The sequence below is a fragment of the Loxodonta africana genome, chromosome X (genome assembly GCF_030014295.1).
Source record: "Loxodonta africana isolate mLoxAfr1 chromosome X, mLoxAfr1.hap2, whole genome shotgun sequence".
Taxonomy (NCBI): domain Eukaryota; kingdom Metazoa; phylum Chordata; class Mammalia; order Proboscidea; family Elephantidae; genus Loxodonta; species Loxodonta africana.
The window spans coordinates 32551983-32623408 of NC_087369.1; the positions used below are offsets into that span (position 1 = coordinate 32551983).

Consider the following 71426-nt stretch of genomic DNA (forward strand, 5'->3'; position numbering starts at 1 on the left):
CAGTCTTCATCTTGAACCTGACCAGTCCTGATATCTATGCCCTGCTGAATTCAAGGCTGGTCCTCTCATATCAAGGTCTTCACTGACCTGGGACCTCTGATTTGGACGTCAGGATGAGTCATATCCAGCCAGGACTGTCTAAGATCTCTCAGGGCCAACTGCAACGCCAGGACAATAGAGGACATCACTCTTCTTGAGAGGCCGCCCATCATCTTCATTCAGGGTCATCACGTAGATATCTCTCAGAGGCTGAGTGTCCTTCCTTTACCGATTTAGAGGGTGTCCTTAGGCCAATGTCTAAGGTCCCTGAAAAGCCAGAAGAATAAGTAAGGGCATTACTGGGGGCTCTCTAAGTCTCACAGCAAGCCCTGCAATTCTTCGTGTAATCCCTAAATTCTGGTGTGTTTTTCCTCTCTGTTTTCATTCACTGGGATCCTCTTCTTGGCTCCTCTTTGATTAAAGGCTTCCTGAGAAATGCCACATCCTTGAAAACTCGAGCAAATTTGCTATTGGAAATCTTGCAGAGATTGGTTCCCTGCACAGTAGTGAAGAGTGGCATAAATGGAGAACCTGCTGCCAAAGACAAGAAGCCCAACACGGGTAGTGGGCTGTCAGAAAACCAAGCTGATCTCATCCTTCTCTCCTTCAGCCACACCCAGAGGCTCATGTAACGTTGGTTCTGATACATCTACTTTCTACAGGCAGGGGTTCTCCAGGATGATTTTATGAGCTCCAATCTTTTCAGGTTATCTGTCTTGTATATGTCAGTGATTGTATTGTCACTGAATATTATCTTTTCCTTTTCCTTATTCATACGTCTCACTTATTTTAGTATTCACATAGCTCTGGCTATACAGTCCAACTCAATGCTCTGGGCTCAGCATTATTCATTTTCTTACCTGAGAAACATTTTGTAGTGGAGAGAAGAACAGTGAATTAAGAGACACACGGTAAGCCTCTGGCTGGGAGGAGTGGTGGAACAGTGTGGGCTCCAGATGGATTCAAACCACGGGTCTGATGTAGCTTGCTCATGTACTAGACTTGCAAACTCAAACACATTACCAAACACTCTGAGCTCCAGGTTCTTCTTCTGGGAAGGGTGGTTGATAAGCCCTGTCTTCTAGGGAGGGTGCATTGTGTGCAAGGCATGAGAGAAGCACCTGGCAAAGTGACTGCACATATTGGGTCATTAAAGGATAGCACTGATTACTAGGATTACTTTGACACCACAAAATACCACCCACCCACCTGAGAATTTTTTGTTTTCTCCAGGGTTTGTATGAATACACAGTGCTCTAGGACAAAGAAAACCAAATGAGAAGAAATACTACTTAGAAGGAAGAACTAAGTAATATTTTTCAATAACTTCTTGCCGTCAAGTCAATTCCAACCAAATGCAACCTCATGTACAACTGCCCTATAGGGTTTCCTTGGCTATCAATTTTAAGGAAACAGATTGCCAGGTCTTTCTTCTGCAGTGCCACTGGGTGGGTTTGCACTGCTAACATTTGTGTTACTAGTCAAGGTCAAAGCATTTTATCACTCATTAAGGAGTGTCATAGTTATCCAGTGCTGTTATAACAGATATACCACAAGGGGAAGCTTTAACAAATAGAATTTTCTCATAGCTTTTTTTTTTTTAAGGAGCCTAGAAATCTGAATTCAGGTGTTGGCTCTAGGGGAAAGCTTTAGCTCTTTGTTTGCTATGGGGGAAGGTCCTTGTCCTTCTTCAACTTCTGTTTCTTGTTTCCTTGGAGGTCTCCTGTGGCATGGCGACTATCATTCTCCACTTGTGATTACTTGCTTGCTCGGTCACCTCCTTTATATTTCAAAAGTGATTGGACTTAAGACACCCCCCAGAAAAAAAAAAACACTTCTGTCCAGAAGATTCTGACTCACAGGGATGCAACAGGACAGAGTAGAAATGCCCCATAGGGTTTCCAAGATTGTAAATCTTTACAGAAGCTGACTGCCATATCTTTCTCCCCTGGAGAAGGTGTGGGGTTGACTCAAGACGCTCATACAATCCCTGTCTTTAACATAACAACATGTATTCCCAAATGGCGTTATAACCATGGTTATTGGGTCTTTATTTACAGCACCTCTTTCTGGGTGACATGGCGGGTAAACTCAATCCATATCAGGGGGTATATTTTGAATGCGCATGTGGGTAGACTGTCCCAGTTTAATGCAACACAAAGCTCCTAGAAGTGCTGTCAAAGACCAACAATTTCCCCTCCCAACTGCCCTTGTATCTATGTCACCCTAGGTTTCATTACCACAGCCAAAAGTCCAGTCTTCACTTGGTGTTTGCCAAATGACACTCAAGACAAACTCATTCTACTGCCCTTTCAATGGCATGGCTTCTGGCTCCCCCAACCAAAGGCAAAAAGCTACTAACACTGGCTTCCTTACACGGAGTATCTCCCTATTTCTCAGAAACCCTGGAAATAAAGTGCATAACACACTCAGTCAGCAGTCATGTTCAAGAGCACTGGGACAAGAACAGCAGACACCTTCTAGTCCTTCCCAGGGGGGATTTCTCTCTGGTTTCCCCCCAATCCCAGAGGCAGTGTGAAGAGCTGGTTTCCATTCCAGGCACAGTGCTTCCACACTGAGACATATGATGGGAGTATCTGACCCTGCGCACCCCTCCCACAGCCTCATATGGACTCACCCCCACCCCCAACCCCACCCCTACCTGCTCTTCTCACCCCCTGCCCTTCCCTGCCCTATGTTTCCTAACTTAAAATTCCCCCAGCCCAGACTGAGAGATCAGAGTTTCCCAACGCCCCAAATTGCCCTTCCTTGGGGTATTTACGCTAGAGGGAACCCTGAAGTGCTCACTCCTTTTGTATCAGTCCTGAGGTCTTGGAGAGTATCTCAACCTCATTTCATACCTGCTGTTAGACTCTAAAATCTAAACACATGCTGCCACACCTTTGCTTAAAGGGCCCCATTACTAGCATGAAGCCTTCCAAAGGGCAGACGCTCAATTACTGTTTGGGGAAAATAAGAGGCAGGGAACAAGAGGTCAAATCATCACAATTTATTTTCTCCCACATCCTTAAATAAGCTAAACAAATCCAAGCACGTGAATGTTCTACTTTTACCAAATGGAATAAGGGAAACCAAGAATTGACCAACTTTTATGGTCTTCTGCCTCTACCTTGTGATCCCAACTAACTCTTGTGGATATCTTTAGTATTTCCAAGAACATCCCTATTCCGATACCATGTTAACTAGTTCTGGATTCATAAGAAAAGATTCAAAGATTTTCAATTTGTTTTACCCAACACAAAACTCTTCCTCCTAAATCTGAAAGACAACTATAAATGCATGAGATGAATTTAGATTCTGAATCTTAATAAATCTGCAATTAAAAGGAACATTTGAAAAATACAAAAAAACAAGCTAAATCTATAAGTCACTCAACTATAACAGGAATACAAGAAGACATACATGTGCCCCCTCCAGCCCCATGTTGCCTGCACTATTTAGAAGGTTAACAGCCATTTGCAACCAAAAAGTGAAAAATCTGCATCAGACTTCACTAAGGATGGGAGGACCAGCTGCACTCTCCCTGTCACTAGACCCGGCCCTGGCCTCAGGACAAGCCCCAGCCCATTCTCCTCCTGTGGCTGTCTCTTCCTCATCTCCCCAAGCTTCTTTATACAGAGCTTGGAAGGCACCGGAGTTGGTATCCTGGACCTTGTCCGAAAACTCCAGGACTTTTGTCTTGCTGGCTTCAGCTTGGGCTCTGGGACCCCACAGGAATTCGTAGCATGGAGGATCACTGTTGGGCACCTGCCTGTACTCCAGGTACTTTGCCTGCACCAAATCTTTGGTAAGGAGCTTCCGGGGCTCCCCAAAGATGAAGTGCGTCTTCCCATCGTACATCCCAAACACATTCAGGAATTCCCACATCTCCTCCTCAGTGGCCCGGTTGCCATTCATGGAGATCATGGCCAGGAGAGGCATCAGGAGCCCAGTCTTGGGAAACCCCCTGCCACCACTCAGATTCTCTTCCTCGGTGATCTCCAACTTGCTGACAAGGGTATAGGATTGACCTTTGGAATCCACTTCCTTCACGTCAAGGCCAAAGACCAGCTCTATGTACTCAGAGGCTCTCCTCAGGATCTCAGGGAAGTGCTCCTTGTACCTTTTGTTGATGATCTTCATCATTTTTCCCTTGGTAATGCGCTCTTGCATCTCATACTTGGACAGCAGAAACTGCGACAACATGATCACCCTCCTGGTTAGAGGGTCTCTACGTGACCTCTCATTGGGGGCTCGGGCAGAAGAGGGACCTCCCTCATCTTGGCCCTCGGCCCCTCTAGGAGCTCTTCTGCCCGAAGTACCTGCAGCAGCAGTGGTGGTGGATGGGCCTCTCTGAGACCCCTGGGGAGTGCGAACAGCAGGGAAGCTCTGGGGAGGCCCCCCAAAAGAAGGAGAGGAAGAGGACGGGGACCTCTCCTCCTCTGCTGCAGTGGCCTGAGCACTGTTGACACTGTGGGTGTCTCCAAAAGCCTGGCGACGTTTCTCACGGGAACGGAGCTTACTCTTATGACCTCGAGGCATGATGACTGCTCAAGGATAGCAGGCAGGAGAGTGGAAGGAGGGCAGGTGATGCAGTCCCACAGGAAGATGGAGGCTGAAAGGATGTGTGCCCTGTAGCAGAGAGATGCCTCCTTAGCTTTCACAACGGATGCCTCTGCAGGATCCTTGAGCACACTGCTGTAGAACCTGACAAAGCTCCAGTTGTCCCGGTCAGGACCCTGTAAAGAAAATTAGAAGAAGGATTAGGTTTTAGATTGCCAGCCCTGCTTGGGGCTTATTGGAGTGACAGCAGGGGCTGGCTCTAGCAACTCTTTGTGCTGGGATATTAGGGATTCTTCTAATGTCACTCATACAGCCATCATATCATCTGCCGGCAAGGCCAGGGCACCTCGCCTCTACTACTCTGACCCTGAAACCTCAAATCCCTCTGGGACCCACAAGCAGAAACTGAAGGAGCAGGTCAGCCACCACTCCTGGCAGGGTGTCTCAATGACGACAGCACATCGGGGCCTGTTCTGTCTGGGGTTCCCTGGAGATCTCAGTTCTCCACCAGGGTCTTCACCATGGCTGCCCCCTTTTACCAGGTCCCTCACCTCCCCGACATGCCCTGGGAGTTAGTGACTACAACTCACTAAATAACCATACCCAGGTTCTCCAGGTCCAAAGGCAGTGTTGGGGCTCAATGTTTCCCCCTTTCTTCTGGGAGGAGTCACCTCATCAGAACTCAGTATCCTCACCTTGACTCCCATTAGACACCATGTCTCTTGCCTCTGCAGAATACCCTGTTGGTACCCATTACTGTCAAGTCGATTCCAACTCATAGCAACCCTATAGGACACAGTAGAACTGCCCCATGGAGTTTCCAAGAAGCGCCTGGTGGATTTGAACTGCCCACCTCTGGGTTAGCAGCCATAGTACTTAACCATTACACCACCAGGATTTCCTCTCCTGAATAAGCCTCTCCGTTACTCCAAGGACTTCATGTCCCTGAGACCATCTGTCCGTAGGAACAAACCAGGGGCACCTCAGCCTGATACCTCTGCCCGTGGCTGCCCTGGGCCAACAGCAGCGGGAGGCTTTTCTGCCTCCTCCTCTCTTTTTGGGGGAAGGGAGAAGACGGGTTAATTTCCTATTGCCTTCTAAAGGATTTTTACCTTGACTCCCACCAGTTTCTGGGATCCCTCCATCTCCTGAATTGGGGCTTAAACAAAGGCGCTCATCTCCCTGAGATACTCGAGGCAGAAGTCTAGAGTCCCTGGAACTTTCCAGATTTGGCCTGGGCTTCCAGGACTAATGGCATTAGCAGAGCCCACTGCAATCCTCCCCAAAAGGTTGAGTGTTCCCAGTACCTCAGTCATGTCTTCCCTTCACTCTGTACTATTCCCGGGACCCCACCCTCTGCTGTCATGAGGCCACATCCCTGAAAGATCACACCCTTCTGAGACTCAGAGTTGAAAATCTGAGTGAGCCACATCCTTTGCAGGCTGTTTTGGGAATCCTAGGGCTGGCCAGGGCAGCGGGGGTCACTTGATCCCAGAGTTCTCAATTGGTGATTCCGTCATTATTTATTTATTTATTTTCATTCCTCACTCAGGCTTCTGAACGTTTTCCGGGTAGGGCTCCTCCCTCTACTAACTTAAATCGGTCCGAAAGCAGGGCTAGGATTGATGGCTCAGACTAAGGCCCTCACCTCCCTAGAAGGAAGTCAGGGTGCTACACATCCTGGCTACCCCTGCCCGGGGGCTCCCAGGGCTGACAGCAAGCTTGGGCTGTGGGCGGCCCCTTTTTTAAGGAAAAGCCTCCTCATTAGCACTAAGGGTCCTCGCCTGGCCTGCAGTTAGGGTCTAGGTCTCCTCCCTCTTCGGAACGCGGGTGCCTTCTTGGACCGAGGCCCGCCCATCCGGAGACTTTACAGGCCGAAGTCAGCCTGGTGGCCTTGGGGCTGGCGGTAGGGGCGGGACTTGGTGGGACCTCTTCTGTTCTGGGTTAGGTGTCCCCTTAGTCCACATTCACGATCCTCACCTGGACTCCTGACCGGTCCCGAGACTCCACCCTTCTCCGATGATGAAAGCCTCAACCCGGTCAGACCAGACGCCTCGCCTTCCCGGCGCTTCCTGGATGGAAGTCGGCGCATGCCCGCCCGTCACTTCCGGCCAAGGCTATGGGGGGCCGCCGAGGACCAAGGTCGTGAGGGGGTACTCCGAGGGCCGACAGCAGGGGGCGGCCCTTTTAGGACCCCGCTTTTCTGGGGTTAATTGGTCACCACAGTCTACATTCAGGGTCCTCACCTTGACTCCTGATCAGCTCTGAGACTCCACTCTCCTCTGCTGAGGAGAGCTCACAGACCCCCAAACCAGAAGCTGCACCTTCACAGCACTTCCTAGATGGAAGCCAGGACATGTCACATCCCTACAAGGCTGTACCCAGGGCCTCCAAGGATCAAGACCCTCTTACTGGGGCAGGGGGGCCTCCGAGGGCCGACAGCAAGGGCAGGATCCTTGGGACTCCAGTGTTCTGGAGTGAGTGCTCCCTTAGGGCTCATGCAGGGTCCTCACCTTGATACCTATCAGAGCCTGGGAGTCCTGCTTATGAAGACCTGACTCACGGGCTCAGAACAAGATTCTCACCACACCCAGAACCTAGAGGGACAGGTCAGGGTGTGCCCCACTATAGACTTGCCTGGGGCTTCACAGGATTGAAGGCTGCTCCTGGCAGATCCTTTTTAGGCAATAGGTCGCCCCATAAACACTCAGGGTCCACACCTAATTCCAGTTAGGGACAAGACTCTTCCCTTTGTAGAACTGGGGCCGCCCCTTTAGACTGGCCCCTCCCTCCCTGAGACCACTCAGGAAGAAACGATGGGCACCTCTGGCAGAGAGCTCTCCCAGAGGCTTCCCAGGACTAAGAACAGAGGCAATGCTCTCTTCTGCTCCTTCTGTTGATGGGGTTCCCACTCATAACACTCAGGGTCCTCACCTTGCCTCCTTTGAGGGCCTGAGTCCCCTCCTCTATGGACCTGGGGTATGCCCACAACACTTGATACCCTCCAGGCAGAATTGAGGGGACTCCTCATCCTGACAACTCTGCCCTGTGCCTCCCAAGGCCAACAGAGGGGGCGTTTTGTGTGGCCTCCTCTATCTGGAGTGCGTGGTTCTCTATTTCCTCATTCACAGTCTTCATCTTGAAAATAACCAGTCCTGGAAATCCACTCCCTGCTGAATCCAAGTCTGGTCCCCTCAGTTCAAGGTGTTCACTAACTTGGGAACCCTGATTTGGAAGTCAGGATAAGTCATATCCAGCCAGGACTGTTTGAAATCCGTCCAGGGCAATTGCAAGGCCAGGACACTTAGGGACCGAACACTTCTCAAGGGGACAGCCCTTCATCTTAATTCAGGGTCATCTCTTAGGTATCTATCAGAGGCTGAGTGTCCTGGCTTTAATGGCTTGGAGAGTGTCCTTAGGCCAAAGTCTCAGGTCCCTGAGAAACCTGAAGAATAAGTGAGGGCACGTCCTGGGGCTCTATAGGTCTGAGACCAAGCCCTGCAGTTCTTTGTGTGATCCCTAAATTCTGGTGTGTTTTTCTTCTCTGTTTTCATTCACTGGGGTTCTCTTCTTGCCTCCTCTTTGATTAAACCTTCCTGAGAAATGCCACATCCTTGCAAACTTGAGCAATTTTGCTATTGCAAATCTTGCAGAGATTGGGTCCTTGTCCCAGAGTGAGAAGTGGCATGAGGTGGGGAAGCTGCAGACAAAGATAGGAAGCCCAACACAGGTGGTGGGCTGTCAGAAAAACAGGCTGATCTAATCCTTCTCTCCTTCAGCCACACCTGGAGGTGCATGTAACCTTGGTTCTAATAGATCTACTTTCTATAGGCAGGGGCTCTCCGGGATGATTTTATGAGCCCCAGGTCTTTTCAGGCTACTGGCCTTGCATTTGTCAATGACTATATTGTTTTGTTTTGTTTTTTTTTATATTGTTACTGAATATTTTCTTTTCCGTATTCATATCTCTCACTTATTTTAGTATTCACATAGCTCTGGCTATACAGTCCCAACCCAATGCTCTGGGCACAGCGTTATTCATTTTCTTACCTAAGAAACATTTTGTAGTGGAGAGAAGAACAGTGAATTAAGAGACACAGGGTAAGACTTTGGCTGGGAGGAGTGGAACAAGCTAGGTTCCAGATGGATTCAGACCAGGGGTCTAATCTAGGTTGGTCATGTACTAGACTTGCAAACAAATAACCAAACTCTCTGAGCTTCAAGTTCCTCTGTGAAGTGGGATTGATAAGCCCTGTCTTCTAGGGCAGGTGCATTGTGTGCAAGGCATGAGAAGCACCTGGCAACGTGACTGCGCACAGCGGTTCCTTAAAGAATGGCACTTGTTACTACGATTATTTTCACACTACAGAATACCACCCGCCTCTTGAGGATTTTTGGTTTTGTTTAGTCCACGATGTGTCAGAATATGCAGCACTCTAGGACAAAGAAAACAAAATCAGAAAAAATGCTGATTAGAAAAAAAAATGAATACTTTACATTAACTCCTTGCCATCGAATCAATTCCAGCTAAATGCAACACCGGGTGGAACTGCCCTATAGGGCTTCCTTGGCTATAAACTTTAAAGAAACAGATTGCCAGGTCTTTCTTCTGTGGTACCACTGGATGAGTTTGCACTACCAACATATATGTTAGTAGTCAAGGTCAAGGCATTTTATCGCTCATTAGAGAGTCTCATACTTATCTAGTGCTGTCATAACAGAAATACCACAAGTGGATGGCTTTCACAAATAGAGATTTGTTTTCTCACAGTTTTGGAGTCTAGAAATCTGAATTCAGGTGCGGGCTCTAGTGGAAAGCTTTAACTCTGCCGTGCAGGAAGGTCCTTGTCTTTCTTAAGCTTCTGTTTCCTTGTTCCTTGGAGATCCCATGTGGCCTGGCAACTATCATTCCCCACTTCTGATTACTTGCTTGTTGAATCACCTCCTTTGTATCTCAAAAGAGATTGGATTTAAGACGCCCCTAGGGGGGGAATAAAAGAAAAAAACTGCTGTCCAGAAGATTCTGACTCACAGGGATGCAACTGGACAGAGTAGAACTGCCCCATAGCATTTCCAAGGCTGTAAATCTTTACAGAAGCTGACAGCCACATCTTTCTCCCTTGGAGTTGCTGGTGGGTTGACTCAAGACACACCTTACAATCCAGTCTCTTTGACATAACAACACATATTCCCCAATGGCATTATAACCATAGGTATAGGGTTAGAATTTACAACACCTGTTTTTTGGGGGCAGGGTTTGTAAATTCAATCCATATTAGGGAGTATATTCTTTAATGTGGGTGTGGGTAGACTGTCCCAGTTTAATGTAACACTTAGCTCCTAGAAGTGCTGTCAAGGACCAACAATTTCTCCTCCCAGTGGCCCTTCCATGTATGTCACCCCAATTTTCATTCACATCCCCATGGCCAAAAGCCTAGTCTTCACATGGGAGTTTGCCAAATGACACTCAAGACAACCTCACTCTACCATCCTTTCAATGGCATGGCCTCTGGCTCCCCCAGCTCATCACAAAAGGCTACTCTCAGTGGCTTCCTGACACCAAGGGAGGAGTGCCCTATTTCTCAGGAACTCCATGGACATGCTGTACATAACACACCTAGTCAGTATGTGTGTTCAAGTGCACTGGGACAAGAGCACAGGACACCTACCAGTCCTGCCCCAAGTGGGGATTTCTCTCTACTTTAGCCCCAATCCCAGAGTCACTGTGAAGAGCTGGTTTCCATTCCAGGCTCAGCCTTTCCAGGCTCAGACACATCATGGGAGTGTCTTACCCTGCTCACCCCGTCCACAGGCTTATCTGGACTCCCCCCAACCTCACCCTACCTGTTCTTCTCACCCCCTACCCTTTCCTACCCTATGCTTCCTAACTTAAAATTCCCCCCACACCCACTGAGAGATCAAAGTTTCCCAAGGCCCCAAACTGCCTTCCCTCAGGGCATTTACACTGGAAGGAACCCTGAAGTGCCCACTTCTTTTCTACTAGTCCTGAGGTCTTGGAGAGTATCTCAACCTCCTTATATCATAGCCGCTGTGAGACTCTAAAATCTATACACAGGGCTTCGACACCTTTGTCTAAAGGGCTGCAGTACTAGCATGAAGCCTTCCAAAGGGCAGACGCTCAATTACTGTCGGGGGAAAATAAGAGCCAGGGAACAAGAGGTCAAATCATCAGGATTTATTTTCTACAACAGCCTTGAATAAGCTAAACAAATCCAGGCACATGTATGTTTTACTTTTATCAAATGGAATAAAGGAAACCAAGAACTGACCAACATTTATGTTTATCCACCTCTACCTTGTGATCCCAACTAACTCTTGTGGATGTCTTTAATATTTCAATGAACATCCCTATTCCGATACCACGTTAACTAGTTATGGAGTCATAAGAAATGATTCAAGGATTTTCAATTTGTTTTAAATGATACAAAACTCTTACTCCTAAATCAAGCAATAAAACAGCAATGAATGCATAAGGGTAAATTTAGATCCTGAATCTCAATAAACCTTCAATTAAAAGGAACAACATTTGAAAAATACAAAAAACGAGGGAACTCTACAAGTTACTCAAGTATAACAGGAATATAAGAAGACATACATGTGCTCCCTCCAGCTCCATGTTGCCTCCACTACTTAGAAGGTTAACAGCCATTTGCAACAATAAAGTGAAGAATCTGCATCAGACTTCACTAGGGATGGGACAACCTGCTGAACTCGCCCTAACACTAGCCCTGGCCCTGGCATTAGGACCAGCCCTGGCCCATTTTTTGCCTGTGGCTTTCTCTTCCTCATCTCCCCAAGTTTCCTCATACAGGGCTTAGAAGGCACTGGAACACGTATCCTTGCCCTTAGCCAAAAACTCCAGGACTATTGTCTTGCTGGCTTCTGCTTGGGCTCTTGGGCCCCAAAGGAATTCATACCCTGCAGGATCAATTTTGGGCACCTGCCGGTACTCCAGGTACTTTTCCTGCACCAAACCTTTGGTGAGGAGCTTCCTGGGCTCCCCATAGATGAAGTGCTCCTTCCCATCTTAGATCTCCAGCATATTCAGGATTTCCCACATCTCCTCCTCGGTGGCCCGGTTGCCATTCATGTAGATCACACCCAGGAGAGGCATCAGGAGGCCATTCTTAGGAACGCTCCTTTCCCATTAGCTCTTGTACAAGAAGCACCTGCAGCAGCATCGTTGGTGGATGGGGCTCTCTGAGGCCCCTGGGGAATGTGAGCAGCAGGGGAGCTCTGGGGAGACCCCCAGATGAGGAAAGGAAGAGGACGGGGAGCCTTCCTCCTCAGCTGCAGTGGCCTGAGCACTCTTGACACCGTGCACATCAACTTGGACCTGGCAACATTTGTCAGGGGCGCGGAGCTTGCTCTTCTGACCGCGTGGCCTGATGACTCTGATCAAGGACAGCAGGCAGGAGTGTGGAAGGAGGGCAGGTGATGTGCGCCCACTGTAGGAGGGAGGCTGAGGAGGTGTGCACCCCTTCAGCAGAAAGATGCCTCCCCGGCTTTAACGACCGCCTCCAGTTTTTCCTGGAGGGCACTGCTCTAGGAACCCACAAGGCTCCTGATCTCCTGGTCAGCCTGTCCCGAAACCTTGTGGGGGAAGTTGGGGTGAGGCTTAAGCTGCAGCCTGGGAGTCCTGCCTGGGGCTTGCTCTGGTGACAGCAAGGGCTGGCAGTGGGCTCCTCTGTACTGGGGTCAATGGGTCCTCTCAGTCCACTTTCATGGACATATCAACAGTTGGCAGGGCTTGGGCCCCTTCCCTTTGTTACTCTGAACTTGACACACCAGAGCCCCCTTGGACATTCTAGAAGGAAGGGAAGGGGCAGCCGAGCCACCATCCCTGGCAGAGTGTAGACCCCCAGTCCTGACAGTGCAGTGTGGCCCTTTCTATCCTGGGATCCTTGGAGAGCTCAGTCCCCATTTCAGGGTCCCCACTTGGCTCCATGTAGGGGCTGGGACTTCTTCCTTCTGCAGACCAGTGGCTGCAACTACAGACCAAGAATCTCCTCTGATAGCACCGTTTGGGCCTACAAGGGCTGAAAACAGGGCAGGGCTAGACTCTGCCTTGTTCCCTCCATTTAAAGGTGGATGGATCCCGCAGTTCCCACTCAGTGTCCTCACTCTGACACCAGGCAGGGCCTGGGGCCCTTTTCTCTCTAACTCTGAGTCCTATCTCCTCATAGTAAGGCGTGCATATCCCTGACACCCATTAGGGGTAGTGATGATCTTTCTATCTGGCCACACCTTCCCATGGTCTCCCAAAGTTATTCAGTGGTAGCAGGTTCAGGCTCTATGATGGGTGGTCCCCACTTGGGGTCCTCACTTCAGGTCCTATATCTGACTCCTGGGAGGCCTTAGATTCCTTCCTCTGCCGAACTGGAACCACTCTCTTCAGGTCCAGACCCTCACTTCTGTGTTACCACTGAGAAGGAACCATGGGCCATGGCTGCCTGAGGCTTCCCAGGGCTGACAACAGGGTGGAATTCTGTGGGACTCCGCTGATATGCTGTGGATGGTCCCAATACCCATCAGGGTCCTCTCCTTGACTCCTGACATATCCTGGAAATCCCCTGTCTTCTGACCTGAACCTGCCAGCATCTGACAGAGGTCTTCACGTTCATAAGGCCTCTGAAGTAGAGGTTAGGTTGAACCTAATCTAGCCATGGCTGTTTGGGGCCTCTGAGGGCTGGCAGCAAGGGCAGGATCTTATGGGCCTCACTGCGTAGGTGCTTCCATCATTCCTCATTTACTCTCCTCACTTTCCGTTAGAGGCTGGGACTGCTCACACTTGTAACCTGAGGTCATCCTCTTTAGGCCAAGACTCACAAGTCCCTGAGGACTCTGAAGAATAAGTGAGGGGCTGCTCAGCCTGATAGCCCTGTCTGGCAGGTTGGGTACCCAGTCCTCACTTATGGCTGTCATCTTGACTCCTGTTTTTAGATTAACATCTTCCTGGGAAATGCCACATCCCTGCAAACTCTTGAGCAGTTTCCCTACTGTACACCTTGCAGTGAATGGGCCCCTGTCCCAGAGCAATGTGAGATGCGGACACTGCAGCACAAGACAAGGGGCCCAGGACAGGTGGTGGGCTGCCAGAGAAAACACAAGCTGATCTAGTCCATGACTTCATCAGCCAGACCGGGCATCTGTTTTGACTTCTGTCCCAAAAGGTTTACTTTCTAAAGGAAAGGGGCTGTCCAAAACGACATTGCATATGTAGGTGATCATAACGTCCCCATATATTATCTTTTCTTTAGTCATTTTGTTTTTTTATGCTTATTACTGTGGCTCTGTATTCCAACCCAGTACACTGGGCACACAATTTCTCTCTTTCTGCCTTGAGATACATTTTGGAGTAGTGAGCTGTGAAGTGATTTAAGAGACACAGGCTGGAGTCGTGGAACACTCTGGGCTGCAGAGGGACTCCGACCACGGGTCTAGTGCAGCCCTGTCACTGACCAGCATGTGAAAATGAGAAAAGAACAAGTTCTCCATCGACAACTAAGTCTGAGAAGCCGTAGCCTATAAAACCATCGGGATGGGAGTAATGCATGGAAAGCACCTGGTACGGGGCCTGGCGTGTTTTGGGTCTTTAAAGAATGGCAGTTATTGGACTCTGGCAGACATGGCTGTGGCAGCATGCTTGTCTGTTTTCCACCTTAGTCTGTGATTTCTTTGGACTCGGACAGACATGGCTGTGGCAGCATGCTTCTTTGTTTTCCCTCTTTTATCTATTCTGAAACTTCCTTGGACTAGGACAGACATGGCTGTGGCAGCATGCTTATCCGTTTTGCCATTCTTCCTTACTCTGTAATATTTCCTTGGATTTGGGCTGACATTAGCTCTGGCAGCATGCTTGTCCACTTCTCTACTTTTGTCTTTCTGAATATATGATAAATAAAACTATCTCTTTGCTTTACTAAAAAAAAAGAATGGCAGTTATTACTACGATTATTTGGACCCCAGATGATACCACCCACCTCTCTAGGATTTTTTTCTTATTTAAATCCAGGATGTGTCAGTGAATATGCAGTGCCCTAGAAAAAAACAAAAACCAAATCAGCCAAAATGCTGCTTAGGAAGGAAAACTAGGTAATATTGCTCATTAGGGAATATGTTATTTAATGTGGGTGTGGGGCAGACTTCACCAGCTGGATGGAACACAAAGCTCCTAGAATTATTGTCAAGGACAACCATTCACTCTCCCAGCTGCCCTTCCAAGTCCCCTGTTTTCACTGATATCACCACCACCAAAAATCTAGTTTTCACTTAAAAAAAACCACCCAGTGCCGTGGAGTTTGCCAAAGACACTCAGGATAACCTCATTCAAATGTCTGTTGAATGGAGTGGGCTCTGGCTCCACCAGCCTAAGACAAAGTGCCAGAACAGTGGCTTCTTGACATCTCACCTCAAGGGTGTATCACCCTACTTCTTAAAACCTTCCTAGAAATAATGTGCGTAACACACCCAGTCAGTGTACGTGTTGAAGTGCACCAGGACAAGAGCACAGGACACCTTTCGGTCCTGCCCCTGGTGGGGAATTCTCTCTGGTTTACCCACAATCTCAGGGTATCTGTGAAGAGCTGGTTTCCATTCCAGGCTCAGTCTTTCAGTGTTGAGACATATCATGGGTTTTTGTCTGGCCCTGTGCACCCCTACGGAAAGCCTCATTTAATCCACCCCTCATCCCCTCACCTCCCCCCCGGCCACTGCATGAAATCTAACTTAACATGACCTCCACTGAGAGATCAAAGTGTCCCAAACTGCCCTGCCTCAGGGCATTTACATTAGATGGCTCTCATCCCATACCGCTCCCCCTTCTCACTCTTTTCACTTGTCTTTTAGGTCTTAGAGTGTACATCACCATCTTAATTACATGATGGCTGTTTCTAGACCCTAAACTTCTTTGCCAACCACTAGGTCTTCTTTTTTTTTTTTTTTCTTAACCATTCCCAGTGTTAGCACAGCGTCTTCCAAAGAGCAGGTGCTCAATTAATCTTGCAGGCATATGTGAACAAGTGAATAAACTAACAAACCAACAGAAAAACCCATTCCTATCGAGTTGATTCCGACTCATAGTAACCCTATAGGACAGAGCAGAACTGCCCCATAGGGTTTCCAAGGAGTGGCTGGTGGATTCGAACTGCCAGTCTATTGTTAGCAGCTGATCCGTTAACCACTGCACCACCAGGGCTCCTGATTTGTTAATTTAATCTCTACTACATTATTAAATAAGCTAAGCAAATATAGTTACGCATCTTTCTATTTTATTTAATAGGAAACTAAAAGAAATTAAAAAACCAAACCAAATCCATTGCTTTTGAGTTGATTCCTACTCATAGGAATCTTACAGGACCTTGTAGAGATTAACCAAAAAAACTAAACTCATTGCCTTCAACTTAAAAGCTAAATATTGAATATCTTACTGTTTTCTCTATTTCTTGTATTTTTTTTTTACTGCTGTGTTCTTTACATTTGTAAGAAACGCCTGTTCCAATGTCATGTTAACTTACCTCAGATCACTAAAATGGACAGTTCCCCCTTGTTTTTTTTTTTTTCAAAAAATAGCAAAGCTCTTTATCTTAAACTTGAGAAACGTCGATAAATGTGTTATCCATGTCATTAATGAACTTAGATTATAATGCTAAAAACAGCCTTCACTTGAAAGGGTTAACATTTGAAAAAAAAAAAGAAAGAACATACCATTAAATCCCTAAGTGACCTACACAGAGCAGAAACAGAAAGGTATGAGACACTGTGTTCCCTCCTGTCCGACCCAGCCCTCCACTACATGGAACAATGACTGCCCTCGTCAACCACAAAGTGAAGAATCTGCCTCACGCTTCACTGGGCCTGGGAGGAGCTGCTGGACCTGGCACGGGAACACGCACTGCACTGGCCATAGCAGTAGGATCAGCCCGGTCTGGAACTGTGGCTCTGGCTCTCTCTTCCTCATCTCTCAAGGCCTCTTCATACAAGGATGGGAGAGCACTTGGCACAGTATCATTGATCTTGGCCAAAAACTCCAGGGTTTTTCATCTTGCTGGTTTCAGCATGGGCTCTGGGACCCCAGAGAAATTCATAGCTTGGAGGATCGCTGTTGGGCACCTGGTGGTACTCCAGGTACTTTAGCTTCACAAAATCTTGGGTGATGAGTTTCCTAGGCTCCCCAAACGTGAAGTGCCTCTTCCCTGCAAAAATTCTTATCTTATTCTGGAATTCCCAGATCTTCTCCTCACTGGCGCAGTTGCCCTTCATGAAGATCACGCCCAGGAGAATCATCAGGAGACCAGTTTTTGGCAACCCCCTGCCACGATTCTGCCTCCCATTGTTAGGGAGGTCCATTTTGCTGACAAGGGTGTAGGATGGCTTGATGGAGTCGATTTCCTTTAAGTCAATGCCAAAGACCACCTCCAAGCTGAAAGAAGCTCTCCTGAGGATCTCAAGGAAGCGGCTCTTGTGCTTTTTGTTGACAATCTTCATCATGTTTTCCTTCATGACGGGCTTTTTCGTTTTATACGTTTCCAACAGGAACTGCACCAGTGTACCTACCTTCTTGGTTAGAGGGTCTCTGTGGGACTGCTTAGTGGATGGTTGGTCCTCGGAGGAACTTTTCTTGTCTTTGTTCTTGATACCTGCATGAGATCTTGTGCGTGAAGCCCCTGGAGTAGTGGGGGTGAATAGGTGTCTCTGAGGCCCCTGCAGAGTGCTACATGACTTAGCACCAGGCTTTCTCTGGGTAGTACACCCAAAAGGAGGAGTGGAAGAGGAGGGGAACTCTTCTTTTGCTGTTCCCATGGCCTGAGCACCCCTGAGAACCTTGGTCTCACCTTGTTTCTGTTGGCGTTTCTCACGTACGCAGAGATTACTCCTCTGACTGCGAGGCATGACTGGTCAGGGACACAGGCAGGAGGAGTGTGAGCAGGACAACAGGTGACGTATGCCTCCTGGAAGAAGGAGGAGAGACAGTGTTAGCACCATAAGTAGGGAGATATTACTTAAGATTTAAGAAGACAACCGCTGCAGGTTTACTTGAAGGCACTAATCTAGAAACTTATAGGGCTCCTGTAGCCTGGTCAGTGGGTCCCCTGAGAGCCCTGTGGAAGTAATTAGTGTATGCCTGAGGCTGCATCCTGCCAGCCTTGCCTGGGGCTTACTGGAGCTGAGAGCAGGAATTGGCAGGTCTAGGCTCTGTGAGACCTCCTCTGTTCTGAGGTAGATGGCACACTCAGTTCCCATTCAAGACCATTGTGTCAACTGTTGGCATGGCCTTCACCTTTGCCCCCCTCCCTCAGTGACGCTCTAAATTTGAAACATTGAACCAATGTCCCCATCTCCCTGGGACCACTAAGAGAAATGAAGTAGCACCCTGTCAGGGGGCACTGAGTGCTGATTGCTCAGTTGGGCCCTTCCTTTCTTGGGTTCCTTGGAGACCTCAATAGTCATTCAGAGTCCTTACCTTGGCTCTAAGTAGGGCCTGAGAGCCCTAACTTTGTCTATAGTTAAGGCCTGGGACACCTGCCTCTGCTGATCTGAGGCTCCTCCCCTCATCTCAAGGCTCTCACCAACCTGACAGCAGCAAAAAGAAAGGAAGGTTCGCACACACCTGCAAAGACTGTAAGCAGGAACTGTCTGCCGCTTCCACTTTTCTGTGGTGAGTGATACCATCAGTCCTCATACAGGGTCCTCCCTGTAACTCCTGTTAGGTCTCCTCCCTCTGCAGAATTGGGGCTGCTCCATTAGACAAAGGTCCATACCTCCTTAGCCCTCTCTAGGAGGACATGAGAGGGTACCTCAGGCTGACGCTTATTCTAGAGTTTCCCACAGCTGAGAGAAGAGTGCATACTCAGTTATGGGGTGCCTGGTTCCCTCAGACCTCATACTGGATTTTTACACTGACTCCTGTCAAGGACTAGATGAACTCCCGTAGCAGAATCAGGCAGCCCCCATTAGACTAAGGTCCTCATACCTCTGAGATCTTTCAAGTAGAAGTCTGGCTGAAACTGCATGGAGCCTCCCAGGGCCAACATTAGGGGCGGGACTTTGTGGTGCTCCTTGTTTGCATCTCATTTGTCCTCACAGTCTTCACCTTGACTCTTGCTAAGCCCAAGACTCCTCCCTCTGAGACCTAGAACCCACTTCCCAGGACCTGACCCTCAAATCCCTGAGACTTTCCAGGCAGAAGTTAGCCAGCTAGCTCTGGCGGCGTCTCCCAGGACCAACAGCAGAAGCGGGACCTTGAGGGAGGGGGTGGGGCGGACGCTTTGTTCTGGGGTGGGTGATCATCTCAGTCCCTACTCAGAGTCCTTCCTCACCTTGACTCCTGACCGATCCTGGACGTACTCTCTCTGGGGTCAGAAGCCTAGCCCCTTAGAGAAAGGAACTAACCTTCCTGGACTTCTGGTGCAGAAGGCAGGCTGTCAAAATATATCAGATATGGCCAAGGCTGTTGGGGGCCCTCCAAGGGCCAAGGCTATTGTGGGGGGCCTTCGACTGTGGACAGCAAAGGTGGGGCTCTCTCGGACTGCACCGTTGTGGAGTGGATGGTCCCTTAGTGCTTACTCAGGGTCCTCATCTTGATACCTATCAGAGCCTGGGATTCTTGCCTATAAACCTGAGTCACAGGCTGAGAAAAAGACACTCACCTTGAGGAGACCCTAAAGGGGGAGCTCAGGGTGTGCCTCACGCTACCCCTGCCTGGGGTCTCAGAGGAGTGCTGGCTGGGTCGGCGCTCTGGGCAGATCTTCCTTTGGGGGTAGGTTGCCCCAATAGGACTGAGCTCCCACATTTTATTCCAGTCAGGGACTGGACTCCTCCCTCTGCAGAAATGGGGCCACCCCCTTTGGACCAAGGCCGTCCCTCCCTGACACCCTTAGTGCCGAAATGAGGGGGCACTTCAGGCTGAAAACTGCCTGGTGCCTCCACGTCATCAAAAGAGGGGCTGAGTTATATGAGGTCCTTTTCTACTTACTCTTGGTGATCCCTTCCTTACATTCAGGGTCCTCACCTTGACTCCTGTTAGTGTTTTTCTTGCTCTTCTGCCTCTGCGGATCAGGGGCCTGTCTCCCCTACATCAAGGTTCTCTCTTCTGTCTCTCCAGGTGGAAAGGAGGGGGCTCCTTAACCTGATAATTCTGTCATTTTCTCTTAGGGCTGAAGGCGTACAGGTGGGGTGGGGCTTTGTGGGGCCTCCTCTGTTCTGCGGTGGGGCTTCCCTCATTCATTATTCAGGGTCCTCACCTTGACACTTGACTGGTCATGGGACTCCATGCTCTATTGACTTGAGGCTGCTCCCCTCAGATGAAGGTCCCCACTGACTTGGGGCCCCTGAGCTACATCCAGACAGGACTGTTCTGGAGCTGCAAGGACTGATAGCCAGGGTGGAACTCTATGGGACCCCACTCTTCTGGCTGGGTCCTTCCATCATCCTCAGTCAGGACTATCACCTTGATGTCTATCAGAGGCTGAGACTCCTGCATCTACTGACTTGAGGTGCCCTTCTTAGGCCAAGGCTTACTAGTCCCTGAGAACTCTGAAGGATAAGTGAGGGGATGCTCAGCCTGACAGCCCTGCCTGGGGCTTTCTAGGTCAGAGAGTATGTCAGGGATTGAATTATGTCCCCGCCAAATTGTGTGTAGCAATGTGGCTGGGCCACGATTCCCAGTATTGTGTGGTTGTCGTCCATTTTGTGATTGTAATTTCCTGTTAAGGAGGATTTGGGTGGGATTGCAACACCCTTACCCAGGTCACAGCCCTGATCCAATGTAGAGGGAGTTTCCCTGGGGAGTGGCCTGCACCACCTTTTACCTCTCAAGAGATAAAAAGGAATGGGAAGGAAACAGAGAAGGTAGATCTCCTAGCACCAAGAAAGCAGTGCTGGGAGCAGAGTGTGTTCTTTGGACCTGGGGTCCCTGCACAGAGAAGCTCCTAGTCCAGGTGAAGGTTGATGAGAAGGCTGACAGAGAAGGAAAGCCTTCCCCTGGAGCTGACACCCTGAATTTGGACTTTTAGCCTACTTTGCTGTGAAGAAATAAATTTCTCTTTGTTGAAGCCATCCACTTGTGGTATTTCTGTTACAGCAACACTAGATGACTAAGTTAGAGCAGGCACCAGTCAGTCTCTGGGTGACTCCTAAACTCTAGTGTGTTGGTTTCCCCAGTCTGCCTACATGGGGGTCTCTATTTTGTCTCCTGAATATTTGATTAAAAAGTTGAGCAGTTTTTAATCAAAGAATGGGTGCCTGTCCCAGGAATGAGGAAGCTGCAGCACAAGGCAGGAGGCCCAGGACAGGTGGTCTATGCTGCCAGAGAAAAAAAATCTCAGCTAGCCCTTCTTTTCATCGGCCACACGTAGAGTGTCATGTGATTTGTGTTCTAATAGATATATTTTCTCCAGGCAGGGGCTCCCCAGGATGGTTTTGTGAGCCCCTCATCTTCTCAGGTCATCTGGCATTGCATGTACAGATGTCGCCAGATATTCTCTTTCTTTTCCTTATTACTGTTGTTCTGTTAGGTGCTGTCCAGTCGGTTTCTACTCACAGTGACCCCTGTGACAGAGCAGAACTGCCCCACGGGCTGTAATCTGTATGAGGGCAGATCACCAGGTCCTTGTCCTGTGGAGCCGCTGGATGGGTTTGAACTGCCAGCCTTTTGGTTAGCGGCTGAGTGCTTAACCATTGCTCCACCAGGGCGTTCTCCTTACTCTGGCTGTATAGTCCAACCCAATGCCTTGGGCACAAAGTTATTTGTTTTTCTTGCCTAAGATACATTTTGGAGCAGTGAGAAGAAAAGTGAATTTAGAGACACCAAGTCAGTCCTTGTCTTGGAGGAGCGGAACAGTGTGGGCTCCAGGCAAATTCCATCCAGGGGTCTAGTCCAGCCTGGTCGTGTACTAGAGGTGTGGACTCGCCCACATCACCAAACTCTCAGAGCTCCAGGTTCCTCGTCTGTGAAGTGGGTTTGATAAGCCCTGTCTCCTAGGGCCGGTGCATTCTGTGAAATGCATGTGAAGCACCTGGCAAAGTCCCTGGCAAATATTGGGTCTTTAAATAATTCCAGCTATTAGTTTGATTATTTTGAGACCACACAGTACCACCCTCCTCTCTGAGAATGTTTTGTTTTCTCCAGGAAATGTTGGAGCATATGCAGTGCTCTTGGACAAAAAAAAAAAAGAAAATGGAAATCAGACAAAATAATTGTTTAGAAAGAAAAACTAAATTATATTTTACATTAAGTCCTTGCCGTTGAGTTGATTTTGGCTCAGTGCAACTCCATGTGTTAGAGAGTAGAACTGCACCCGTGGGGTCTTCTTGGTGGGAATCTTTACAGAAACATTGCCTGGCCTTTCTTCTGAGGTGCCGCTGGGTGGGTTCTCACTTCCAACCTTCAGGTTAGTAATCAAGGACAAACCTTTTTGTCACCCATTAGGTAGTGTCTAACTTATCTAGTGCTGCTCTAAGAGAAATGGCACTAGTGGGTGGCTTTAACACACAAATTAATTTTCTCACAACTGAGGCTAGAAGTCCGATTCGAGGGCACCTGCTCTAGGGGAAGGGTTGTTCTCTCTGTTGGCTCTGGGGGAAGGTTCTTGTCTTTGTTCAGCTTCTGTTTCTTGGTTCCTTGGAGATCTCAGGTGGCGTGGTACCAATCTTCCCGTATCTGTGCTTACTTGTTTTACTGCTTCCTCAATCTGCTCTTTTACAGCTCCACAGAGATTGACTTAATAAAACGCCGCCAAAAAAATGAATAAATAAAAGCCCTGCAAAAACACTAAACCCACTGCCATTCATTTCATTCCCACCCTGTAGGAAGAAGCAGAAATGCCCCATAGGATTTCCAAGGCTATAATCTCTATGGAGGAAGAGGGCCACACCTCTTTGCAGTGGAGCCACTGGTGGGTTCTCTTAAAACATGCCCTACAGGAATACTGTGCCTTTAACACAACAAAGAAAACCAATTCCCAAATAGGGTTATAACCACATGAATAGGGTTAGGAATTACAACTATTTGGGGAGGGGGGAATTCAGTCCATATTAGGCAGTAGGATATTTAATGTGCGTGTGGAGCAGGCTGCCTCAGTTTAATGCAACACAAAACTCCTAGAATTATTGTTAAGGAACAAGAACTCACCCTTTCAGCTGCATTTCCAGCTAAGTCACCCCAATTTGTATTCACATCACCACGGCCAAGAGTCTAGTCTTCACCTGGGGTTTGCCAAATGACACTCAAGGTAACCTAATTCTAAAGTCCTTTCAATGGCATGGGCTCTGGCTCCCCCAGCTCAGCACGAGAGGCTTCTAATAGTGGCTTCCTGACACGAAGGAGTAGCTCCCTATTTGTCAGGAACTCCGTGGACACACTGTGCATATCACACCCAGTCTCTGCATGTGTTCAAGTGCACTGGGACAAGAACACAGGGCATCTTCCAGCCCTGACCCAGGAGGGAATTCCTCTCTGGTTTGTCCACAAACCCAGAGTAACTGGGAAGAGCTGGTTTCCATTCCAGGCTCAGCCTCTTCATGCTGGGGCATCATGGGAGTGTCTGGCCCTGCTCACCCCCCGCCACAGCCTCATCTGGACTCCCCCTGCCACACCCAATCCACTTTACCCACCCCCTACCCTTGTCCACCCCATGCAGCCTAATGTGAAAATCCACTCCCCAACACTATCCCCCCACCCCCACCATGAGAGATCAAAGTGTCCCAAAGCCCCAAACTAACCTCCCTCAGGGCATTTATACCAGAAGGATCCCTGAATTGCACACTCCTTTTGTGCTAGTCCTTAGGTCTTGGAGAGTGTCTCTACCTCCTCATTTCATAGCTGCTCTTAGACTTTAAAATCTATGCACAGGGGCTGTGATGTCTTTGCCTAAATGTCCCTAGTACTAGCGTGAAGCCTTCCAAAGAGCAGATGCTCAATTACTCTTTGTGGAAAATAAGAAGCAGTGAACAAGTGGTTGAAATCATCATGATTTATTTTCTTGATATGTTGTTGAATTCTATTGGCTAGAATTTTGTTGAGGAATTTTGCAGTTACATTCATGAGGGATATAGGTCTGTAATTTTCTTTTTTTTTGTGGTGTCTTTACCTGGTTTTGGTATCAGGGAGATGGTGGCTTCATAGAATGAGTTGGGTAGTATTCCATCATTTTCTATGCTTTGAAATACCTTTAGTAGTAGTGGTGTTAGCTCTTCTCTGAAAGTTTGGTTGAAGTTTGCAGTAAAGCCGTCCGGGCCACGGCTTTTTTTTTTTGTTGGGAGTATTTTGATTACCTTTTCAATCTCGTTTTTTGTTATGGGTCTATTTAGTTGTTCTGCTTCTGAATGTGTTAGTTTAGGTAGGTAGTGTTTTTCCAGGAATTCATCCATTTCTTCTAGGTTTGCAAATTTGTTAGAGTACAATTTTTCGTAATAATCTGATATGATTCTCTTAATTTCAGTTGGGTCTGTTGTGATGTGGTCCTTCTCTTTTCTTATTCAGGTTATTTGTTTCCTTTCCTGTATTTCTTTAGTCAGTCTAGCCAATGGTTTATCAATTTTGTTAATTTTTTCAAAGAACCAGCTACTGCCTTTGTTAATTCTTTCAATTGTTTTCCTGTTCTCTAATTCATATAGTTCAGCTCTAATTTTTATTATTTGTTTTCTTCTGGTGCCTGATGGATTCTTTTGTTGCTCACTTTCTATTTGTTCAAGTTGTAGGGACAGTTCTCTGATTTTTGGATCTTTCTTCTTTATGTATGTGTGCATTTATCGATATAAATTGGCCTCTGAGCACTGCTTTTGCTGTGTCCCAGAGGTTTTGATAGGAAGTGTTTTCATTCTCGTTGCATTCTATGAATTTCTTTATTCCCTCCTTAATGTCTTCTATAACCCAGTCTTTTTTCAGCAGGGTATTGTTCAGTTTCCAAGTATTTGATTTCTTTTCCATAATTTTTCTGTTATTGATTTCCACTTTTATGGCCTTGTGGTCTGAGAAGATGCTTTGTGATATTTTGATGTTTTGGATTCTGCAAAGGTTTGTTTTATGACCTAATATGTGGTCTATTCTAGAGAATGTTCCATGTAAAAAAAACATGGAACATGTGCACTAGAAAAAAAAGTATACTTTGCAGCTGTTGGGTGGAGTGTTCTGTATAAGTCTATGAGGTCAAGTTAGTTGATTGTAGCAATTAGGTCTTCTGTGTCTCTATTGAGCTTCTTACTGGATGTCCTGTCCTTCTCTGAAAGTGGTGTGTTGAAGTCTCCTCCTATAATTGTGGAGGTGTCTATCTCACTTTTCAGTTCTGTTAAAGTTTGTTTTATGTATCTTGCAGCCCTGTCATTGGATAAATAAATATTTAATATGGTTATATCTTCCTGGTCTATTGTCCGTTTAATCATTATCCTTTGTGGTAGACTTAACTTTAAAGTCTATTTTGTCAGAAATTAACATTGCTACTCTTGCTCTTTTTTGCTTGTTATTTGCTTGATATATTTTTTCCATCCTTTGAGTTTTAGTTTGTTTGTGTCTCTAAGTCTAAGGTGTGTTTCTTGTAGGCAGCATATAGACGGATCGTGTTTCTTTATCCAGTCTGAGACTGTCTCTTTATTGGTGCGTTTAGTCCATTTATATTCAGCGTAATTATAGATAAGTATGTTTTTTTTTTATGTGTTTAGTGCTGTCATTTTGATGCCTTTTTATGTGTGTTGTTGACAATTTCCTTTTTCCACTTAGTCTTTTGTGCTGAGACGTTTTTCTTTGTAAATTGTGTGTTCCTCATTTTCATAGTATTTGACTTTATGTTTGCTGAGTTGTTATGTTTTTCTTGGTTTTTATTTTGAGTTATGGAGTTGTTATACCTCTTTGTGGTTACCTTAATATTTACCCCTATTTTTCTAAGTAAAAACCTAACTTGTATTGTCCTATATCGCCTTGTATCCCTCTCCATATGGCAGTTCTATGCCACCTGTATTTAGTCCCTCTGTTTGATTATTGTGATCTTTTACATATTGACTTCAATGATTCCCTGTTTTTAGCCTTTTTTTCTTTTTAAAATTAATCTTAATTTGTTTTTGTGATTTCCCTATTTGAGTTGATATCAGGATGCTCTGTTCTGTGACCTTGTGTTGTAGTGGTATCTGGTATTATTGGTTTTCTGACCAAACAATTTCCTTTAGTATTTCTTATAGCTTTGGTTTGGTTTTTGCAAATTCTCTAAGCTTGTATTTATCTGTAAATGTCTTAATTTCGCCTTCATAATTCAGAGAGAGTTTTGCTGGATATATGATCCTTGGCTGGCAGTTTTTCTCCTTCAGTGCTCTGTATATGTCATACCATTGCCTTCTTGACTGCATGGTTTCTGCTGAGTAGTCTGAACTTATTCTTATTGATTCTCCTTTGTAGGAGACCTTTCTTTTATTCCTGGCTGCTTTTAAAATTTTCTCTTTATCTTTGGTTTTGGCAAGTTTGATCATAATATGCCTTGGTGATTTTCTTTTTGGATCAATCTTATACGGGGTTCGATAAGCATCCTGAATAGATATCCTTTCATCTTTCATGATGTCAAGGAAGTTTTCTGCCAACAGATCTTCAACTATTCTCTCTGTATTTTCTGTTATCCCTCCCTGTTCTGGGACACCAATCACACGCAAGTTATTCTTCTTGATAGAGTCCCACATGATTCTTAGGATCTCTTCATATTTTTTAATTCTTTTATATGATTTTTTTTCAGCTATATTGGTGTCAATTCCCTTTTCCTCCAGATCCCCCACCCTGCCTTCCAATTGCTCGAGTCTGCTCCTCTGACTTCCTATTGAGTTGTCTAATTCTGTAATTTTACTGTTAATCTTTTGGATTTCTGAATCCTGTCTCTCTATGGATTCTTGCAGCTTATTAATTTTTCCACTATGCTCTTGAATAATCTTTTTGATTTCTTCAACTGCTTTATCAGTGTGTTCCTTGACTTTTTCTGTAGATTGCCTTATTTCATTTCTGAGGTCATCCCTGATGTCTTGAAGCATTCTGTAAATTAGTTTTTTATATTCTGCATCTGGCAATTCCAGGATTGTATCTTCATTTGGGAAAGATTTTGATTCTTTAGTTTGGGGAGTAGTAGAAGCAATCATGGTCTGCTTCTTTATGTGGTTTGATATCGACTGCTGTCTCCGAGCCATCTCTAAGATATTGTAGAGATTTATTCTATATTTGCTCACTGAGTCTTATCTTGTTTTGTTTTCTTTCAATATACGTAGATGGGCTACTAGATTGCGCTGTTTTGATTGTTGTAGCCCTTGAATCACTTATGTCCTATTACCACCTGGTTTGGGCTGTTACCAGATATATAAGCCTAAGAGTCCATTCACTATTTTGAGTAGAATCTGATTTTCGGTCATCAAGTGTGTGGTGCAGACTGTCACCTATCCACCTAGAGAAGTAGTGGTGATAGTTGTGTGCACCAGATTCTAGTAGCAGCAGGGGGTCACACTCCAGGCGGGGCAGGATGGACAGGCTTCCCCCAAGTGCCAGTGAGGTAGGTGTGTCTCTATTCCTAAAGCACTTTGATGGGTGGGCTCTGCAGCTGTACCTTAGGCCCCCAATGCAAGTACCTCTACAGATTGGTAGGTGTCACCCTCCTTAGACCCCTAAGGCAGGAGGCTAGGTGGTCTGGGTGGAGCTTCAGCCCTCAGTTCCCTGTTGTGGGTCAGTGAGGGCTCTGTTAAATATGCAGAGATATCAGACCTGGGAAACTTGTCTTTCCAGTAATCTGCTAAAACAATTACAGTCAGATCCCTATGAGAATCGCCTTTGCATTTATTATAGCCACCTTGTTCCCTGTAGGGATGAAAGCCCAAGACTGTGGATCACATATGTTTGGCTAGAGCTGGTTCTGTAGTTTTAGTCCAATTAGGGAAGGATTTTTGGTCCCTGGGTTTTTTGTAGCTGCTTCTCTCAGGCCAGGAGAATGGGTTAGGAAAAGACAAAAAAAGAAAAACCGCAGTGCAGTTCTCTGGGGCTCAGGAAATTCCAATGTTAATGAAGCCGCCTGGGAAGGGGAGGGGAGGGTTCAGATAAATAGGAGATAGTAGCACCCTGGAATATAGACAAAGTTACTTATCTTGTTTGGTGATGACTGTTTTATCTGAGATTCCCAAGGGGTGTGTAGTCTGTGTGCTTTGGCTTGGTCGAGATTGCCCCCGAGCGTCAGGCCCACCTCCCGTGCTTGTGCTGTCTCAGAAGCTGTGGTCAGTTCCTCCACTCTCAGTCCAAAGCCCAGCGCCAAGGATCCCCGGCTGGGACGCCACACTCCAGCCTCCAAAACCAGTCACTGCCTCCCGGTGACTTCTCCTCCTGTCAGCTGCGTAGCTGCGCTGCCTGCGTGCACTGGCTGGGCTTCCCCCAAGGTCACTTCTGGGGGCTAGGGTGGCATCCCGTGTTTGCGCTGTCTCAGGATGCTGTGCTCAGCTCCCCTGTGCCCAGTCCGAAGCCCGGTGCCAAGGTTTCCTGACTGGGATGCTGGCTCCAGGCTCCAAAAACAGTCGCTGCTTCTCCGTGGTTGTTCGTTCTCAGTCTCTGTCACTCAGGTCAACTCTTTAGATCTGTGTTTGATGGTCAGGGTTCATAGATTTTCATGTATGTGATCGATTCACTTGTTTTTCTGAGTCTTTGTTGCAAGAGGGATCCGAGGTAGCTTCTACCTAGTCAGCCATCTTGGCCCCCCTTCACCACTGGGTTATTTTGGTATTCTTATGGTTCTGGCTGTGTATTCCAACTCAGTGCTTTGAGCACAAAGATATTCTTTTTATCACCCGAGAGACATTTTACAGTAGTAAACAGAACAGTAAATTAAGAAGCACAAGGTAAGCCTCTGGCTGGGAGGAGTGGAACAGTGTGTGCTCCAGAGGGATTCAGACCGGGGTTCTAGTCCAGCTCTGTTAAGTACCAGACTTGTGAACTCGCACATATTAACAAACTTTCTGAGCCTCAGGTTCTTTATTTGTGAAGTGGATTTTATAAGTCCTGTATTCTAGGATTGTTGAAATTCATGCAATGTATGTAAAGTACCTGGCACAGTGCCTGGCGCATTTTGAGACTTTAAAGGATGGCAAGTATTACTATCATTATTTTGACCCTATAACCTGACCCTAAGAATGCCAGTAAATTTCCATTAGTCTTTAAAGTGGCCCGAGCCAGGTTTGGCCTACCCCACACGCGCACAAGGGCCACCTGTGACTGCTAATTGACCCCAATAGTGGTCCCAGGAACAGAGGGAATGAATCAGAAGAAAAATCATCAACAGGACCCTATTCCAAAGCCAGAAGTCCGACAGGGTCCATGTTACCTCCTGTTTCCTGGCTGCCTTCTAGAATTTTTCCATCCCCGCTACACCTGCGCAGTTGCCACCTTGCTGCCCAAATCACAAATAAGCCCTGCTTCCCCATAGCTCTAGGAATCAGATCTGAGAAACTTCCTCCTGGCTCCTTGCTCTGTGCTTTGCAATAGAATTATTTTCGCTTTCTCAAAGACCAGTGTCCAGATTATTGGCAAGTCTGAGCATACTGTACAGGGACGCACCTTCCCAGGTTCGGTAACAATTTTGGAGCCTGATGTGGGGCCAGAGTGTTGCACAGACCCTCTGTCTGGAGCCCAGCAGCCCCTCAACCATGAGCGGAAAGTCCACTGACCCTCAGCAACCATCGAGCCTTTTGTTTGCAGGATTCTGTGGGTCTCCTGTCACCAAGGGGGCAAGCGGCCCAAGACACTTTTGCTTTGAGAATTAGAAACAAACTCAGGAATGGACGTCCACTAGGTAAGTGCCCTTGGAATTTGTCTTTTTTAGTGTGTAAGTGCTTGGAATTGGAGGTATCTGGAGGATGGAAGTAGGACTAAGACAACCCCATTAGGGGGGACTGAAGCCCTACTAAGATCATCCTTGTTACTCCACCATTCCACCTAGTGGGCGGCAGAGAACGGGCAGCCTATTTTCTGGTTGTTAGTTAGCTTCCGGTTCTGGTTCTGAGTGTGTGAGTGCGAGTCAAAAATGGGAGACCCCTGGCGCTCTTTCTTTTTTTATGTGGATTCTAATTAGTGTTTGGGGCCACTTAATTATGCTACCATCTTACAGTTAGATCTGTTTTTGCAAAAGAGGGAGAAAATGGGATGAAATCCCCTAAGTACAAATCTTTATGTGTCTCTGGCAAAATAAAAACCTACAAAAACAGTGTAAGCTAATGGTGAAGGGGAGAAAAGCCCCACCTGGAGAGGTGTGGGGCCAAGGCCAGGCCATTTAAAAGGGATGATTGATAGGGGGCCAAGGTCTTCTGGGTCCATCAAGCCAGAGGCCCAAGGGGAAATGCATACGAATGGGAAGATTTCGACTCATAGTGACCCTATAGGGCAGTTCTACTCTGTCCCATAGGGTTTCCAAGGAGGAGCTGGTGGATTTGAACTGCTAACCGTTTGGTTAGCAGCCATGATTTTTAACCACTGAGCCACTAGGGCTCCAGTTTACAGAAGACTGAACTGGAATGTCTTAAAAGGATTGTGTTTAGGTTTCTGCATTTATCTGAATGTATTATGGATATCGAACGTTTCTCCTGCCTAATGTAAAGAAGACCTAAATGTATGCTAGAAATGAACACTGAGTATTAGAGATTACGGAGAGCATGTAACTCCGCCTTCAGCCAGTACTAAACTGGATGTGCTAACAGGGGAACTAGGATTTGCCCAGGGGAAACACAGGCTCCTTGTTTATAGAGTGGGGGCTTAGGTCGACCACCTGAGCCGCACTGAGATTTGCTTATCCATACGCCTTCCGCCTGCAGGTGTAGGCCTGGCAGCATTACTCCTTTGGTGGAACCCTCCGCCACTCCTCCGGAAAATTGCTCCCAGACCTCATGAGTCAGAGACTTCCAGTCCTGCCTAGGGAATAGTCTCTCCAGCACACACCCGTAGTGGGGTGCAGTTTGGCCAGGGACCCAGCCAGATTTCCTCACAGCAATTTCCTCTCAGATAAATGTCTTCCACCTGGATCACAACGACCAGCCTAGAGGGTTTATCTGGGTCCATACACCATTCTCCACCTAACTCCAGAGGAACAGAAGATGGTCTCAGAAACGACACGCCAACAGGCTGACAGGCTGCATAACCTCAACCCGCAAAATGGTGTTAGACTCCCAGCAGCCCAAGCTGTATGTGCCGCAGATATCAGCTGGGGGCAGGAGAGCTGGAACATGATACAAATTGTTTGACAGCAAGGGACCCCAAAACAGGAGAGCCTTAGAAAAGTTCAGGATGTACAACAAGGCCCCAAGGAAAATCCCTCCAGCTTCCTAGAACAGGCGTAGGATGGATTCCGGCATTTTACTGACATAAACCCCGAAGACCCAGAGAATGTCTGGTTCCTAAATAATGAGTTTTATCATCCAAGAGCGCCCCCGACATCAGGTGGAAACTTCAAAAGTTAAAAGGAGGTCTAGGACTGACTACCTCACAGCTTCTTGAGATTGCCTTTAAGGTCTTCAATAATTGAGACCAAGTACAAGGAAAAAGGAAGAAGGCCACGCTCCTGGTAGCAGCTCTCGGAGTTTACCTGCCACCCAGGCAGACCTCATGTTGAATAAGTCCTCATCCCCAAAAGGATCAGTGGCCGATCCAAGGCCACCTAAGCCCCAGACCGTGTGTATACTGCAAATAGAAAGGCCAATGGAAATGAGGGTGCCTCTGGCGGCCAGCCCAGCCTGAACAGGAATCCTATAACAGTTTCTGCCCCTGTCAGCTGACGACTTGGACTGATGGGGCCCTGGGGCTCCCCTGCAACCCACAGGGAACCCCAGGTTGCAATAACAGTGGGAGGACAACTTACACAACAGACCAGAGAACTGGAAAACATGGACTCTGCTGCTGTCCCAGGCACACAGGGGAAACCCCAGCCAGACCAGGCAGGAATACATCTGTAGTCCCAGCCATTAACCAGCTTCAATGGCAGGATGGAGAGCTGACAAACAGAGGCAGAAGTGCCACACAGCTTCAGGGCCTGGCAAGACGGTCACCATCTTTAACTCACACCACACCCTGCCAGGTCTGTGACAGTAAAAATGTCTCGGCTGGTGGGATGCCTACTAGAGATGCCTTTTTGGAGTGTATGGTCAACAGAGGTGGCAGGTATACACTGCCCCCGGTACCAGAAGGGAGAGTCTCACATAATTAAATGATCAGGCAGTCAAACGAGCTGCTAGAACAAAACCCTGCCCCTGCTTTGCTTTAATTCCTAATCTTCAGCTACCAGAAAACCCCCAGTGTGCTGAATGTGATACAGAGCTTGTGAATGGGGCTTTGGCCTTAGAACAGAGCAGAAGACAGGTGGTTGTAGAATTTCCAAGGACAGGTGTTATACCAGAACACCTGATGCACCCAATAATAAAGGCAGCTCATGAGAGCACACATTACGGTCCACATGCTGTTTCACTGGCTAGCCAAACTGAATAAAGGACCTAATCTACAAAAGACTCAAAAATGTGTCACCTGCGTGAAGAAGAAGCCAAAACAGGCCCAGCACCTCCTATGCCTGGGGTACATGCTGGCGGGACTGGACCGGGAGAAGACTGGCAGGTGGACTTAACAGTTATGCCAGTGGCTCCAGGAGGTTTCAAGTATCATTTAGTGTTTGTAGATATCCCTTTACCTTATGGGTAGAAGCCTTCCCTACCAAACGGAAAAGGCATCCGAGGTAAGCAAGGCTCTCCTCAATGAAATGGTTCCTGGATTTGGCCTACCTTATTCAACTCAAAGTGATAATAGAGAAGCCTTTGTATCCAATGTCAGGACATTTATGAATTTGGTGGGAGCTACATGCTCCATGGAGACCACTACTGTTACTACTACTGCCATTAAAAATTACTGGGTGCTTAAAAGGTCTAATTAGAAACCTAAGCTAGTGTGGGCAATGTGGGTGAATACTTGTGTTCTAAGAGACCAGTCCGCCCTGGATCAAGCTGCTACATTGTCCTGTTGAGAGTCCGGGTGGCCCCTAGAAGCTGGCTCCAACTGAGCCCTTATGAAATGTTGTGTGGGAGACCTCTCCTTAAGGCACCCTGGGGATGTAGTGGTCCAGATGACCCTTAAGTAGTCCAGGAACTTAGTGTTTCCAGGTATCTTAGGTAAAGGTTCTCCTTCAGTCTCCTGGACCGGGGGTGAGGACGACTTGCGTTTCAGTGGTTACTGGGGTGTGTTCTGCTTATACAGGGCAATTCCTTCGCTTCTCCTAGCACCTAAGCAACATTTATTGGCCATTCTCTTTGCCCTCCTAAATCTTAGGGGTGCAGCAGGGCAGCAGAAGCTGGGTGAGTAGCACTGGTGCCCAGAAGTTGGAGGCCGTCGGTGGGTATACAGTGTTTATGGGGAGGTTGTTTTAATTAGATTGAAGGGAAAACCTCTCTGAGTGTATGAAAAGGCCTGGCAGCAGGAGAAAGCCAATAAAGCTTCTAGTGGCAGTATAGTAGAAGGGTCCTGGGGACCATCTGCCTGGGTTCAAATTTTGGCTCTTGTAGCTTTTGATTTTGGGTCAAGGGACTTCACTTCCAAGTGGCTAAGATAAACTGAAAACCACTTAGACATTTATATTTCTTTTTGTGAGTTTGGTGGGGAAGGTAAGGGGAAGACTTAAGCTCTCCTTTTCTACCTTCTAAGTCTTCTTTGCCTGCTTCCTCTGGGAGATACTCATTCCTTGCCTCTCCCTAAAAAAAAAAAAAAAAAAAAAAAAACTCCCTAGGTCCCTAAAATTCTACCGCATGTCAGCAGGAAGTAGACAGATGAGTAAATGGCTCTTATCCCTTAAGGTTAAGGAATTGCTACATATCAAGAGGAGGTTCTAACCTGACTCTATGAATGCCAGTAAATTTCCATTAGTCCTTAAACTAGCCCAAGTCAGATTTGGCCACCCAGCATGTGCAGAAGGGCCAGCCATGACCCAATTGATTGCAAGAGAGGACACAGGAACAGGTGGAATGAATCAGAGGAGAAATCATCACCCGGACCCTATTTCAAAGCAAGAGGTCTGACAAAAACTGCATCACCTCCTGTTTCCTGGCCACCTTCTAGAATTTTCGCTCCCCAGGACACCTGCATGGCCGCCATCTTGCTGCCAACGCCCCATGTAAGCCCTGCTCCCCTGTAGCTTGGGGTGTCGAATCTGAGGAACTTCTTTCCGGCTCCTTGCTCTGCGCATTGCAATACAATTACTTTCTTTCTCAAAGACTGGTGTCCAGATTATTGGCAACTGTATGTCCCACAAGGACCCACCTTCCCAGGTTGAGTAACAACCCCAGAGGGCCACCCAGCCCAGTAGGATTTTTTTTTTTAATATCTGGGAGGTGTCAGAGAATACGTAGTGTTCTTGGACAAAGAAAATCAGATCAGCCAAAATGCTGATTAACAAGGAAAACTAAGATTTCCCCATTCGACTCAAAAAAAAGATTTCCCCATTAGAGTATCTTTTATATTTTCGGTATGAGGATGTCTTTCCCAGCTGGATACAACTGAAAGCCCTGAGAATTTGTTTCGAAAGCCGGTCCCTTCCTCCCTGCCAAGCTGTTTTTCAGTCCTCAAACAGACAGTTGCCACTGAAGTTGAATCGAATTCACCTGGTAGGACAGAGTAGAACTGACCCACAAGAGTTTTCTCAGCAGTGACCTTTATGGGAGCAGATCACCAGGTCCTTCTCCCACTTAATTGTTGAGCTACCTGAGCTCCTTCCCCAAAATCTAGACCTCATTTAGAGTTTGCCATCTTGCCCACAAAATAACCTAATTTGAATGCCCTTCTGTTTGAGAGTACTTTGGCTCCCCCAGACCAGGGCCAAGTGATAGTCCAGAGGCTGCTGAGCATCCCACCTCAAGGGAGTGTCGCCCTTATTACTCAGGAAGTCCCTGGACGCACTGTGCATAACACACCTATTCAGTGCCTGTGTTCAAATGAACTGGGACAGGAGCACAGCACACCTTCCAGTTCTGCCCCAGGAGGGGATTTCTCTCTGTTTTACCCACAATCCTAGTGTCACTGTGAAGAGCTGGTTTCCATTCCAGGCTCAGCCTCTCTATGCTAAGACCCATCATGGGAGTGTCTGGCCCTGTGTACCACTCCCACCATAAAACCTAACTTAAAATACCCTTCCACCGAGGCCTCAGGGCATTTACACCTCAGTGCTCACATCTGAAAATCCTATCTTACCTTTCTTTTTACTTATCCTTTAGTTCATAGAGATAGTATCTTGCCCTCTTCCTTATATGATAGCTGCTCTTGCTGTAAAATCTATGGACAGAGGCTGAGGTTTAGTTGTCTTAGAATTCCAGGAATATCAAGGACTCTTCTTTTTTTTTTTTTCCAGGAGTACAAGCTCAGTTAACGTTTGGAGAATAAAAGAGCAGGTAGGTAAGAAGACAAATAATAAATTTAATAGATTGAATTTCCTAAGCAAATCCATGTATGTATCACAGAGTCTCACCAAAAGAAAAGTGAGTCATCTGCCTCAGACTTGACTAGGGGTGGGAAGAGCTGTTGCATGGGGCTCTGGAATGTGTACTGGCCCTTGCAGTAGGATCAGCCATGGCTGCAGCTCTTTCTGGAGCTCTCCTTTGCTCATATCTCAAAGCCCCTTCATAGTGAAGTGGGAGAGCACTGGGAGCTGCATCATACACCTTGGCCAAAAATTTCGGGACTTTCATCTTGCTGGTTTCAGCACGGGCACTGGGACCCCACAGGAACTCATAGCATGGAGGATCACTGTTGGGCACTTGGCAGTACTCCAGGTACTCTTCCTCCACCAAATCTTTGGTTAGGAGCTACCTGGGCTCCCCATAGATGAAGTGCCCCCTGCCATCGTAGATCCCCAACACATTCAGGAATTTCTAGATCTCTTCCACAGTGGCCCGGTTGCCATTCTTGTAGATCACACCCAGGAGAGGCATCAGGAGCCCATTCTTAGGAAATTCCCTTTCCCATTAGCTCTTGTACACAAAGCACCTGCAGGAGCAGTGGTGGTGGATGGGGCTCTCTGAGGTAAATGTGAACAGCAGGGGAGCTACTAACAGTGGCTTCCTGACATGAAGGGGTAGCTCCCTATTTCTCCTGGAAACCAAAGGTTGACCAACTTACGTATTTCCACCTCTATCTTGTGATTCCAGCTACTGATTGCAGACTCTTGAACATTTCCAAGGATATCCCTATTCTGATGCCTTGTTAACTGGTTCTAGATCACAAAAAATGATTCAAGAATTTTTAATTTGTTTTACAAAACAGAAAGGCTCTCCTGAATCTGAAAAAGAGCAATACATGTATGAGGGTGAATTTAGATTCTGACTCTAAATAAACCTTCAGTTAAAAGGAACAATATTTGAAAAATACAAAAAATGTGCTAAATCTACAATTTGCTAAACTATAAGAGAAACACAAGAAGATATTGACATGCTCCCTCCAGCCCCACCTCGCCTCCACTACTTAGAAGATTAAAGCCATTTGCAACAACAACATGAAGAATCTGCATCAGACTTTACCAGGGGTGGGAGGACATGCTGGACTTCACTACGAAAGGGGCCCTTGCCCTGGCATTAGGGCGAGGCCTGTCCCATTCTCTGCCTGCAGCTCTCTCTTCTTCATTCTACATATTTCCTCATATACGTCTTGGCAGGCACTGGAGTCGCTATCACCGATCTTGCCCCAAAACTCCAGGACTTTTTTCTTGTTGGCTTCAGTGTGGGCTCTGGGACCTCACAGGAATTCGTAGCGTGAAGGATCACTGTTCGGCACCTGCCAGAACTCCAGGTACTTTTCCTGCACCAAATCTTTGGTGATGAGCTTCCTGGGCTCCCCAAACATGAAGTGCCACTTCCCAATGTAGATCCCCAGCACATTCAGGAATTCCTACATCTCCTCCTCAGTGGCCCAGTCCCCATTCCTGTAGATCATGCCCAGGAGAGGCATCAGGAGCCCATTCTTGGGAAACCCCTTGCCACCAATAAAATTCTCTTCCTTGGCGATCTCCATTTTGCTGACAAGGCCATAGGATTGACCTTTGGAGTCGACTTCCTTCAGGTCAAGCCCAAAGACCACCTCCAGGTGCACAGAGGCTCTCCTCAGGATGTCAGGGAAGTGCTCCTTGTGCCTTTTGTTGATGATCTTCATCATTTCTGCCTTCGTAATGGGCTCTTTCATTTTATATTTGTACAGCAGAAACTGCAACAACGTGCTCACCCTCCGGGTTACAGGGTCTCTTTGAGACCTCTCAGTGGGGGCTGGGGCCACAGAGGAACTTGGACCTCCCTCATCTTGGCCCTCGGCTCCTCCAGCAGCTCTTGTGCCCGAAGCAGCTGCAGCAGCAGTGGTGGTGGGCGGGATGCTCTGAGGCCCCTGGGGAATGCCAGCAGTAGGGGAGCTCCGGGGAGTCCCCCCAAAAGGAGGAGAGGGAGAGGAGGGGACCCTTCCTCCCCTGCTGCAGTGGCCTGAGCCACTGAATGTTTTCCTTATTTATAACTCACTTATTTTAGTATTCACATATTCTGGCTATACAGTCCAACTCAATGCTCTGGGCACAGTGTTATTCATTTTCTACCTGAGAAACATTTTGTAGTGGAGAGAAGAACAGTGAATTAAGAGACACATGGTAAGCCTCTGGCTGGGAGGAGTGAGGGAACAGTGTGGCTCCAGAGGGATTCAGACCACAGGTCTAATCTAGTTTGCTCAGGTACTAGACTTGCAAACTCAAATACATTACCAGACTCTCTGAGCTCCAGGTTCTTCCTCTGTGAAGTGGGATTGATAAGCCCTGTCTTCTAGAGCTGCTGCATTGTGTGCAAGGTATGAGAGAAGCACCAGGGAAAGTGTCTGTGCATATAGAATCTTTAAAGAATGGCACTTATTACTATGATTATTTTGACACCACACAATACCACCCACCCACCTGAAAATTTTTTGTTTTGTTTTCTCCAGGGCTTGTAAGAATATGCAGCGCTCTAAGACAAAGAACCAAATGAGAAGACTACTACTTAGAAAGAAAAACTAAGTAATATTTTACAATACCTCCTTGCCTTCCAGTCAATTCCAATTAAATGCAACCCCATATAGAACTGCCCTATAGGGTTTCCTTGGCTATAAAATTTAAAGAAACAGATTGCCAGGTCTTTCTTCTGTGGTGCCACTAGATGGGTCTGCACTGCCAACATTTATGTTAGTAGTCAAGGTCAAAGCATTTTATTGCTCCTTAGGGAGTGTCATAACAGTGCTGTTATAACACATACCACAAGTGGAAGGCTTTAACAAATAGAAATTCACTTTCTCACAGTTTAGAAGTCTAGAAATCTGAATTTAGGGTGGTGGCTTTAGGGCAAAGCTTTAATTCTCTGTTTGCTATGGGGGAAGGTCCTTGTCTTTCTGCAGCTTCTGTTTCTTGTTTCCTTGAAGGTCTTATGTGGCATGGCAACTATCATTCCCCGCTTGTGATTACTTGCTTGCTCAATCACCTCCTTTATATTTCAAAAATGATTGGACTTAAGGCACCCCCCAGAGGGGGAAAAAAAAAACACTGCTGTCCAGAAGATTCTGACTCACAGGGATGGAACAGGACAGGGTAGAACTGCCCCATAGCATTTCCAAGGCTGTAAATCTTTACAGAAGCTGACTGCTGCATCTTTCTGCCCTGGGGAAGGTGTTGGGATGATTTAATACATGCCTTACAATCCCCTCTCTTTAACATAACACGTATTCCCAAATTTCATTATAAGGATAGTTACTGGGCCATTATTTACAGCACTTGTTTTGGAGTGACATGGCGGGTAAATTCAATCCACACTAGGGGGTATATTTTTAATGTGCATGTGGGTAGGCTGTCCTAGTTTAATACAACACAAAGCTCCTAGAAGTGCTGTCAAGGACCAACAATTTCCCCTCTAACTGCCCTTCCATCTATGTCACCCCAGTTTTCATCACCACGGCCAAAAGTCCAGTCCTCACTTGGTGTTTGCCAAATGACACTCAAGACAACCTCATTTTACTGTCCTTTGAATGGCATGGCTTCTGGATCCCCCAGCCAAAGGCAAAAAGCTACTAATACTGGCTTCCTTACATGGAGTATCTCCCTATTTCTCAGAAACCCTGGAAATGATATGCATAACACACACAGTCAGCACTTCTTGTCAAGAGCACTGGGACAAGAACACAGGTCAATTTTTAGTCTTGCCCCAGACTTCTCTCTGGTTTTCCCCCAATCTCAGAGGCAAAGTGAAGAGCTGGTTTCCATTCCAGGCACAGCCCTTCCACGCTGAGACACATGATGGGAGTATCTGACCCTATGCACCCCTCCCACAGCCTCATCTGTACTCGCCTCTGCCACCAGCCTCACCCCTACCTGCTCTTCTCACCCCCTACCCTTCCTAACCCTATGTTTCCTAACTTAAAATTCCTCCAGTGCAGACTGAGAGAGCAAAATTTCCCGAGGCCCCAGAATAACCTGCCTCAGGGCATTTAGAGGGAACCGTGAAGTGCTCACACCTTTTCTACTAGTCCTGAGGTCTTGGAGAGTATCTCAACCTCCTCCTTGTATCAAAGCTGCTGTTAGACTCTAAAGTCTATACACAGGGCTTTGACACCTTTGCCTAAAGGCCCCAGTATTAGCATGAAGCCTTTGAAAGAGCAGATGCTCAATTACTCTTTGGGGAAAATAAGAGCCAGGGAACAAGAGGTCAAATCATCAGGATTTATTTTCTACAACAGCCTTGAATAAGCTAAACAAATCCTGTGACGTGTTTTTTTTACTTTTATCAAATGGAATAAAGGAAACCAAGAATTGACCAAAATTTATGTTTATCCACCTCTATCTTGTGATCCCAACTAACTGTTGTGCATATCCTTAAATATTTCCAAGAACACTTCTATTCAGATACTACGTTAACTAGTTCTGGATTCCTAAGAAAAGATTCAAGGGTTTTCATTTTATTTTACAGAATATAAAACTCTTAACTCCTAAATCTGAAAGGCAGCAATAAATGCATGAGGGTACATTTAGATTCTGAATCTTAATAAACATTCAATTAAAAAAAACATTTGAAAAATACAAAAAACGAGCTAAATCTACAAGTCACTCAAGTATAACAGGAATACAAGAAGACATACATGTGACCCCTCCAGCTCCATGTACTTAGAAGATTAACAGCCATTTTCAATGACAAAGTGAGGAATCTGCCTCAGACTTCTGTAGGGTTGGGAGGGCCTGCTGGACTCTCCGTGACACTAGTCCCAGCCCATTCTCTGCCTGCGGCTCTCTCTTCCTCATCTCCCCAAGTTTCTTCATAGAAGACCTGGAAGGCATTGGAATACGTATCCTTGACCTTGGCCGAAAACTCCAGGACTTTTCTCTTGGTGGCTTCAGATTGAGCTCTGGGACCCCACAGGAATTCGTAGCATGGAGGATCACTGTTGGGCACCTGCCGGTACTCCAGGTACTTTTCCTGCACCAAATCTTTGGTGATGAGTTTCCGGGGCTCCCCAAAGATGAAGTGCGTCTTCCCATCGTACACACCCAGGGCATTCAGGAATTCCCACATCTCTTCCTCGGTGGCACGGTTTCCACTCGTGTAGATCATGGCCAGGAGAGGCATCAGGAGCCCGGTCTTGGGAAACCCATTGCCACCACTCAGATTCTCTTCCTCAGTGATCTCTAATTTGCTGACAAGGGTATAGGACTGACCTTTGGAATCGACTTCCTTCACGTCAAGGCCAAAGGCCACCTCGATGTACTCAGAGGCTCGCCTCAGGATCTCAGGGAAGTGCTCCTTGTACCTTTTGTTGATGATCTTCATCATTTTTCCCTTCGTAACGCGCTCTTGCATTTCATACTTGGACAGCAGGAACTGGGACAACATGATCACCCTCCTGGTTAGAGGGTCTCTACGTGACCTCTCACTGGGGGCTCGGGAAATAGAGGAACTTGGACCTCCCTCATCTTGGCCCTCGACCCCTCTAGGAGCTCTTCTGCCTGAAGCAGCTGCAGGAGGAGTGGTGGTGGATGGGGCTCTCTGAGACCCCTGGGGAGTGCAAGCAGGAGAGCTCTGGGGAGGCCCCCCGAAAGGAGGAGAGGAAGAGGACGGTGACCCTTCCTCCTCTGCTGCAGTGGCCTGAGCACCCTGGACACTGTGGGTGTCACTTTGGGCCTGGCGGCGTTTCTCGCGGGCGCGGAGCTTACTCTTATGACCACGAGGCATGATGACCCTCTTCAAGGATAGCAGGCAGGAGAGAGAAATGAGGGCAGGTGATGTGGGCCCACTGGAGGAGGGAGGCTGAGAAGGTGTGCGCCCTGTAGCAGAGAGATGCCTCCTTGGCTTTCACAACCGACACCTCTGCAGGATTTTTGAGGACACTGCTCTAGGACCTTACAAGGTTCCTATTGTCCCAGTCAGGACTCTGTAGAGGAAATTAGAGGAAGGATTAAGTTGCAGATTGGGGTTTACTGGGGTGACAGCAGGGGCTGACAGTAGGGACTCTCTTTATGGGGTTATTGGGAGTTCTTCTAATTTCACTCATAGGGCCATCATATCAACTGCTGGCAGGGCCAGAGCATCTCCCCTCTACTACTCTGACCCTAAAACCTCAACTCCCTCTGGGACCCACAAGCAGAAACTGAAGGAGCAGCTCAGCCACCACTCCTGGCAGGGCATCTCAATGATGACAGCACACCGGAGCCTGTTCTGTCTGGGGTTCCCTGGAGGTCTCAGTCCTCTACCAGGGTCTTCACCATGGCTGTCCCCTTTTACCAGGTCCCTCACCTCCCCGAAATGCCCTGGCAGTTAGTGAGTACAAGTCACTACGTAACCATACCCAGGTCCTCCAGGTCTGAAAACAGTGTTGGGGCTCAATGTTTCCCCCTTTCTTCTGAGAGGAGTCACCTCATCAGGGCTCAGTGTCCACACCTTGACTCCTATTAGAGACCGTGTCTCCTGCCTCTGCTGAGTACCGCGTTGGTACCCGTTACCATCGAGTTGATTCCCACTCATAGCGACCCTACAGGACAGAGTAGAACTGCCCCATGGAGTTTCCAAGAAGCGCCTGGTGGATTTGAACTGCCCACCTTTGGGTTAGCAGCCACGGTACTTAACCATTACACCACTAGGGTTTCCGCTCCTGAATAAGCTTCTCCATTAGTCTAAGGATTTCATGTCCCTGAGATCATCCTTCCCTAGGAACAAACCAGGGGGCACCTTAGCCTGACACCTCTGACCATGGCTCTCTTGGGACAATAGCAGTAGGAGGCTTTGCTGCACCCTCCTCTCTTCTTGGGGGAAGGGAGAAGAGGGGTTAATTCCCTAGTGCCTTCTAAAGGATTTTTACCTTCACTTGCACCATAATCTGGGATCTATCTCATGAATTGGGGCTTAAACGAAGGCCCTCATCTCCCTCAGATACTCCAGGGAGAAGTCCAGAGTCACCTGAACTTGCCAGATTTGTCCTGGAATTCCAGGGCTAATGGCATTAGCAAATCCCACTGCAATCCTCCCCATTTTGGGTTGAGTGGTCCCAATGCATCAATTATGTCTTCCCTTCACTCTACGCCATTCCTGGAACCCCACCCTCTGCTGTCATGAGGCCACATCCCTCAGACCAAAAACCACACCTTCCTGAGACCTCAGAGTTGAAAGTCAGAGTGAGCCATTCCCTCTGCAGGCTGTTTTGGGAATCCTAGGGCTGGCCATGGCGGCAGGGGTTCCCTGACCCCAGAGTTCTCAATTGGTGACGCCTTCATTCCTCACTCAGGCTTCTAAACTTGTTTCCGGGTAGGACCTGGGATTCCTCCCTCTACTAACCTAAGCCCGTCTGAAAGCAGGGGTAGGATTGATGGCTCACATCAAGGCCCTCACCTCCATACTGGGAAGTCGGGGTGCTGCACATCTCGCTACCCCTGCCTGGGGGCTCCCAGAGCTGAGAGCACAGGTGGGTTGTGGGCAGCCCCTCTTTTGCGGGGAGGCCTCCTCATCAGCACTAAGGGTCCCCGCCTGCAGTTAGGGTCTAGATTTCCTACCTCTTGAAAACTGGGGTGCTTCCTTGGGCCAAGGCCTGCCAGTCCCCGAGATTCTCCAGGTCGAAGTCGGCCTGGTGGCCTTGAGGCTGGAGGTTGGGAGAGACTTGGTGGTACCTCCTCTATTCTGGGTTAGGTGCTCCTTTTAGGTCACACTCAGGGTCCTCACCTGGACTCCTGTCCAGTCCTGAGACTCCACCCTCCTCTGATAATAAGCCGCGCCCTCAGATCAGGGGCCGCAACTTTCTGGCACTTCCTGTGCGGAGACAGGACGCCAGGATATGTCACATCCGGCCAAGGCTGGATGGGGCCCTCTAAGGGCCAAGGCTATTGGGGGGATTCCGAGGACCGACAGCAAGGGCGGGACCCCTGGAACCCCACTGTGCAGACTCGGGTGGTCCCTTTATGCTCACTCAGGTCCTCACCTTGATACCTATCAGAGTCTGGGGATTCTGCCTATACACACCTGAGTCACAGGTTGAGAACAAGACCCTCAACTCATAGAGACCCTAGAGGGAGCCTTCAGGGCGTGCCTCGTGCTACCCCTGCCTGGGGCTTCACAAACGTACCGGCTGGGTCAGCGCTATGAGAGGACCCTGTTTTGGGGGTAGATCGCCCCTTTAACACTCATGGTCCACACCTTATTCCAGTTAGGGACAAGACCCCACCCTCTGCATAAAAGGGGCTGCCCCTTTGGACCAAGGCCTTCCCTTCCTGACACCCTTAGTGCTGAAATGAGGGGGCACTTCAGGCTGATAACTGCCTGGTGCTTTCCAGGATCAAAGCTGGGGCTGAGCCCTGTAGGGGTCTTTCTCTTGATGGGGGTCCCCTCAAAACACACAGGGTCTTCACTTTGACTCCTGTTAGGTCCTAAGTCTATTCCTGCTCGAGAACTGTAACTGCTCTCCCTTCCACCCCCCATTAGACCAAAGCCTCTGCCACACAGAACCCCTACAGGAGGAAATAAACGGGCGCCTGAGACTGACTGCTTTGCAGGGACCTCACACAGCAGTGAACAGGGGTGGGACTCTATGAGGAGCCCTTTGTTTTGTCGATCCTTTCATAACATGAAGGATCTTTATCCTGCCTCATACTAGGGTCTAGGTGTCCTCCTCTGCAAAACTAGGGCCAACAGCAATGTACCAAGGACCTGAGACAATCTCTGCATAGCCATTTCTGGGAAGGAAATGAGGGTAGTGCTTAGTCTGAATCTCTGAGCTGTGCTTCCCAATTCAGATAGCAGCGGCGGAAGGGACTTTGTGGGGCCTTCTCTGTTCTGGGGCAGATGGTTCCCTCATTCCTCAGTCAGGGTCCTCACCTTGACACCTGTCAGAGAGAGACTGGAGAAACCCCAAGAGATTGGTCCTAAGACACCCTTATGATCAGTACTGAAGTCACTCCTGAGGGTCATCCTTCAGCCAAAGATTAGACAGGCCATAAAACAAAGCAGTCCAAATGGGCACACCAGCCCAGGGGCAAGGGCAAGAAGGCAGGAAGGGACAGGAAAGCTGGTATTGGGGAACCCAAGGTCGAGAAGGGACAGTATTTGACGGGTCATGGGGTTGGCAACCAATGTCGCAAAACAGTATGTGTATTAATTGTTTAATAACAAACTAGTTTGCTGTATAAAGCTTCATCTAACATACAATAAAAAATTATAAAAAAGGCTTTAGTTTCCCAGTAGAGAACAGATACTAATGGATAAGATATGAAGCAAAGCGTAAGTGGTGAGGAACTGGACTCAGGTTAAAGACTTTTTACTTTACATCATAGTAAAAGGGTAGCTAGACAGACCCTTAAAGATAAAGGAGACTTACATTCTTTTTATTGATGCAGAAGTTACTGTCAGGGCTAAGACTGAATTCCTAGGTTTCTTTATATGTGTTCTTAAACTAAAGTATAAGCGCTCAGAGCACAAGCGCTGGAGAAAGGTCTGAATTCCATCACTTACTGTGACTTAAAGCAAATATCTTAATGTTCTCTGAACCTCCATTTCTGCATCTGTAAAACGGGGTCAATAGTAGGGTTGGTGGATGAACTAATGTATGCTAAAAGATTAACATGGAAGATGCTACATAGAAAACTCAATAAATTTTAGCTATCATCATTTTCTTTGTTCCATAAAGATAGCTCCTATGCCTGTTATTGCTCACTATTTTATGCATTATTGGTTACCACAGTCCCTACACACAGTGTGCTTATGTAATTATGTGGTAGATAAGTGACTACTTGGTAGGAAATAAAATATTTGGGAAGGAATGGAAGAAAATAAAGCAGAAGCTAGAAAGGTTATATAGTTAACGTACAGATTTATGTTATATAATAAACCCTGCCGAAATTTAGTGGCTCAAAACAACAGCCATTTATTTGTTCATGAGTCTGTGGTTTCAGTTGGGATGGCACATCTCTGCACCATGCAGTGTTGTCTGGGTTCACTCCTGAGTGTGTGGTCACCTGGTGGTCCACGGCCTCACTCACATGTCTCTTGCTTGGCTGGCTGTCTTTCTGTTGGCAGGGGCAAAGGAGATATCTAGGCCATTCAGCAGGCTAGCCTGCATTTGTTCACATTGGGTGGTGGTCACATGGTATCTCAAGAAAAGTAAGAGAAGGCAAACCCCAGTGTCATGTCTTTTCAAGTCTCTCCTTTGGTCATGTTTGATATTATCCCATTGAGAAAAGCAAGCAGTATGGCCAAGCCCAGAGTCAGTATGGGAAGGAACTTCCCAAGGCTTGAACAAAAGGGAGGGTAATCAGTGTGGCCATTTATGCACAGGTGGAAAAAATGCAGCAGAGAGATCTCATGATATTTGAGCATATTTACTGCAAAGGGAAAGTTGCTGATGAAGGAAAGATGAGTTCATAGGACCAAGAATTATTAGGAGCTAAAAGGGTTCCTGGACGTCTCTTCTTCTGAAACTAAAAGGAGAGAGGAAGTGATGGGTGTAAAAGGGAGACATGGCCCTTAACAGAAACTAAGGCAGTTCACAACCTTAGCAGTTACTGTTGAGTTGACTTCAACTCATTGCTACCCTGTGTGTGCCAGGGAAGAAATGTGCTCCACACAGTTTCCAATGGCTGATTTTCCAGAAGTGGTTTGCCAGGCCTTTCTTTCAAGGCACATTTGGTTGGTCTCAAACCTTCAACCTTTTGATTAGAAGCCCATTGTAAAGCACCAAAGAACTCCCAGTTCACAACAACATCCTCTATTTAGTGAAGTCTGATGTCTTGGTCATCTTGCTAGTTTCCTTTTAGCTTATGTCTATCCTTTTGGGTGCTCCCTAACACATCTATCCTAGACCACATTCCACCAGAGATGCAAACATCTCCTTCATGTTTGTATGAGTTTAGAAGACTCCAAGCCCGGAAAGCATTTTAAAATATATTAAACATAACAGCACTAGAGGAGGTACTTTTTGAGTAAGCCTTCTTGCTGATTCTCCACAAATTCTAGATCATCTCAGTTTGACTCTGTGGTCTATCCAAAACCAAACCGAACCTCTTTCAGTCAAGTTTATTACAACTCATGGCAACTGATTGTGTGTCACGGTACAACTGGGTTTGCTCCATAGGGTTTTCAATGAGTGATTTTTTGGAAATAGATTGCCAGGCCTTTGTTCTGAGGCACCTCCGGATTGACTCAAGCCACAAAATATTTCCCCCAATGAATAAACTGCTTGTTGGGTTGATGCCATGTAGAGCTAGCCTTAGATCCAATTACCTTTTCACACTGTTCACTTTTAAAAGGATACTTATTACAAAAAAAATATTTTAATGTTATCTTTTTCTAAAATTTTGTTGAATTTCAGAAGATATTACTTTCAAATTAGGTTTAAAGTTTTGTTGAAAAACTACTACATAAAATTCAAATAGTAAAAAACTGTTTAAATGGAAAGAATGTCCTCTTTCCCGAAGACGACTACTGTTAAAGAGTTTTTGTATCCTAGTGGTAACTTTGGTGATGGGGAAGACAGTACACAATGCTGGGGAAGCCAGCACAACTTATCCAAGGCAAGGCCATGGATGCTCCATAGACACATCCAAACTCCCTGAGGGGCCAAGTTACAGGCTGAGGGCTGTGGGGTCCATGGTCTCAGGGAACATCTAGTTCAATTGCAATAACATAGTTTACAATGAAAATGTTCTATATTCTTACTTTGATGAGTAGCATCTGGGATCATAAAGCCTGTCAGCGGCCATTTAAGATACTCTACTAGTCTCACTCCTTTGGGAGCAAGGGAGAATGAAGAAAAATAAAGATACGAGGACAAGATTAGTCCAAAGGACTAATGGACCACAGCTACTACGGTCTCCACCAGAGTTAGTCCAGTACAACCAGATGGTGCCAGGCTACCACCACTGACTGCTCTGAGGGGCATCAACAATAGAGAGTCCTGGGCAGAGCAGGAGAAAAATGTTGAATAAAATTCTAGTCACACACACACACACACACATGCACACAAAACACACTTAGTGTCTCACAGAGACTGGAGAATCCCAAGAGTATGCCCCCAGAGACCCCTATAGCTCAGTACTGTCGTCACTGCTGAAGTTCACCCTTCAGCCAAAGATTAGGCAGGCCCATTAAAAAACAATGAGTCTAAATGGGCACACCAGACCAGGGGCGAGGACGAGAAGGCAGCACTGGACAAGAAAGCTGGTAACAGGGAACACAAGTTCGAGAAGGGGAGAGTGTTGATATGTCTTGGGGCTGACAACCCTTGTCACTAAACAGTATGTGTATTGTTTAATAAGAAACTAGTTTGCCCTAGAACCTTCATCTAAAGTACAATAAAAAAAAAATTAGTTTCCTCATAGAAGAGGACAGATACTAATAGACAAGACATGAAGCAAAGTCTAAGGGGCAAGGAAATGGAGTCAGAAGAAGACTTTTTATTCTGGATCACAGTAAATGGGCAGCTAGACAGAACCTTTAAGATACAGAAAGGAGAGTTAACATTCTCTTCACTTACGCAGAAGTTACTGTCAGACCTAAGACTGAATTCCTAGGTTTCTATATAACTGTTCCTAAACTAATGGATAATGGTCCAGAGCACAGGTGCTGGAGAAAGATCAGAATTCCACCACTTACTGTGACTTAAAGCAAATATCTTAACATTGCCTGAACCTCCATTTCTGCATCTGTAAAATGGGGTCAAGAATAAAATTCATGTATGAACTAATGTATGCTAAAAGATTAACATGCTAGAAGTCACATGGAAAACACTCAATAAATTTTAGCCATCATCATTTTCTTTGTTCCATAAAGATAGCTGCAATGTCTGTTATTGCTTCCTATTCTATGCATTATTGCTTTCACAGTCCCTATCACATAGTATACTTATAATATTATGTGTTACATAAGTGAGTATTTGATAGGAAATAAAACGTTTGGCAATGAATGGAAGAAAATGCTGTAGCTGGAAAGGTTATATAGTTAAGTAAAGATTTATCTCTATAACAAACCATGCCAAAATTTAGTGGCTTAAAACAACAGCCATTAATTTGTTCATGAGTCCATGGTTTCAGTTGGGATGGCACATCTCTGCACCATGTAGTGTTGTCTGGGTTCACTCCTGAGTTTGTGGTCAGCTGATGGTCCGTGGCCTCACGCAGATGTCTCTTATTTGGCTGTCTGTCTTTCTGTTGGCAAGGGCAAAGGAGGTATTTACGCCATTCAGCATTCACCATCCAGCAGTTTAGCCTGCATTTGTTCACATGGTGGTGGTCACAAGATATCTTTAAAAGTCTCTACTTGTGTCATGTTTGCTATTATCCCATTGAGCAAAGCAAACACTATGGCAAAGTCCAGGGTAAGTATGGGAAGGGGCTTCCCAAGGCTTGGACAACAGGGAGGGTAATCAAGGTGGCCACTTATGGACAGGTGAAAAAAATGCACCAGGTAGATCTCATGATACTTTAGCATATGTACTGCAAAGGGAAATTTGCTGGTGAAGAAAGGAAGATAAACTTCTGAAAGGAAAGGCAAGTTCATAGGACCAGGAATTTTCAGGAGCCAGAAGGGTTCCTGCATGTCTCTTCTTCTCAAACTCAAAGGAGAGATAACGTGCTGGGTATAAAGGGGAGATGTGGCTGCCAAGAGAAAATAAGGCACTTCACAACCTTACCAGTTAGTGTTGAGTTGATTCCAACTCAGTGCGAACCCATGTGTGCCAGAGAACAACTGTGCTCCATAGGACTTCGAATGGCTGATTTTTGAGAATTGGATTGCCAGGACTTTCTTCCGAGGTGCCTCTGGTTGAACCAGAACCTCCAACCATTTGATTAGCAGCCCAATGTAAAGTGTTAACCATTTGCACCACACAGGGACTCCCAATTCACAGCAACATCCCTTTTTAACTGAAGACTGAAGCCTTGGTCATCTTGTTAGTTTCCTTTAGCTTCTGTCTATCCTTTTGGGGGCTCCCTAACACATCTATCCTAGGCCACAATTCCACCAGAGATGCAAATACCTCCTTCGGGTTTGTATTATTTTAGAAGACTCCAAGCCTGGAAAGCATTTTAAAATACATTAAACATATCAGGCACTAGAAGAGGTACTTTATGAATAAGTCACCTTGCTGAATCTCCACAAATTCTAGATCATCTCAGTGTGACCCTGAGGTCTGTCCTAAACCAAACCAAACCTCTTTCTGTCCAGTTGATTACAACTCTTGGCAATCCCATGTGTGTCAGGGTAGGACTAGGCTCCACAGGCTTTTCAGTGACTGAATTTTCTGGAAATGGGTCACCAGGCATTTCTTCTGAGGCACCTCTGCATTGACTCGAACCCCCAAAATCTTCACCCAATGAATAAACCGCTCGTTGGGTTGACATCATGTAGAGATAGCCTTAGATCCAATTACCTTTTCCCAGTGTTCATTTTTAAAAGGATAATTATTCTAAAAAGATCATTATTTTAGTATTATCTTTTAGAATTGTGTTGAATTTCAAAGGATATTACGTTCGAATTAGGTTTAAAATTTTGTTGAAAATGTAATACATGCACATTGTTCAAAAATTCAAATAGTAAAAAACTATTTCAATGGAAAGAATATCCTCTTGCCGAACAACTACCGTTAGGAGTTTTGGTATCCTAGTGGTAACTTTGGTGAAGGGTAAGACAGTAGACAGTACTGGGGAAGCCAGCACAACTTATTCAAGGAAAGGTCATGGAAGCTCCATAGACACATCCAAACTCCCTGAGCGACCAGATTACTGGGCTGAGGGCTGAGGGGACCACGGTCTCCGGGAGACTCCAGCTTAACTGGGATAAGAGAGTTTATAAAGAAATGTTCTGCGTTATACTTTGCTGAATAGCATCTCGGGCCTTAAATGCCTGTGAGCAACCATCTAAGATACTCCACTGATCCCACCCCATCAGGAGCAAAGGAGAATGAAGGAAACCAAAGACACAAGGAAAAGATTAGTCCAAAGAACTAATGGACCACAACAACCACAGGCTCCACCAGACTGAGTACAGAACAACTAGATGGAGCCCGGCTACTATCCCTGACTGCTCTGACAGTGATCACAATAGGGGATTGTGGACACAGATGGACAAAGATGTAGAACAACATTCTAGCTCATAAGAAAGAAAAAAAAAAAAGAAGACCAGATTTACTGTCTGATAGAGAGCGGAGCAATCACGAGAGAATGTTTCCGGACACCATTATACCTCAGTACTGATGTCACTCCTACGGATGACCCTTCAGGTAAAGATTAGGCAGGCCCAAAGAACAAAATGAGTCTAGATGGGCACACCAGCCCAGGGGTGAGGATGACAAGGCAGGAAAGGACAGGAAAGCTGGTAATAGGGAACCCAAGGTCAAGAAGAAGAGTCTGTTCACATGTCCTGGGGTTGGCAACCAGTGTCACAAAATAATATGTGTACTAATTTTATAATAAGAAGCTAGTATGCTCTGTAAACCTTCATGTAACATACAATAAAAAATGAAATAATAAAAATTTAGTTTCCTGATAGAGGAGGACAGATAATAATGGACAAGATATGAAGAAACATGTAAGTGCCAAGGAACTGGACTCAGGTTAAAGACTTTTTATTTTGGATCATAGTCAAAGGTAGCTAGATAGGCCCTTAAAGATAAAGAAAGGAGAGTTGCATTCTCTTCATTGATACAGAAGTTACCTTCAGAGATAAGAATAAATTCCTAGGTTTCTTTATATCTGTTTTTAAGTATAATAGTTCAGAGCAAAAGCACTGAAGAAAGATCTGAATTCCATCACTTACTGTGACTTAAAGCAAATAACGTTCGCTGAACCTCCATTTCTGCATCTGTAAAATGGGGTCAATAATAGGGCTGGTGTATGAACTAATGTATGGTAAACGATTAACATGCAAGATGGTATATAGAAAACACCCAATAAATTTTAGCTATCATTTTCTTTGTTCTATAAAGATAGTTCCCATGTCTATTACTGCTTATACCTCTCATGATATTTTCACATATTCACTGCAAAGGGAAAGCTGCTGATGAACAAAGCAAAATAAACTTCTGAATGGAAAGATGAGTTCAAAGGACCAAGAATTTTCAGGATCCAGAAGGATTCCTGGACGTCTCTTCCTCTGAAACTCAAAGGCGAGATGAAGTGAAGGGTATAAGTGGGGGATGTGACCCTTAACAGAAACTAAGGCAGTTCACAACCTCACCAGTTATTGTTGCATTGATGCCAACTTATGGCAACCCCATGTGTGCCAAGAACAACTGTGCTCCATGGGCTTTCCAATGACTGATTTTTCAGAACTGGATTGCCAGGCCTTTCTTCTCAGGTGCCTCTGGTTGGACTGGAACGTTCACCCTTTGGATTAGCAGCCCAATGTAAAGAGTTCCTCATTGTTCCTTCAGGGTCCTCACCCTGACACGACTTGTCATGGGACTCCATGCTCTGTTGACCTGAGACTGCTCCCCTCATCTAGTTCCCTGCTGACTTGGGTCCCCTGAGCTACATCCAGACAGGGCTGTTCTAGAGCTGCAAGGACTGATAGCCAGGGTAGAACTCTATGGGACCCCACTCTTCTGGCTGGGTCCTTCCATCATCCTCAGTTAGGACCATCACCTTGTTGTCTATCAGAGGCTGAGACTCCTGCATCTACTGACTTGAGGTGCCCTTCTTAGGCCAAGGCTCTCAAGTCCCTGAGAACTCTGAAGGATAAGTGAGGGGATGCTCAGCCTGACCACCCTGCCTGGGGCTTTCTAGGTCAGAGGGCATGTCATGGATTGAATTGTGTCCCCCCCAAATCCTGTGTATCAATTTGGCTCGGCCATGATTACCAGTATTGTTTGCTGGCCCTCCATTCTGTGATTGTAATTTTACGTTAAAGAGGATTAGGGTCAGATTGTAACACCCTTACCCAGGTCACAGCCCTGAGCCAATGTAGAGGGAGTTTCCCTAGGGTGTGGCCTCTACTGCCTTTTCTCTCTCATGAGATAAAATGGAAGGGGAAACAAACAAAGAGGGGAGACCTCGTAACACCAAGAAAGCAGTGCTGGGAGCTGAGTGTGTCCTTTGGACCTGGGGTTCCTGCGCGGAGAAGCTCCTAGTCCTGGGGAAGATATATGAGAAGGCTGACAGAGGAGGAAAGCCTTCTCCTGGAGCTGACACCCTGAATATGGACTTTTAGCCTACTCTACTGTGAAGAAATAAATTTCTCTTTGTTGAAGCCATCCACTTGTGGTATTTCTGTTACAGCAACACTAGATGACTAAGTTAGAGCAGGTGCCAGTCAGTCTCTGGGTGACTCCTAAACTCTAGTGTGCTGGTTTCCCCAGTCTTCCTACATGGGGGTCTCTATGTTGGCTCCTGTATCTTTGACTAAAAACATGAGCAGTTTTTAATCAAAGAAATGGGTGCCTGTCCCAGGAGTGATGTGAGATGAGGAAGCTGCAGCACAAGGCAGGAGGCCCAGGACAGGTGGTCTATGCTGTCAGAGAAAAAAAAATCTCAGCTATCCCTTCTTTTCATCAGCCACACGTAGGGTGTCATGTGATTTCTGCTCTAATAGATATATTTTCTCCAGGCAGGGGCTCCCCAGGATGGTTTTGTGAGCCCCTCATCTTCTCAGGTCATCTGGCGTAGCATGTATAGAGGTCACCAGATATTCTGTTTCTTTTCCTTATTACTGTTGTTCTGTTAGGGGCTGTCCAGTCGGTTTCTACTCACAGTGACCCCTGTGACAGAGCAGAACTGCCCCACGGGCTGTAATCTGTATGAGGGCAGATCACCAGGTCCTTGTCCTGTGGAGCCGCTGGATGGGTTTGAACTGCCAGCCTTTTGGTTAGCGGCTGAGGGCTTAACCACTGCTCCACCCGGGCTTTCTCCTTATCGTTACCTCTCATTTACTCTTACAACTCCGCCTGTGTAGTCCAAGCCAGTGCTTTGGGCACAAAGCTATTGTTTTTCTTGCCTGAGATACATTTTGGAGCAGTGAGAAGAAAAGTGAATTTAGAGACACCAAGTCAGTCTTTGTCTTGGAGGAGTGGAACAGTGTGGGCTCCAGACAAATCCAACCCAGCGGTCTAGTCCAGCCTGGTCGTGTACTAGAGGTGTGGACTCGCCCACATTACCAAACTCTCAGCGCCCCAGGTTCTTCGTCTATGAAGGGGGTTTGATAAGCCCTGTCTCCTAGGGCCGGTGCATTCTGTGAAATGCATGTGAAGCACCTGGCAAAGTCCCTGGCAAATACTGGGTCTTTAAATAATATCAGCTATTACTTTATTCTGACACCACACAGTACCACCCTCCTCTCTGAGAATGTTTTGTTTTGTTTTCTCCAGGAGATGTCGGAGAATATACATCGCTCTAGGGGAAAAAAAAAAACGGAAATCAGAAGAAATAATTGCTTAGAAAGAGAAACTAAATTATATTTTATATTCAGTTCTTGCCGTTGAGTTGATTTTGGCTCAGTGCGACTCCATGTGTTAGAGAGTAGAGCCGCCCCCATAGGGTTCTCTTGGTGGGAGTCTTTACACAGACATATTGCCTGGCCTTTCTTCTGAGGTGCCGCTGGGTGGGTTCGCACTTCCAACTTTCAGGTTAGTAATCAAGGGCAAACCTTTATGTCACCCATTAGGTAGTGTCCAACTTATCCAGTGCTGCTCTAAGACAAATGGCACTAGTGGGTGGCTTTAACACACAAACTTATTTTCTCACAGTTTAGGAGGCTAGAAGTCTGATTCCAGGGCACCTGTTCTAAGGGAAGGCTTGTTCTCTCTGTTGGCTCTGGGGGAAGGTTCTTGTCTTTGTTCAGCTTCTGTTTCTTGGTTCCTTGGAGATCTCAGGTGGCGTGGTACCAATCTTCCCCTATCTGTGCTTACTTAGTTCACTGCTTGCTCAATCTGCTCTTTTATATCTCCGTAGAGATTGAGTTAATAAAACCCCGACAAAAAATAAAATAAAAGCCCCACAAAAACACTAAACGCACTGCCATTGATTTGATTCCCTCCCTATAGGACGAAGCAGAAATGCCCCATAGGGTTTCCCAGGCTGTAACCCCTATGGAGGAAGAGGGCCACACCTCTTTGCAGTGGAGCCACTGGTGGGTTGACTTAAGACAGGCCCTATACTAACACTGTAACATTAACATAACAAAGAAATCCAGGGCCCAGATGGGATTATATCCACAGGAATAGGGTTAGGAATTACAACAACTATTTGGGGAGGGGGGAATTCAGTCCATATTAGGCAGTATGATATTTAATGTGCGTGTGGAGCAGGTTGCCTCAGTTTAATGCAACACAAAACTCCTAGAATTATTGTTAGGACCAACAACTCACCCTTCCAGCTGCACTTCCAGCTAAGTCACCCCAATTTTTATTCACATCACCACAGCCAAGAGTCTAGTCTTCACCTGGGGTTTGCCAAATGACACTCAAGGTAACCTAATTCTAAAGTCCTTTCAATGGCATGGGCTCTGGCTCCCCCAGCTCAGCACGAGAGGCTTCTAACAGTGGCTTCTTGGCACGAAGGAGTAGCTCCCTATTTGTCAGGAACTCCGTGGACACACTGTGCATATCACACCCAGTCTCTGCATGTGTTCAAGTGCACTGGGACAAGAACACAGGGCATCTTCCAGCCCTGACCCAGGAGGGAATTCCTCTCTGGTTTGTCCACAAACCCAGAGTAACTGGGAAGAGCTGGTTTCCATTCCAGGCTCAGCCTCTCCAGGCTGATACACATCATGGGAGTGTCTGGCCCTGCTCACCCCCCACCACAGCCTCATCTGGACTCCCCCTGCCACACCCAATCCACTTTACCCACCCCCTACCCTTGTCCACCCCATGTAGCCTACTGTGAAAATCCACTCCCCAACACTATCCCCCCACCCCCACCATGAGAGATCAAAGTGTCCCAAGGCCCCAAACTGACCTCCCTCAGGGCATTTACACCAGAGGGATCCCTGAAGTGCACACTCCTTTTGTACTAGTCCTTAGGTCTTGGAGAGTATCTCTACCTCCTCTTATTTCATAGCTGCTCTTATACTTTAAAATCTATGCACAGGGGCTGCAGTGTCTTTGCCTAAATGTCCCCAGTACTAGCGTGAAGCCTTCCAAAGAGCAGACGCTCAATTACTCTTTGGGGAAAATAAGAACCAGTGAACAAGAGCTAGAAATCATCACGATTTATTTTCTCCCATATCTCTGAATAAGCTAAACGAATCCAGGTGCATGTATATTTTACTTTTACCAGAAGGAATAAGGGAAACCAGGAGTTCACCAACTTTTTTATATATTTCCACCTTTACCTTGTGATCCCAACTGCTCTCTGCAGACACTTTAAAATTTCCAAGGTTATCCCTATCCTGATGCCATGTTAACTGGCACTAGATCATGAAAAAAGATTCAAGGATTTTCAATTTGTTTTACACAATACAAAAATCAAGCAATAAATGCATAAGGATGAATTCAGATTCTGAAACTCAGTAAACCTTCAATTAAAAAGAACAACATTTGAAAAATACAAAAACCGAGCGAAATCTACAAGTCACTCGAGTATAACAGGAACACAAGAAGACATACACGAGCTCCCTCCAGCCCCACCTTGCCTCCACTAATTAGAAGGTTAACAGCCATTTTCAACAACAAAGTGAAGAATCTCCATCACACTTCACTAGGGGTGGGAGGAAAAGCTGGACTTCACCCTGAAAGGGGCCCTTGCCCTGGCATTAGGACCAGCCCAGGCCCATTCTCTGCCTGTGGCTCTCTCGTCTTCAATCTCCAAATTTCTTCATACAGAGCTTGGAAGGCACTGGGGTCTGTAGCACTGATCTTGGCCAAAAACTCCAGGACTTTTTTCTTGTTGGCTTCAGTGTGGGCTCTGGGACCCCACAGGAATTCGTAGCATGGAGGATCACTGTTGGGCACCTGCCGGTACTCCAGGTACTTTTCCTGCACCAAATCTTTGGTGATAAGCTTCCTGGGCTCCCCAAACATGAAGTGCCACTTCCCATCGTAGATCCCCAGCACATTCAGGAATGCCCACATCTCCTCCTCGGTGGCCCGGTCGCCATTCCTGTAGATCATGCCCAGGAGAGGCATCAGGAGCCCATTCTTGGGAAACCCCCGGCTACCGATAAAATTCTCTTCCTTGCTGATCTCAAATTTGCTGACAACGGCATAGGATTGACCTTTGGAGTCGACTTCCTTCAGGTCAAGCCCAAAGACCACCTCCAGGTGCACAGAGGCTCTCCTCAGGATGTCAGGGAAGTGCTCCTTGTGCCTTTTGTTGATGATCTTCATCATTTCTGCCTTCGTAATGGGCTCTTTCATTTTATACTTGTACAGCAGGAACTGCAACAACGTGCTCACCCTCCGGGTTACGGGGTCTCTTTGAGACCTCTCAGTGGGGGCCGGGGCCGCAGAGGAACTTGGACCTCCCTCATCTTGGCCCTCGGCCCCTCCAGCAGCTCTTGTGCCCGAAGCACCGGCAGCAGCAGTGGTGATGGGCGGGATGCTCTGAGGCCCCTGGGGAACGGCAGTAGCAGGGGAGCTCGGGGGAAACCCCCCAAAAGGAGAGGAAGAAGAAGGGGACCGTTCCTCCTGTGCTACAGTGGCCTGAGCACCATCGACACTGTGGGTGTCACCTTTGGCCTGGCGACGTTTCTCACTGCCACGGAGCTTACTCTTGTGACCACGAGGCATGATGACTCTGGTCAAGGACAGCAGGCAGGAGTGTATGGAGGGCAGGTGATGTGGGCCCACTGGAGGAGGGAGGCAGAGAAGATGTGCACCCCTGCAGCAGAGAGATGCCTCCTTGGCTTTAACAAATGCTGCCTTTGCAGGATTCTTGGAGGGCACTGCTCTAGGACCCCACAAGGCTCCTACTGTCCTGCTCAGGACCCTAGAGAGGAAATTAGAGGAAGGTTTAGTTTGTAGATTGCCAGCCATGCTTGGGGCTTACCGGGGTGACAGCAGGGCCTGGCACTATGGACTCTGTACTGGGTTATACGGGGTTCTTCTAAGTTCACTCTTAGGGCCATCATTTCACCTGCTGGCAGGGCCAGGGCACATCCCCTATGCTACTCTAACTTGACACCTCAAATCCCTCTGGGACTCACAAGCAGGAACTAAAGGAGCAGCTCAGCCACCACTCCTGGCAGGTTGTCTCAGTGATGACAGCACAGTGGAGCCCGTTCTGTCTGGGGTTCCTTGGAGGCCTCAGTCCTCCACCAGGTCCTCACCATTGCTGCCCCCTTTCACCATGTCCCTCACCTCCCTGAGATGCCCTGGGAGTTAGTGAGTGCAACTCACTACGTCACCATACCCAGGTCCTCCAGGTCTGAAAGCAGTGCTGGGCTCTATATTTCCCCCTCATTTCTGGGAGAAGTCACCTCATCATAACTATGTATCCTGACCTTGATTCCTACTAGGGACCAAGTCTCCTGCCTCTGATGAAAAAGACTCTCCTTTAGTCCAAGGACCTCATGTCCCTGAGACCATGTGTCCCTACGAACAAACCAGGGGGCACCTCAGCCTGACACCTCTGACCGTGGCTCCCCTGGGGCAAGAGCAGTGGGAGGCTTTGCTGCATCCTCCTCTCTTCTTGGGAGAGGGAAGTAGAGCAGTCAATTCCCTGTTGCCTTCTAAACGATTTTTACCTTGACTCCCATCAGGTTCTGGGATCCTTCTATCTCCTGAATTGGGCTTAAACAAAGGCGCTCATCTCCCTCAGACACTTCAGACAGAAGTCCAGAGTCACCTAAACTTGCCAGATATTTCCTGGGATTCCAGGGCTAATGGCATTAGCAAATCCCACTGCAATCCTCCCCACTTTGGGTTGAGTGGTCCCAGTACCTCAGTCATGTCTTCCCTTCACTCTGCACCATTCCTGGGACCCCACCCTCTGCTGTCATGAGGCCACACCCCTCAGACCAAAAACTACACCTTCCTGAGACCTCAGAGTTGGAAGTCAGAGTGACCCATATCCTTTGCAGGCTGTTTTGGGAATCCTAGGCCTGGCAAGGACAGTGTGGGTTACCTGCTCCTAGAGTTCTCAACTGGTGGCCCCTTCATTCCTCACTCAGGCTTTTGACCTTGCTTCTGGGTAGGACCAGGGATTCCTCCGTCTACTAACGTGAGTCCATTTGAAACCAGGGGTGGGACTTCTGGCTCAGTGGAAGGCCCTCACCTTCCTAGAGGGAAGTCGGGGTGCTCTACATCTTGCTACCCCTGCCCGGGGGCTCCCAGAGGTGACAGCAGGGGTGGGTGGTCAGCAGTCCCTCATTTGCGGGGTGTCCTCCTCATTAGCACTAAGGGTCCTCGCCTCACCTCCAGTTAGGGTCTAGCTTTCCTCTCTCCTGAGAACTTGGATGCTTCCTTGGACAAAGGCCTACCCGTTCCTGAGACTCTCCAGGCTAACATCGGCCTGGTGGCCTTGTGGCTGGCGGTTGGGGGTTGAGACTTCGTGGTACATCCTCTGTTCTAAGTTAGGTGGTTCCCTTAGCTCACATTCAGGGTCCTCACCTGGATTTCTGACCAGTCCTGAGACTCCACCCTCCTCCGATGATGAGCCGTGCCCCTCAGATCAGGGGTGGCAACTTTCCGGCACTTCCTGTGCAGAAGACAGGACGTCAGGATACATCACATCCAGCCAGGGCTGGAGGGGGCCCTCTAAAGGCCAAAGCTGTTGGGGGGGTTCCTCCAAGGGCCAACAGCAAGGGCGCGATGCCTGAGAGCCCACTGTGCAGACTTGAGTGATCTCTTTGTAGTCAACTCAGGGTCCTCATCTTGATACCTATCAGAGTCTGGGGATTCGGCCTATACAGACCTGAGTTACAGGTTGAGAACAAGACACCTCACAGAGACCCTAGAAGGGGCAGTCATGGCGTGCCTCAAGCTACCCCTGCCTGGGGCCTCAAAGGAGTGCCCTCTGGGTCAGCGCTCTGAGAAGACCCTGTTTTGGGGGTAGGTCGCCCCTTTAGCACTCAGGGTCCACACCTTACTACAGTTAGGGACAACACTCCACTCTGTGCATAATGGGCGGCGCCCATTTGGACCAAGGCCTTCCCTCCCTGACACCCTTAGTGCTGAAATGAGGAGGCACCTCAGGCTGATAACTCTGCCTGGTGCTTTCTAGGATCAAAACATGGCCTGAGCCCTATATCGGGGTCTTTCTCTTGATGGGGGTGTCCTCAAAACACACAGGGTCTTCACTTTGACTCCTGTTAGGTCCTAAGGCTATTCCTGCTCGAGAACTATAACTGCTCTCCCTTCCACCCCCGATTAGACAAAAGCCCTTGCCACATAGAAACCCTACAGGAGGAAATAAAGGGGTGCCTCAGGCTGACAGTTTTGCCAGGACCTCACAGAACTGTGAACAGGGGTGGACTCTGTGAGGAGCCCTTTGTTTTGTAGATCCCTTCATAAGAGGAAGGATCCTTATCCTACCTTCTACGGCCTAGGTGTCCTCCCTCTGCAGAACTAGGCCCTTCTGAAATGTACCAAGGACCTAGGACAATCTCTGCATAGCCATTTCTGGGAAGGAAATGAGGGTAGTGCTTCCTCTGATAGCTCTGAGCTTTGCATCCCAACTAATACAGCAGCAGGGCAAGGGACTTTTTGGGGCCTTCTCTGTTCTGGGGTGGATGGTTCCCTCATTCCTCAGTCAGGGTCGTCACGTTGACACCCCATCAGTTCTGAGAATCTACCCTCTACTTCCTGAAGATCCTCTATGATCAAGGTCCACAGCTTCATGACACCATGATTTGGAATCCGGGTGGTGCATATCTGTCCACAGCTCTTCAGGACTTTGAAGGAGTGACAGCAGAGATGAATGTCTATGGGACACCACTATTCTGTCTGGGTCCTTCCATCATCCTCATTCAGGATCATCAGCTTGATATCTATCAGAGACTGAGACTCCTGCATCTACTGACTTGAGGTGCCCTTCTTAGGCAAAGGCTCTCAAGTCCCTGAGAACTCTAAAGGATAAGTGAGGGGATGCTCAGCCTGAGAGCCCTGCCTGGGGCTTTTGAGGTTTGAGAGCAGGTGCCAGTCGGCCTCTGGGTGATCACTATATTTTGGGGTGTTCATCTTCCCAGTCCTCACTCATGGATGTCCTGATCTTGGTTCCTGTGTCTTGGACTAAAGGCTTCCCAGGAAATGTCACATCCCTCCACGTCTTGAGTCATTTGCCTCCTGGAAACACTGCAGAGAATGGGTCCCTGTCCGAGAGTGATGTGGGATGGGGACGCAATAGCACAAGTCAAGGGGCCCAGAACAGCGCTCTCGGTAAAAACCAACCCCACTGCCATGGAGTTGATTTCAAATCATAGCGACCCTATAGGACAGAGCAGAACTGCCCCATAGGATTTTTCAAGGAGTGCCTAGTGGATTCGAACCACCAACCTTTTGGTTAGCAGCCAAGCTCAACCACTACCAGGGCTTCTCCTCTTGGGCAGTCTCCAAAATGCAATATTCTGTTGTCCAACATGCAAAAGCTGCTTTTTAATAGAGCTTGTCCACTTTTCTACTTGTTTATAGCAGGAGGGCAAGTCTGTTACCAGTAACTTCCTTAAGGCCAGAAGCCTGTTGCTACTAATTCAGTAAAAATTCATTGCAACATATACAGCATTGAAACCCTTTACACACTGGTTTCTTGAAGGGGTCTGAAAAGAATGCAATTTTGTGTTTGGGGAAAGGACCTCAAGAAGAGCTGTTTCTTTTAGCCTCAGGCCATCCTTCCAGAGACTGTTAAGTTCTGTTTTGGGAAATCTGCACAAACTCCTTCCCGTCGAAGATGACCCTTAAATCCTTGTCCTATCCATCCAGCACTGGGGTAAAGAGAAGATGCAGAGAAGGTAGGGAAAAAATAAGTCCCTGCTTCTTCGTCTTTCCTTCTTCTCTTTTTTGTTTTTTTCCACCCTTTTGGGCCTATGAATATGTATCTGCCACTATACAACTTTTGACACCTTTAAAAGTGCGTATTGTTTATTTCAACCATTTCATCATGTATCTCAAAGTATAATTATTACAAAAGGAATGCTGTTTTCTGTTCAGATGCATAAAACTTGTTCAAACCCTCCTGTAATTTTGAAAGGTATGTTTCATTTTTGTTTAATCTTATAAAACTTTAGTCACTGGCTCTATTTACCTGAATGACCAAGAAAGCAACCCCAGTATAGGGACATTTTTTAGGCTTAGAAAAGAAACTGTGAATGACAGAGCTCGTGTTTCATATTCATGTCAATTTGCCTGCATCTTCTTTGGTATTGGTTTATTCCCTAAACAGGCCGACACAGTTCTAGTACTGAATTTTAGAGAAGGAAAGGAAACTCTCTTGGTGCTCTCTGAAGGTCTAATCAGTCTCCAAGGCCTGCCTAAACTGGCCTCTAGGTACTTCTGTAAACTCATCTCCCAAACCTCTCCTCTTGTTCACTTCAGTCAATGATAATGGCTCCTGTGTGTTCCTTGGAGGCACAGAACATGGTCCTATGGCAGGGTAGTTACCTTCCACAAACCTTCCAGAAATGCTCATTCCCTGGATATCCGTATAGCTTTCTTTCTCATTTCTTTCAGGCTTCTCTTCAAATATCAGTTCCCCATGGAGAGCTGCATGACAATTCAGAATGAACTCAAATGGCTTCAAATGCTATTTGATTTGGCAAAAGAGAAGACAACGGTAATCTTCAAGTATTTAGTTTCCTGAATACATGGCATTAACAGGATGCAAACCATAACTAGCAATACACAAACACCAGAAGACAAACTAGATAACTGGGCGATTCTAAAAATTAAACACTTATGCTCATCGAAAGACTTCACCAAAAGAATAAAGAAAGAACCTACAGACTGGGAAAAAATTTTGACTATGACAAATCCAACAAAGGTCTAATGTCTAAAATCTACAGGAAAATCCAACACCTCTACCACAAAAGACAATACAATTGAAAGATGGGCAAAGGATATGAACAGACACACTCCATCAAAGAGAACATTCAAGGGGTTAAGAGATACATGAGGAAATGCTCGTGATCATTAGCCATTATAGAAATGCAAATCAAAACTACAATGAGATATCATCTCACCCCAACAAGACTGGCATTAACCAAGAAAACAAACAAAATAATATACGTTGGAGAGGTTGTGGAAAGACTGGAACACTTATACACTGCTGGTGGGAATGTCAAATGGTACAACCACTTTGGAAATCAATTTGGTGCTTCCTTAAAAAGCTAGAAATAGAACTACCATATGATCCAGCAATCCCACTCCTTGAAATATATCCTGGAGAAATAAGAGCCTTTACATGAACAGAAATATGCACACCTATGTTCACTGCAGCACAGTTTATAATAGCAAAAAGGTGGAAACAACCTAGATGCCCATCAACAGATGAATGGATAAACAAACGGTGCTACATACACACAATGGAGTATGACAGAACGATAAAGAACAGCAATGAATCTGTGAAGCATCTTATAACATGGATGAATCTGGAGGCCATTATGCTAAGTGAAATGAGTCAGTCACAAAAGGACAAATATTGTATGAGTTCACTCCTGTACTGAAAAGGTTTACGCACAAAAAGAAACAATCTTTGATGGTTACGAGGGAGGGGAGGGGTGGGGATGGAAAATCACTAAATAGATAAAATGGTAAATCTGGTGAAGTGTAAGACAGTATACAATACTGGGGAAGCCAGCACAATTTGTCCAAGCAAGGTCGTGGAAGCTCCACAGACACATCCAAAATCCTTGAGGGACCAAATTACTGGGCGGCGGGCTGTGGGAACCACGCTTTTAGGAACATCTAGCTCAACTGGGACAACATAATTTATAAAGCAAATATTCTACAATCTACTTTGGTGAGTAGCATCTCGGGTCTTAAAAGCCTGTGAGTGGCCATTGAAGATAGTCCACTGGTATCACCCCTTCAGGAACAAGGGAGAATGAAGAAAACTAACGATACCAGGGAAAGATTAGTCCAAAGGACTAATGGATCACAACTAGCATGGCCTCCACCAGACTGAGTCCAGCACAAATAGATGGTGCCTGGCTCCCACCACTGACCGCTCTGACAGAGAAAACATTAGAGGGTCCCAGATAGACCTAGAGAAAAATGTAGAAAAAATTCTAACTCAGAAATAAAGTCCAGACTCTACTTCTGTCATGTTTGACATTAACCCATTGAGCAAAGCAAGCACTATGGCCAAGCCCCGAGTCAGTATGGGAAGAAACAAGGCTTGAAAACCGGGGAGGGTAATCAGAGTGGCCATTTATGCACAGGTCAAAAAAATGCACCAGATAGATCTCATGATATTTGAGCATACATACTGCAAAGGGAAACCTGCTGATAAAGAAAGCAAAATAAACATCTTAAAGGGAAGACGAGTTAATAGGACCAAGAATTTCCAGGAGCCAGAAGGGTTGCTGGATGTATCTTCCTCTGAAACCAAAAGCAGAGATGAAGTGATGGGCATAAGTGGGAGATGTGGCTGCCAAGAGAAATGAAGGCAGTTCACAACCTTACCAGTTCCTGTTCAGTTGCTTCCAACCCATGGCGACCCCATGCGTGCCAGAGAACAACTCTGCTCCATAGGGCTTACAGTGGTTGCTTTTTCGGATGTGGATTGCCAGGCCTTTCTTCCGAGGTACCTCTGGTTGGACTAGAACTTCCACACTTCTGATTAGCAGCCCAACGTAACGTGTTAACCATTTGTACCACCCAGGGACTCCCAGTTCACAACAACCTCCCTTATTAACTGAGGACTCATGTCCTGGTCATCTTGCTAGTTTCCTTTCAGCTTCTGTCTATTCTTTTGGGTGCTCCCTAAGACATCTACCCTAGGCCACATTCCACCAGAGGTGCAAACATCGCCTTCATGTTTATGTGATTTGAGAAGACTCCAAGCCTGGAAAGCATTTTAAAATACATTCAACGTAACAGGCACCAGAAGAGGTCATTTTTGAGTAAGCCTTCTTGCTGATTCTCCACAAATTCTAGATCATCTCAGTGTGACCCTGAGGTCTATCCAAAACCAAACCAAACCTCTTTCTGTCAAGTTGATTACAACTCTTGGCAACCCCACGCGTGTCAGGGTAGAACTGTGCTCCAGAGAGTTTTCAATGAGTGAGTTTTTGGGAAATAGAACGCCAGGCCTTTCTTCTCTAGCTACCCTGGATTGACTGGAACCACCAAAACTTTCCTCCCCACGTATTCACTCCTGGTTGGGTTGACGTCACGTAGAGACAGACAGCCTTAGATGCAATTACCTTTTCTCAGTTTTCATTTTCAAAAGGACAGTTACCATAACAGAATCATCGATTCCAATATTATGTCTTAAAAGTCTGTTGAATTCCAAAAGATATTACTTTCAACTTTGGTCTAAAATTTTGTTGGAAAACTAACACATGTATATGACACAAAATTGAAATAATTAAAACTTTTTTATATGGAAAGAATGTCCTATTCCCCAAAGATAACAACTCTTAACAGTCTTTTTATCCTATTGGTAACTTGAAAACCCTGGTGGCGCTTTGGTTAAGTGCTACTACGGCTACGAACCGAAAGGTCTACATTTGGAATCCACCAAGTGCTCCTTGGAGACTCTATGGAGCAGTTCTTCTCTGTCCTATACGGTTACTGTGAGTCGGAATTAACTCAACAGCAATGGGTTTGGTTTTAGATTTTTTTTTTTTTTTTTTTTTTTTTAGTGCTCACTTTGGTGAAGGTTGAGACAGTACACAATACTGGGAAAGGCAGCACAACTTTTCCAAGGCAACATAATGGAAGCTCCACAGACACATCCAAACTCCCTAATAGACCAGATGACTGGGCTGAGGGCTACAGGCACCTTGATCTTGGGGAACATCTAGCTCAAGTGGCATAACATAGTTTATAAAGAAAATGTTCTACGTTCTACTTTGGTGAGTAGCGTCTTGGATCTTAAAAGCTTGTGAGCGGCCTTCTCAGATACTGCACTGCTTCCACCCCATCTGGAGCAAGGGAGAACGAAGACACCAAAGATACAAGGCCCAGATTAGTCCAAAGGACTAATGGACCATAACTACACAGCCTCCACCAGACTCAGTCCAGTACAACCAGATGGTGCCAAGCTACCAAAACTCACTGCTCGGACGGGGAGCAAGAATACAGAGTCCTGGGCAGCGCTGTAAAAATTAAAAAAAAAAAAAAAAAGCACAAAATTCTAACTCACCAAAAAAAATAAATAAATAAAACCAAACTTCCTATGTAACAGAGAGTGGAGAAACTCTGAGAGTATGGCTCCGGACACTATTATACCTCAGTGCTGACTTCACTACTGAGGTTTACCCTTCAGCCAAAGATTAGGCAGGCTCAGAGAGCAAAAGAAGCCTAAATGAGCACACCACCCCAGGGGCGAGGACGAGAACAAAAGAGGAGACAGGGAAGACGGTAACGGGGAACCCAAGGTGGAGAAGGGGACTGTGTTGACATGTCGTGGGGTTGGCAACCAATGTCACAGAGCAATATCTGTATTGTTCAAGAAGAAACTAGTTCGCTCTGTACGCCTTTAGCTAACGTACAACAAAAAAACTAAAATAAAAAATTTAGTTTCCTGATAGAGGAAGACAGATACTAATGGACAAGATACGAAGCAAAGTACAAGTGGCCAGGAACTGGACTCGGGTTAAAGACTTTTTAGTTCGGATCGTAGTAAAAGGGTAGCTAGACAGACCCTTAAAGATAAAGAGAGGAGATCTGCATTCTCTTCACTGATGCGGAAGTTACCGCCACAACTAAGACTCAATTCCTAGGCTTCTTTATATCTGTTCTTAAAGTATAATGGTCCGGATTCCAAGTGCTAGAGAAAGGTATGAATTCCATCACCTACTGTGACATAAAGCAAATATCTTCACGTTCACTGAACCTCCATTTTTGCATCTGTAAAATGGGGTCTATAATAGAGTTGGTGTATGGACTAACATACGCTAAAAGACTAACGTGGGAGATGGTACACAGAAAACACTCAGTAAATTTCGTCGATCATTCATTTTCTTTGTTCCACAAAGATAGTTTCCATGTCTGTTCTCACTACTGTATGCATTATTAGTTAGCACAGTCCCTATCACACAGTATTGCTTATGTAATTACGTGTTAGATGAGTTAATATTTGGCAGGAAAAAAAAAGATTTGGCAATAAACAGAAGAAAATAATAAAAGCGGTAGCTAGAAGAGTGAATAGGTAAGCAAAGATTTATCTTATATAAGAAACCATGCCAAAATTCTAAGCCATTTACCTGTCACCATCCACCACGCTATCCTGCATTTGTCCTCATGGCGGTGGTCACAGGGTATCTCCTCCAAGTCCTACTTGTGTCACGTTTGCTATTATCCCACTGAGCAAAGCAAGCACTATGGCCAAGCCCAGGGACAGCAGAGGAAGGGACGTGCCAAGGCTTGGACAATAAGGAGGGTAATCAGCATGGCCATTTACGCAAAGGTGAAAAAAATGCGCCAGATACATCTCAGGATATTCCTGCATATTTACTGCAAAGGGAAGGGTGCTGATGAGGAAAGCAACATAAACATCTTAAAGGGAAGACGAGTTAATAGGACCAAGAATTTCCAGGAGCCAGAAGGGTTGCTGGATGTATCTTCCTCTGAAACCAAAAGCAGAGATGAAGTGATGGGCATAAGTGGGAGATGTGGCTGCCAAGAGAAATGAAGGCAGTTCACAACCTTACCAGTTCCTGTTCAGTTGCTTCCAACCCATGGCGACCCCATGCGTGCCAGAGAACAACTCTGCTCCATAGGGCTTACAGTGGTTGCTTTTTCGGATGTGGATTGCCAGGCCTTTCTTCCGAGGTACCTCTGGTTGGACTAGAACTTCCACACTTCTGATTAGCAGCCCAACGTAACGTGTTAACCATTTGTACCACCCAGGGACTCCCAGTTCACAACAACCTCCCTTATTAACTGAGGACTCATGTCCTGGTCATCTTGCTAGTTTCCTTTCAGCTTCTGTCTATTCTTTTGGGTGCTCCCTAAGACATCTACCCTAGGCCACATTCCACCAGAGGTGCAAACATCGCCTTCATGTTTATGTGATTTGAGAAGACTCCAAGCCTGGAAAGCATTTTAAAATACATTCAACATAACAGGCACCAGAAGAGGTCATTTTTGAGTAAGCCTTCTTGCTGATTCTCCACAAATTCTAGATCATCTCAGTGTGACCCTGAGGTCTATCCAAAACCAAACCAAACCTCTTTCTGTCAAGTTGATTACAACTCTTGGCAACCCCACGCGTGTCAGGGTAGAACTGTGCTCCAGAGAGTTTTCAATGAGTGAGTTTTTGGGAAATAGAACGCCAGGCCTTTCTTCTCTAGCTACCCTGGATTGACTGGAACCACCAAAACTTTCCTCCCCACGTATTCACTCCTGGTTGGGTTGACGTCACGTAGAGACAGACAGCCTTAGATGCAATTACCTTTTCTCAGTTTTCATTTTCAAAAGGACAGTTACCATAACAGAATCATCGATTCCAATATTATGTCTTAAAAGTCTGTTGAATTCCAAAAGATATTACTTTCAACTTTGGTCTAAAATTTTGTTGGAAAACTAACACATGTATATGACACAAAATTGAAATAATTAAAACTTTTTTATATGGAAAGAATGTCCTATTCCCCAAAGATAACAACTCTTAACAGTCTTTTTATCCTATTGGTAACTTGAAAACCCTGGTGGCGCTTTGGTTAAGTGCTACTACGGCTACGAACCGAAAGGTCTACATTTGGAATCCACCAAGTGCTCCTTGGAGACTCTATGGAGCAGTTCTTCTCTGTCCTATACGGTTACTGTGAGTCGGAATTAACTCAACAGCAATGGGTTTGGTTTTAGATTTTTTTTTTTTTTTTTTTTTTTTAGTGCTCACTTTGGTGAAGGTTGAGACAGTACACAATACTGGGAAAGGCAGCACAACTTTTCCAAGGCAACATAATGGAAGCTCCACAGACACATCCAAACTCCCTAATAGACCAGATGACTGGGCTGAGGGCTACAGGCACCTTGATCTTGGGGAACATCTAGCTCAAGTGGCATAACATAGTTTATAAAGAAAATGTTCTACGTTCTACTTTGGTGAGTAGCGTCTTGGATCTTAAAAGCTTGTGAGCGGCCTTCTCAGATACTGCACTGCTTCCACCCCATCTGGAGCAAGGGAGAACGAAGACACCAAAGATACAAGGCCCAGATTAGTCCAAAGGACTAATGGACCATAACTACACAGCCTCCACCAGACTCAGTCCAGTACAACCAGATGGTGCCAAGCTACCAAAACTCACTGCTCGGACGGGGAGCAAGAATACAGAGTCCTGGGCAGCGCTGTAAAAATTAAAAAAAAAAAAAAAGCACAAAATTCTAACTCACCAAAAAAAATAAATAAATAAAACCAAACTTCCTATGTAACAGAGAGTGGAGAAACTCTGAGAGTATGGCTCCGGACACTATTATACCTCAGTGCTGACTTCACTACTGAGGTTTACCCTTCAGCCAAAGATTAGGCAGGCTCAGAGAGCAAAAGAAGCCTAAATGAGCACACCACCCCAGGGGCGAGGACGAGAACAAAAGAGGAGACAGGGAAGACGGTAACGGGGAACCCAAGGTGGAGAAGGGGACTGTGTTGACATGTCGTGGGGTTGGCAACCAATGTCACAGAGCAATATCTGTATTGTTCAAGAAGAAACTAGTTCGCTCTGTACGCCTTTAGCTAACGTACAACAAAAAAACTAAAATAAAAAATTTAGTTTCCTGATAGAGGAAGACAGATACTAATGGACAAGATACGAAGCAAAGTACAAGTGGCCAGGAACTGGACTCGGGTTAAAGACTTTTTAGTTCGGATCGTAGTAAAAGGGTAGCTAGACAGACCCTTAAAGATAAAGAGAGGAGATCTGCATTCTCTTCACTGATGCGGAAGTTACCGCCACAACTAAGACTCAATTCCTAGGCTTCTTTATATTTGTTCTTAAAGTATAATGGTCCGGATTCCAAGTGCTAGAGAAAGGTATGAATTCCATCACCTACTGTGACATAAAGCAAATATCTTCACGTTCACTGAACCTCCATTTTTGCATCTGTAAAATGGGGTCTATAATAGAGTTGGTGTATGGACTAACATACGCTAAAAGACTAACATGGGAGATGGTACACAGAAAACACTCAGTAAATTTCATCGATCATCATTTTCTTTGTTCCACAAAGATAGTTTCCATGTCTGTTCTCACTACTGTATGCATTATTAGTTAGCACAGTCCCTATCACACAGTATTGCTTATGTAATTACGTGTTAGATGAGTTAATATTTGGCAGGAAAAAAAAAGATTTGGCAATAAACAGAAGAAAATAATAAAAGCGGTAGCTAGAAGAGTGAATAGGTAAGCAAAGATTTATCTTATATAAGAAACCATGCCAAAATTCTAAGCCATTTACCTGTCACCATCCACCACGCTATCCTGCATTTGTCCTCATGGCGGTGGTCACAGGGTATCTCCTCCAAGTCCTACTTGTGTCACGTTTGCTATTATCCCACTGAGCAAAGCAAGCACTATGGCCAAGCCCAGGGACAGCAGAGGAAGGGACGTGCCAAGGCTTGGACAATAAGGAGGGTAATCAGCATGGCCATTTACGCAAAGGTGAAAAAAATGCGCCAGATACATCTCAGGATATTCCTGCATATTTACTGCAAAGGGAAGGGTGCTGATGAGGAAAGCAACATAAACATCTTAAAGGGAAGACGAGTTAATAGGACCAAGAATTTCCAGGAGCCAGAAGGGTTGCTGGATGTATCTTCCTCTGAAACCAAAAGCAGAGATGAAGTGATGGGCATAAGTGGGAGATGTGGCTGCCAAGAGAAATGAAGGCAGTTCACAACCTTACCAGTTCCTGTTCAGTTGCTTCCAACCCATGGCGACCCCATGCGTGCCAGAGAACAACTCTGCTCCATAGGGCTTACAGTGGTTGCTTTTTCGGATGTGGATTGCCAGGCCTTTCTTCCGAGGTACCTCTGGTTGGACTAGAACTTCCACACTTCTGATTAGCAGCCCAACGTAACGTGTTAACCATTTGTACCACCCAGGGACTCCCAGTTCACAACAACCTCCCTTATTAACTGAGGACTCATGTCCTGGTCATCTTGCTAGTTTCCTTTCAGCTTCTGTCTATTCTTTTGGGTGCTCCCTAAGACATCTACCCTAGGCCACATTCCACCAGAGGTGCAAACATCGCCTTCATGTTTATGTGATTTGAGAAGACTCCAAGCCTGGAAAGCATTTTAAAATACATTCAACATAACAGGCACCAGAAGAGGTCATTTTTGAGTAAGCCTTCTTGCTGATTCTCCACAAATTCTAGATCATCTCAGTGTGACCCTGAGGTCTATCCAAAACCAAACCAAACCTCTTTCTGTCAAGTTGATTACAACTCTTGGCAACCCCACGCGTGTCAGGGTAGAACTGTGCTCCAGAGAGTTTTCAATGAGTGAGTTTTTGGGAAACAGAACGCCAGGCCTTTCTTCTCTAGCTACCCTGGATTGACTGGAACCACCAAAACCTTCCTCCCCACGTATTCACTCCTGGTTGGGTTGACGTCACGTAGAGACAGACAGCCTTAGATGCAATTACCTTTTCTCAGTTTTCATTTTCAAAAGGACAGTTACCATAACAGAATCATCGATTCCAATATTATGTCTTAAAAGTCTGTTGAATTCCAAAAGATATTACTTTCAACTTTGGTCTAAAATTTTGTTGGAAAACTAACACATGTATATGACACAAAATTGAAATAATTAAAACTTTTTTATATGGAAAGAATGTCCTATTCCCCAAAGATAACAACTCTTAACAGTCTTTTTATCCTATTGGTAACTTGAAAACCCTGGTGGCGCTTTGGTTAAGTGCTACTACGGCTACGAACCGAAAGGTCTACATTTGGAATCCACCAAGTGCTCCTTGGAGACTCTATGGAGCAGTTCTTCTCTGTCCCATACGGTTACTGTGAGTCGGAATTAACTCAACAGCAATGGGTTTGGTTTTAGATTTTTTTTTTTTTTTTTTTTTTAGTGCTCACTTTGGTGAAGGTTGAGACAGTACACAATACTGGGAAAGGCAGCACAACTTTTCCAAGGCAACATAATGGAAGCTCCACAGACACATCCAAACTCCCTAATAGACCAGATGACTGGGCTGAGGGCTACAGGCACCTTGATCTTGGGGAACATCTAGCTCAAGTGGCATAACATAGTTTATAAAGAAAATGTTCTACGTTCTACTTTGGTGAG

The 71426-nt window shown here is 46.4% G+C and overlaps 3 protein-coding genes and 1 pseudogene across 3 annotated transcripts; all 4 read right to left on the reverse strand.

Moving 5' to 3' along the window:
• Positions 1-2756: 2756 nt before the first annotated feature.
• On the reverse strand, positions 2757-6220 carry LOC135228827 (melanoma-associated antigen B2-like). The gene has a single exon (XM_064277847.1). It carries the CDS (start codon positions 4579-4581, stop codon positions 3544-3546), a length of 1038 nt encoding a protein of 345 aa, XP_064133917.1. The 5' UTR covers positions 4582-6220; the 3' UTR covers positions 2757-3543.
• A 10243-nt stretch (positions 6221-16463) lies between these two features.
• On the reverse strand, positions 16464-17580 carry LOC100673887 (melanoma-associated antigen B3-like; annotated as a pseudogene).
• Positions 17581-36514: 18934 nt separating this feature from the next.
• On the reverse strand, positions 36515-40864 carry LOC100673598 (melanoma-associated antigen B2-like). The gene is made up of 2 exons (XM_023555121.2): positions 39835-40864; positions 36515-37000 (listed from the first exon to the last, which is right to left on the reverse strand). Exons 1-2 carry the CDS (start codon positions 40843-40845, stop codon positions 36515-36517), a joined length of 1497 nt encoding a protein of 498 aa, XP_023410889.2. The 5' UTR covers positions 40846-40864.
• Positions 40865-55804: 14940 nt separating this feature from the next.
• LOC100673305 (melanoma-associated antigen B2-like) lies at positions 55805-56809 on the reverse strand. Its single transcript, XM_010595812.2, has one exon. It carries the CDS (start codon positions 56807-56809, stop codon positions 55805-55807), a length of 1005 nt encoding a protein of 334 aa, XP_010594114.2.
• Between the last annotated feature and the right edge of the window lie 14617 nt (positions 56810-71426).

What these genes read in the sequence shown, in the direction of transcription:
- LOC100673305 (XM_010595812.2), bottom strand. Translation starts at nt 56,809, where the DNA reads ATGCCTCGTGGTCACAAGAGTAAGCTCCGTGGCAGTGAGAAACGTCGC.
- LOC100673598 (XM_023555121.2), bottom strand. Translation starts at nt 40,845, where the DNA reads ATGCCTCGTGGTCATAAGAGTAAGCTCCGCGCCCGCGAGAAACGCCGC. An exon ending in GCCCTCCCAACCCTACAGAA is followed by an intron (nt 37,001 to 39,834) that starts GTCTGAGGCAGA and finishes GGCATTCCCCAG; the next exon opens with GGGCCTCAGAGCATCCCGCC.
- LOC135228827 (XM_064277847.1), bottom strand. Translation starts at nt 4,581, where the DNA reads ATGCCTCGAGGTCATAAGAGTAAGCTCCGTTCCCGTGAGAAACGTCGC.